This window comes from Malaclemys terrapin, chromosome 3 (genome assembly GCF_027887155.1).
Source record: "Malaclemys terrapin pileata isolate rMalTer1 chromosome 3, rMalTer1.hap1, whole genome shotgun sequence".
Classification (NCBI taxonomy): Eukaryota; Metazoa; Chordata; order Testudines; family Emydidae; genus Malaclemys; species Malaclemys terrapin.
Window position 1 is genome coordinate 141,185,477 of NC_071507.1, and position 70,268 is coordinate 141,255,744.

At 41.8% G+C, this 70,268-nt stretch overlaps 1 protein-coding gene across 1 annotated transcript; it reads left to right on the forward strand.

Annotated features, from left to right (window-relative positions):
- The first annotated feature begins 34,446 nt into the window (after positions 1-34,446).
- On the forward strand, positions 34,447-60,677 carry CNR1 (cannabinoid receptor 1). The gene is made up of 2 exons (XM_054024467.1): positions 34,447-34,842; positions 55,334-60,677. Exon 2 carries the CDS (start codon positions 55,397-55,399, stop codon positions 56,816-56,818), a length of 1,422 nt encoding a protein of 473 aa, XP_053880442.1. The 5' UTR covers positions 34,447-34,842; positions 55,334-55,396; the 3' UTR covers positions 56,819-60,677.
- The last annotated feature ends 9,591 nt before the right edge of the window (positions 60,678-70,268 follow it).

Here is a 70,268-nt window from a genome sequence, read left to right on the forward strand (position 1 = left end):
CAGACACATAGAAGAACATAAATTGTTGGGCAAAAGTCAACATGGTTTCTGTAAAGGGAAATCATGACTTATTAATCTATCAGAATCCTTTGAAGGGGGTCAGCAAACATGTGGACAAGGGGGATCCAGTGGACATAGTGTACTTAGGTTTCCAGAAAGCCTTTGACAAGGTCCCTCACCAAAGGCTCTTACGTAAATTAAGTTGTCATGGGATAAGAGGGAAGATCCTTTCATGGATTGAGAACTGGTTAAAAGACAGGGAACAAAGGTTAGGAATTAATGGTAAATTTTCAGAATGGAGAGGGGTAACTAGTGGTGTTCCCCAAGGATCACATAGCTGAAGTTGTATAACTTAGCTTGATTTCCCCTCCTCCCCCTGTAGTGTAGACCAGCCCCAAATCTAGGTATTTATACCAAGCTCACCACAGTTGCAGATGTCTGCTAACAACTCAGCACTATGTTTTGCAGTCCATAAGGGCTGGTCTACACTAAAGCTGTCGACCTAAGTTACGCTACTTCAGTTACATAAGTTACATAACTGAAGTCGACATACCTTAGGCTGACTTACAGCGGTGTCTACACTGCACTGTGTCGACGGGAGATACTCTCACTTCGACTTACCTTCCACCTCTTGGGGAGGTGGAGTACAGATGTTGATGGGAGAGTGCTCTGCCATTAACTTAGCTCGTCTTCACCAGACCCGCTAAATCAACACCGCTGCATAGATCGCAGCAGTGCCGATTTAGCTGTAAGTATAGACGAGCCCTAAGTGTGTACTATAATATTATTTTTCTAATACTTAATAACACCAGTTTACATCGTAGACTAAATCACTATTTAGTATTGTGACATATGGTGTGTGGGTATGTGTCTATACTGCCTATGTTGTGCATGGTCTATTTCCCTCTGGTTAGGAAAAAAAGGAGAAAATAAGTTGTTACAATTGACTTTTATTCACTCACATTAAAGATAAAATTAAAGACTCTACTAATTGTGTGTGTGTGGTGCACATCCCCTGTAGCAGTGTGGCAGGGCTGTTCTGTTGATCCATCCTGACATCATGTGCTAGAACAGGGGTCAGCAACCTTCCAGAAGTGGTGTGCTGAGTCTTCATTTATTCACTCGAATTTAAGGTTTCACATGCCAGTCATACATTCGAATGTTTTTAGAAAGTCTCTTTCTATAAATCTGTAATATAGAACTAAACTATTGTATGTAGAGTAAATAAGGTTTTTAAAATGTTTAAGAAGCTTCATTTAAAATTAAATTAAAATGCAGAGCCCCCCCGGACCGGTGGCCAGGACCCGGGCAGTGTGAGTGCCGCTGAAAATCAGCTCACGTGCCGCTTTCGGCACGCGTGCCATAGGTTGCCTACCCCTGTGCTAGAACCTTGCCTTCAGCTGCTGAAGTTCTACTGACTCTTTCTTTACAAGTGTGGCTTGTTAATTCTATTTGGAATAAAACGGTAGGTGTGGCACTCCAGGGAAGAGGAACTAGGGCGCTAGGTTAGATGAGATCATGGAGGAAAATTCTTGGGATGCCAAGTTTATGGAGGATGTTATTATGTGTGAGTTACCATTAAAGCCAAACCACAGAAAGTTCGGGGTTTGGACACTAACTCAGAATGTGTGCATTGTTAAGGAGAGATGGGAACTCAGTCCACTTACAAACAAACATGTACAAACAATTTTTATTAGCCTTAGAGTGATATTGAACATGCCAATATAATGTGAATGTTTGACTCAGTATCTAAAATGCCAGGTGCCAGGAGCAAGAAGCTGGTGCTAAGAAATACCAACTCTCAGGGTCTCCAAAGTTCAGCTTTGTGAGAAGACCAGAACTGGCAACAGAAAGAGCTAATATGACTGACTAAGAAAACTTTTCTTGTTGTTTCCAGCTCCCCTCATGTTCTCCAATTGTGGAGGCAGAGCAGAGGCAGCAGGAATAGCAGAGCTATCCATTCTGAGTCCACTATATATTCCAGCTAGAATGGATGGCCAATCTCCATGCCCTTCCTAAGAAGAATTTTCAGCCTCAAAGATTCTTTATGAAGGTGAGAGAGCAGTGAGAGAATAGAGTTGGATGCCATCAGGGCCGGCTCTACCATTATTGCCACCCCCAAGCAAAAAAAAAAAAAACTGCTCTGACTTTGGGCTGTTGCCACCCAAACTGTCGAAGCAGGGGGGTGGTGGAAGGGGAAACTGCTTAGATTGCAGCCTGAACTGCCAAAGCAAAAAAAAAAAAAGCTTGGACTCTGCCGCCCAAGAATGGACGGAATGCCGCCCCTTAGCATGTGCCACCCCCGGCATGTGCTTGCTCCGCTGGTGCCTGGAGCTGGCCCTGGATGCCATGCCATGTGGGTAGAGACAGCTCTTCTTTCCCGCCTCAAAAGCTATCCCTGTCAAAGGATAGCATCTCAGCACTTGCCCTCATCTCTCAAGACTGTTCTAGTAGGTAGTATATGTAAAAAGAAAAACAACAGAATCAGCACATTTTTTAGTTGCACAATGGATCCCCCAGTCTGACTGGGCCCTTTGAGCACTACCATGACACAGAATAAAACAAACCTTGATTGTCTTTGTAGGCAACAGCAGGAAATGAAATTGCCTTTGGATAAAAATTGTTCCTTTTGATTGTATATTTTGTCCTCAATCTTTTCCTTCGGGCAATCTATGACAATTTCAGGAACAATTTTTCCCCGAAGCAATGTTTTATTTCTCTTCACTTCCTTCTTCTGATCCTTTATAGTTCAATGTTTTGCTTACAAGGCAAAGCATGGTGTTTGAGTGAGTGTGTGTATCTGTGTACTACTATATTTACTTATTTATGTGTGTGTATACAGCATGTGTAGGTGGAAATATGTTAAAGGAACACTTTCAAGGCTGACAGGATCAAATTTAATTCTCCTTAAAAATATTTTTTTAATATGTTCTCGAGAAATAGAAGAAAAACTATCCACTTCTGGACTGAGGGAAGCAATGGTCATAAAAACCCAACTCGTGGGATTGGTGAAAAATAACAAATGTGGAATATTGAGTTTGTGGGTATCATGTGTACGCATATGATGAGACCACACATGTGATGGCCATGTATGCTGCACTGGCCCCCTTCTTTCCTTGCATGGTTCCATTCTTGTGAGCCAGCAGAGGTTTGAAAGAGATGAGTATCTTGCACTCTGAAATGTGCTAGTGAAGAATCCTTCCCAGTTTATATCCTCTGCCAACTCGCAGTAACAGAGTGGACACAAAGAGGCAAGAGAGGGCACAGCTGGCATGCAAAACTCTGTCATCAGCATGCCCGCATCTGCAAAATTGGTTGTGAGCAGGTCACCCAGCTGGGATTTTAAGACTACTGCGGCCCTCAGTTTGGAAAGTGTATTTTTTTCCCCTTTGTATTAGGGACATGTGAAAACAGATCCAGCACAAATTTATATTTTTCAGAGTAGGACACGTGTGAAATCTTTCGTCCTGTTGATCTTGGCACAGTCCCTGTAAGAAATTAGTACAATTAATGACATTTGTTGTTCTAAAAGGCCTTCAGCTAGGAAGGCGAAGCCAAAATGTAGGAGAGAAGCAGTTTGCTAACGTGAAATCCTGAGTGCCTTGAGTGAGGGGCCGAGTGCCGTCAACTCCCACTGATGGCAGCTGAAGTAGAGGAGCTGTAAAGTATCATGAACTGGATTCAGATGCCAACCCCCTTATTTCACCACTCCCCACCAGCAGGGCCAGTGCTTCCACTAGGCGACCCTAGGCGGTCACCTAGGGCGGCAGGATTTGGGGGGAGGCATTTTGCCGTCCCCGGCGGCAATTCGGCGGTGGGGGTCCTTCCGCTTCGCGTCTTTGGGGCGCTTTGGCGGCGGGTCCTTCACTCGCTCCAGGACCTGCCGCGAACCGCTCCGAAGACGCGGGGTGGAAGGACCCCTGCCGCCGAATGCTCTGAGGAGGACCGCTGCTGCCTAGGGAGGCAAAAACCCTGGCGCCGCTCCTGCCCACCAGGCACCCCGCACCAGATCCTGTGAGTTGCTGAGCGCTCCTTGGGAGGTGAGTTGAGAGCTCTCCACATTTCCCGGGGAGGGCTCAGCTCTTCACATGATTAGGCCCTATGTGTTCTCCCCATCTAAGACATTGCCTTTGAGTCACATGTAAACTCTAACTGGTTATTTATTCCATATGGAGTACAGATTGCTAATGCTCTTGTCTTGCTGGCTTCCTGCGTCTTCTTTTTTTTTTTTTTTTTTTTTTTACCTAATGCATTGTGGGGAAAAACTGAAATAATGTCTGTGTAATAAGGTGGCAAGGCTTTTCCGACAGCCCATCTTCTTAGCACGGGTTAGAACCCTTCATAAAGCTATTGGGAGTTCAGCTCATTAAATCCTGCCTGAAGGTAAGTGCAGTGGAACAGGCTATCAGGGAGGAGCTAGGGCTAGGGGTACCTGGAGGGAAACTTGAAGGACAGCCATGCTCAGGGAGGAGTTTCCTGTTGGCTGGCTGTTGTGGTGTTTTTTTGTTTTGGGGTGGGTTTTTTTAGTTAGCCAAACTCCAGGACTGGGATGAGCCTGGCCACTAACTTAGGGGCTGTGTGCTTTATTGGGGATGGAGTAGGGAGATGGCTTAATCACAGTAGGTTAATAGGATTCTAGCATTAGTTTAATTCGTTCTAGTCAAGTTATTGAATTAAATAACACATCTCCAAAGTTACCGAGATGATATCATGAATGTTGACATTAGTAAACCACACTTAGGTCACGCACTTCCTACACTGTATGACCTCTACAAACAGGAACACATTCGCTTGTTTAAAGAGTTTACAAATCAGATAACTAATCTGGGAATTTATTGTCAGTATAGAGATACAAAGAAAGATGCTGGCTGGCCATAAAAAAAATAACCCCACAGCTCCTTCTGAGAATGAATAAACTTGACTCTGTTGTTCTCCAACAATGTGTGTTGCTCTGGAATCAATTAACGCAACTGAACATTAAGCACAGGCACAAGGAAAGAATCTTGGGCGTGGAGATCAGAAGGAGCTTAAACAGAACAATCTTTCATAGATGAGGTAATAAGAAAACAGACCAGAATGGATCCAACCATTAAGAGTCTGATGATAATAACAGAGTCCCTAATTCCCTCAATATATCTAGAAGAGCTGATGGAGGAACCAAACAAATGGAAGGCCAAAACTCTCTGCAGAATCATGCTTTCTAGAGCTAGCTCACTCTGTTCTGCAGTTACTAACCTGTCATAAGCTAGAGGCATTAGCGAATGAAGCATCAGGACCAGCTCCAACAGCTGGAGAAAACTGCCCTGTTAATTCCAAACATTGTACAATATAACAATCTGCTTTGCAATGTAAAGAGTCAGGGCCAAGTCCATCCCTACTGTAACTCCACTGAAGTCAGAGATGTTGCACTATGGATTAATTTGACACTTGATGTTTAAAAATAATGTGGGAGACTTGTGTTTCTATGAAGAATGGATAGATAGTACTGTTCTTAGGCACCAAATCTGTCCTGATCAGCTTCTCATTTAAGAGGGCAATTTTTCACTGATATGGCAGACACCATAACTTATTTAACACAGTGGGCCAGATTCTTTTCCTTGTGCCACCTCTTCAAGCTGGTCCCAGTGCTAAAGGAACTGGAGAGCTGCAGGATCTCCCTCATTTCTCCCCTGATGCAGGGGAATCCCCAGCTCAGAGCCATAGCCTGCTCCTACATCACTATCCATGTAGTCCTCAATAGGGCCTGGGGAACTTTGATGGGTAGGTGAGCATATGACCAGAGAACACTGCAGTCTGCTATGCCCATGTGAAGAGCTGCCCCTTTGGGGCCACAGATAGCAGTCTTAGGCTACATCTTCACTACGGGGGGGGGGAGTCGATTTAAGATATGCAAATTCAGCTATGTGAATAGTGTAGCTGAATTCGACGTATTGCAGCCGACTTACCCAGCTGTAGCGACGGCGGCAAAATCGACCTCTGCGGCTTCCCGTCGACGGTGCTTACTCCCACCTCCGCTGGCGGAGTAAGAGCGTCGATTCGGGGATCGATTGTCGTGTCCCGACGGGATGCGATAAATCGATCCCCGAAAGGTCGATTTCTACCCGCCGATTCAGGCGGGTAGTGTAGACCCAGCCTTAGATTACAGCAGCACTGAAGTTACTCTGATCAATATCAGGGCCAGCATAGAATCAACCAGCAAGAAAGGAAGCTGCAACTATGTCTGTGCTGAAAGCATACTTGACACGGCAAAAATTTGGCCCAATCTATTGTACAAGAGCTGTTTGGAAAATGGTATTTTTCCAAGAAAAAGTGAATGTTTTTTTAATTGCTGATTTTTTTAAAATCAAAAACATACGAAAAAAGTGAATTTTGAAATTTCAGTTTTAACCAAAAATACCAGTTCTAATCATTACTTTTTGAACAATGCTCCACAGTGAGGAATCAGAGGGTGGGTGGACATTTTCTCGCCATGTATTTTGCTAGTCATAGCAAATATGGTCATATTTTCACCCACACTTTTGCTTTGATACGGCTTTTGACTCATGATTTTTCATTCCCATGATCTGCCTTTTTTCTGAATATCAAATGCAGACAGACTTACTTGCTTTCCTTGCATTCCCAACACCCCCTGTACCTTAAATGGAAATTTGTGTTGCACAAGGAAAGCATGATCAGACTCTGAGTAGGATTCTTCCTTCAGGAGAAGAAAGATGCCTTTTTAGGTAAGAGAACAGGGCTTAGGAAGGCTTAAGTTCTATTCCTGAGTCTGCCACAGACTTGTCGTGTGACACTGGTCAAGACATTTCTTCTTTGTTCCATTGTTTCCTTGTCTGTAAAAGAAAAATACCTACATAGCCCCTTTCCCTGAGGCATGGCTCAAACTTCCTCCCTGTGGCTTGCTATTGGAGTGGTTTCTCCCCTCTCCTCGAATGGATTGGGTCCTGTTTGTTTTTGTGATGCCTGGTACCTCCACCCAGCTTGACTCCTCACTGTGCCTGAGACACAAAGGGTGCTGTCCCTTGGGAAAATGAATAATGCTACCATTGCTGGCAGGACTATAAAACCCTGACACCTTCCCAGTTGGATGCTACACTGAGGATGAGTCTGGAGACAAGTGCTGCAGCATTGTGAACATTGGCCAGTTTCCACAAACAAACAAAAGGATCCTCTTGGTTTCTTTACCCATGGTGTGGCAGGATCCTCTCCTGGCTCCCTGTTCCAGAGCCCCTCTGGCTCTCAGTAATCTGTGTCAACTTGGAGTTCTGCCATTCTGGAAACTGGCCTCTGCAAGGCTGGAGCTGCCTGGCCCATGTACTAAATCTCATAGCTGTTCAAAGACTCCGTTAGTGGGGAGGGAAGGGGAGTTAATCAGAGAATCCCTGAGCTGGTCTGCTTCTCTCTCTTTCAACTCTTCTAAACTCAAAGCTCAAAACTGAAACTAAAACTAATCCCTGTCTCTGCTGTCCCTTTCCACTGAGGGGCTGAGCCAGAGGTAAAAGTAACTTAAAGGACTTACTGGAACTCTGGAGTCCTTAGGAGGGGGCAGGGCCTCATCCTGAAGAGGCGGGGCCTTTAAATCCCTGGGTGCTTTAAATCATGATTTAAAGGGCCAGGGGCTGCGGCTGTGGTATCACCCCTGGAGCTATCAGCTGCAGAGGCGGTTGGGAGCCCCGGGGGTGATTTAAAGGGCCTGGGGCTCCAACTGCTGCTATCGCAGCGGAGCCCTGGGCCCTTTAAATCACTATCGGAGGAGGCTCCCGGCTACCGCCGCTACCCCGGAGCTCCAGCCTCTGGCGGAGCTTTAAAAGGCCCAGGGATCCGCGGCAGCCGGGAGCCCCTGGCCCTTTAAATCACTGCCAGAGCCCCGCAGCCGCTACCTCAGGGCTCCAGCAGCGGGGCTTTGGTGGTGATTTAAAGGGCCCCAGAGGGTAGCGGCAATGGGAGCCCCGAGCCCTTTAAATCGCCACCCAAGCCGCGCTGCCCGGGCCCCGGAGTAGCAGTGGCAACTGGGGGCTCGGGTGGTGATTTAAAGGGCCCGGGGCTCTGGCTGCTGCTACCACTCTGGGCCCTTTAAATCCTCCTCAGAGCCCTGCTGCCAGAGCCCTGGGGTAGCAGCGGCGGTGCTGCGGTGGCAAGATAAAGGGCCTGGGGCGGTAGCGGTGGCCGAGCCCCTGGCCCTTTAAATCACCACCGGAGCCCCGCCACCACTACACCAGGGCTCCGGCAGGCTCTGGGGACGATTTAAAGGGCACAGGCGGTAGTGGTTACAGGAGCCCTGGACCCTTTAAATCATCCCTGGAGCCCTGAGGAGGTGGCAGCGGGGCTCTGGCAGCTATTTTAAGGGCTGGGACAGTAGCGGCTGCCGCAGCCCTGGACCCTTTAAATAGCCGCTGGAGCCCCGCCACCGCTACCCCAGGGCCCCGGGGACGATTTAAAGGGCCTGGGGTGGTAGCTGCGGCAGGCGCCCCGGGCCCTTTAAATCACCACCCAAGCCCCGCTGCTGCTTCCCCAGGGCTCCAGCAGCAGGGCTCGGGTGGCAATTTAAAGGGCCCGGGGCTCCAGCCACTGCTGGGAGCCCCAGGCCCTTTAAATTGCCACCAGGGGAAGCCGATCTGCCCCGGTACGACGCATCGGCTCTTGTCAATACGCTGTACTGGTGCGTACCGGCTTACTTTCACCTCTGGCCTGAGCAAACTGTTTGTCCAGATTGTTAGAGCAAAGGTCAACTATTTGCCTATAAGCCCAGCTGTTATATCAGGAGCAATGGCTGCTTCTGCAAACACCCGCTGCAGCCCTCTGTGCAGCAAGATTATGCGATAAGACAAGGCGGCCAAACCACCAGCCTAGGTGAGACAGACAGGCACTGCTATTTCAGTCTAACATATGCCTCAGAGTGGAGTGCCGGGGGGGGGTGCGGGGTGCTGTGGAAAGAAGTGATGAGTTCAAGCAAATTTTAAACTGCATCCTGTTATGTATCCATTCCCTTGCCTCTCTCTCAATCTGCATACAAGGCCTTTTGAAATGTTCCTTCCGCATACATGTATAAGGTATCCATGCTAAGTTGTTGGTTGCAAGGTATAAAAAGGTTTGCTCTGCGCTTGTAAGGGGCTCTCTCTCTGGCATTAGCCGAGGAGAGCACCCACTCAGCTGACTGGTCAATAAAAACTTAAAGCCGTCTTCTAGACTCCCGTGCCTCCTTGGGGTAATTGGGCAGCTCCAGGGGGAAACGAGCCCATTTGGCTAAAAAAATCACCCCATGCAGAAGCCTCCCCATTGGCCTCTGCAGGAGTTTCTAGTCCATTCTGTCCCCACACTTGACTCCAAGCATGCTGGGAAATGGTGTCAGAGGGTTCTGGTAGTCATTGTTGTAATCCATAGGGTAAGACCCCCAGAGACTTAGTCCAGAGTTCCAGCGGCTGGCAAACTCCAACTCGGGGTTACATCTACTTCAGGGTGGTGTTGTGAGGCTAAATTTATTAATGTTTGTGAAATGGTTTGAGAGTCTTAAAAGGTGTGTAAACCCAAAGGAGATTACTTAGATTCCTGGGGCTCTGTCTGCTGGTAGCTCAGGGAGAGAGGCACACTGTCCCTGGTAGGGATGGGGAGCCAAGGCAGATTCAGAGTCTGCCTGGCAACCAATAGGGAGTGAGATGCCCTTTCCCAGGAAAGGGGAGAAGCCATTTTTTCTGAGACAGTCTGGAGCCAGCCAGGGTAAGGGCAGGACTGGCTGTGTTGGGAGCTGGTGAGTCCCAAGCCTGCATGCAGGGTTCCCTCTGAGAACTGGCCTCTAGGGACCTGAAAGCAAGATCCCTCAGCTGGGCTTTTCCTTCTGCACTGATGACTCCCAGTTTGTAGAGTTTTGCTGGGAAACTTCCCCAGTCAGGCTGAGTTAGCCCTCCAGCTGCATAGGTGAGACCAGTCACCACATGGTCAGCCCTGCTCTGGCTGCTAGTCCAGGGCTGCTGCCTGCTGTGAGTGTGTCTGGACGCTGGGTAGGAGACTACAGTTTGGATTTTAGTATAGTTGTGTAACCTGCACCCCTTTGTGATGAGGGGAAATCCTGGGACTGAAGCAGCCTAATTCCTACTTGAAGAGGATCCCTGCCAGCAGAGATCAGCCCCTATGCAGTGACCAAGGAGTCCAGAGTCATCTCTGAACCTGAGGATCATTCATGGAGTTTGTGAGTGCACCATCTTTTAGTCAGTCAGTCAGGGAAATTATTTTGGGTACTCCCTACTCCATGAACTGTGTCCTCAAGCCAGGGAGTAAGGTTTTGGGGATTTTATAACCTGCTATGTATTAAATTGGTGGAGGGACTTACCACCTTCTCCCACTTGTGAGTCCTTTGTACTGAACCCAGTCAGCCACACTGCTAAACCACTGCAGAGAAGATCTTGTGGTCATAGGTCATCAAGGACCCCAACAAAGTATGTGTACCAACGGGACACTGATCTTACATTGGCTACATGGGGTCACGTGACTGGGGAAAGTCACGAGTACTATCAGTGTGGGCACTGGTGACCCTAAGAATAGTGCTTTACTCTGTTATGTTATATTTGTCTCCTGTTTAATATAATTACTGTGTTGACTATATTGTATGTATTTGTGTTATTTCTTGGGAGTCTCCAACTATCTGGCAAGTAAGTGGGGATTACCCTGTGGTTAGAATTTTCCTCCCTAGCTGCTCTGGTGACCTTGCCAGGAAGGAGCGAGTGGGGTGGAGGCACCGCCAAATAAATTCATAGGGAAAAATAAAGAAGATACACCCTGCTGAGTGGGTGGCGGGATCCAGAAGAACCCAGACCTGTCTATCAAAATCTGTAAGCAGATTGGCATTAAAGAAGGTAACCGGGTGGAGAGAGGGTGCTACAGCTACAATGTTTGTGACTAATGGTATTCTTATTCCTAGTCAGTTGTTTAGCTGCAATATTGCTTCCTTTCTTCTTGAGTATGCATGTCACTAGCATCAGAATCATCAATGTTCTGCTTCACTTCAGCAAACCCAAGAGTTAGAACTAAACCACATGATTTGGAGGAGAAATTCCAGAAAAGAATACAAGTTTCTGGAAGCGGGCAAAGATCATTTAAATCCTGTCTGGGAAATATTAGGGTTAGTTGGGAATCCGGAGCTGCCGCAGACCGTGATTGTTCTTTTAATTGTGTCACACATTGATTGCTATTGCAAGTAAATATTTCTCCTGTCAAATACATGTCTCTGATAAGCTATTGAATGCTGAGACGCTTAAGGTGAGATCCTTTTTCCAGGTAGCACAAAGGGGCCCTAAAAATCTCATATGCCTCTTGAGGACCCCATTACAAGTCCTGACAAAGGTGGTGAGTCTGGGGCAGGAGCGGTGTGTCACAGGGGGGCTGCAGCATGCAAGGCTGTGGGGTTCTGGGCAGTGCTATGGTCAATAGGACAGCCTGGAGAGGCAGCTATAACTTAGCCAACCCCTCTCCCCACCAGGCATATCTGAATAATTCTGGAGGCCTCTCCAGCCTCCCAAACAGCCCAGAATCAGGAAGGTATCATTGTAGTTTAAAGCCACTTTCGCTCCAAATCTGGCTGGCTTGTGAGTTCTGTGCTGAGCCTCTTAGCGAGTTATATTCCTCAGAGGCATGTTTAAAAAACTAAAATCCAGGACTCCGAAAAGCCAGATTTTCTGTAATTTCATAAATTATCTCTAACCATTCATAGTAACATCTGCTAAGGGACCTCTTGGGATTTGAATTAAGAGTAGGTTCCTTACAAAGCTCAGGTGCTGTCCTGAATATCCTAAGGGAACAGTCAGACATATAAGAAAACATTAGCTGTAACACTTTGGACCTTTAAAATAAGCATATGACACACAAACTAATAGTATCTAATATGATTTGACAAGTCCAACACATGTAATTCTAATGTAGCTGTAATGATAAATAATGTATTATGCCTAATGGTTTGACTATAACAACTCATAGATTATATATAATGAGAAATATTTTCCATAATTGCTTTCCTTATGGTATAATATAACTATGGGAGTAAGTTATGCATGAGTTTTGTGACACATGATAATCTATCAATTTAAGAAGCTCTAGAGTGTGCCCATATAAATATGGCAACTAGCTCAACCTCATGACGATGATGCCTCATACAGTCAGATACTACTTAATGTGAGTGAGTGTGCCAGATTCTGACCTTAAATCTGAATGAAAAATGTCACTTTAGAGTCTGAAGGCCCCAATTAACCAAGCACAAAACACGAGCTTAAACCCATCCCTACTCAGAACTTAGGCCCAGATAGAAATCCGTGGAAGCTGGGAGCCTAAATGCCTTTGTGTATCTGGGCCTTACTGCTTATGTGTAGAGCTGGGGGAAATTCCAAATCACGATTTATTTATTTATTTATTTATTTTCATTCTGAAATGTTACAAAGGGATGGGAAATTTCAAAATGTCAAGAAATTAAATTTCTGAGGGTTACGGAAGGAAAGTTGTGTCAATTGAAATGTTTCACTTCTATTTTGGCTTTCTTATATACTGTTAAATGTTATGTTATTTTTTTAAATTTTATTTTATTTTAAGGTTTAAAATTAGGGTTTAATAATGATTTTTGAATTATAATATAAAATAATTGTTGATAGGTAACCTAACTCGTAATTACTTGGGTCATTGGTATTGTAATTGGTAATTGGTATTCTAAATGGTCATTGGAGTGATTCTAAATGGTAGTTGGTAATTACTATTTAAATTGGTAAGCTAATTGGGACTTGGTTTTTTCATTGGTAATTGGTATTCTAGCTGTTTTTTGTAATTGGTTTAATAATTGGTATTGTAATTGGCATAAAATATTAATATAAAATATGTTTTGAAATGAAAACTCATTTTGAAACAAAAAATCAAAACTCTCCGTTCCTATAAAAACCTTACTGAAATGGCTTGTTTTGATTTAGTGTTGTTTTAAACAAAGTTGCATTGAAATCAACTGTTCATATAGAATATTTCAAAACTGAACTAGCATTTTCCAATGGAAAGACTTTTCCTCATGGAATTTGAGGCCTGCTCTATTTAAGCGCTTTGCTGAATCAGGACCCAAACTTTGCTCTGGACAGAGCTTTTCTGTCACACTTCTACTGTGCCTGTACAATAGGTCTAAGTATCTGTCTAGATCATGTATGCACAGACAGCACCATTAACTGTCCCAGCAGAGTGGGCAGTATTTTTATTATTTGTAATTTAAATGCTGTTTGAAGACAGTCAAGCTAAAAGAGGCTATTTAAGCCTGCCAAACAGGTATTTCCTAAATACCTATATATACATGTTGATTGTTTTTCTGTTTGGGGGAGTATTAAGCTTGAATACTGCAATACACTGAACATACATTTTAATATAATTTGGAGAGAAGGCGAGTGAAAAGAAAAAAGAATGGGAGTTTAGAGATATGCTAATGACTTCTGTATAAAGAGAATGAAATGAAGATCTGAAGGGATTGTGACTAAATTTGTTCACTTCACAGTCTTTGATGATACCCTGGAAAACTAGCAATGCAGAAAATACCTGGTTTCTTGTATAACTCATAGCACAAATTTTCATGGATGGATACACAGATTGTCAAACACCATTTCATGCTTGTTATATCCTTTGGAAAAAAATAGTCTTTTTATTTTTTTCAGATGCACAAAATTGCAACATCAGTACACATTCTAGCTGGCCAAAATGATTTGCTGGCAAGTTTTTGGATATCTGATTCATTATTTTTGCATTATTCTATGATAAACATAGAAAGATAGAAAAGATTTGTTAGATCATCCAGTTCATCCCTGTGCTGGTACAGAATTGTTCCCTACAGCACATTCTCTAGTGCTTTGTCCAGCCTTGTTATCAATGCCTCAAATGATGGGTCTTGTCCAGGAAGAGTACTCACCATTAGTGATCACTGTGAGTACAAACCAGTGTTGGGATCTTTTCCAGCCATGGGAAGGAAGATTTTTAATATGCACAAAAGGAATGGAAAAGAGTAGCCAAGGAAAAGCCGTTGAACTGAATACAAAGGGACTGTGCTTCAGAGTAAAAGGCATACACTTTATAAAAGAATATAGTTTTCAAGAATGCATCCATTCCAAATAACCAGAGGGCAAAGCTGAGCTTTTAAATACAAAATAAAAAGTCCCTATACTTTGTTAGATAAATTGCTTTCATTTGGTAGCAAGCATCCTTAACAAATGCCCAGTTACTAAAACATGGAAGCTTTGAGTGCTTAGTTTTCAAACGAAAAAGGTCAGCTTCTATTTTCCTTGGCTGAAGTCTGGCTTGAAGTCTGGGTGGCTTTTTTTTTTTTTTTGGTCTCCTAACCTCCAAATAATAATAATGATGAAGATGGTTTGGGAAAGTAATTTTAAAGGCTCCTCTGATATTGAAGTATGAGGGTGCATTTATAACACAATTTTTGAGAGAAACTTTATCCCTCTTAAATTATTTTCAAACTCTAGAAATGCTTCAAAAACAATTCAAGACCTTTTGTCTCCACTTGTGAGAAAGTTCAGGATAAGTTGTAAACCCTTATATAAAGTGCCTGGATTTTGTAATATGCAATTCAAATTTTCAAATCCTTCCCCCTCCTTTTATTCCTTTTACATGTCTTGTTTAATTTAGCAAATCAAAAATCCATTTATTTCTGATTTGAAAGTAGTTAATACAAATAAATTGTGGCTGACATTTGCTAATCATTAATGTTCTTGCAGTCTGCAATATTCATTATTTCCTGTTGCGATGGGTATTGAGAAACATATTTACCCATGTCCCTGTATGATTGATCATGTGTTATGTGCACACTTTGTGATACATCAAATGAACATAATGTATTGCTGTTGTTCAATATGGAATGTGCTGTACATGTATTATTCCTAGGCAAAAACCTTATTAACCTGTAATCAGCACTGAAGAAATCCATCAGTCATTTTGTACCAAAAGAAAAAGAGAACACTGTAGTCTCATCAAAACCCATAAACATTCAGGAGACTGGAAAATCAATGTTAAATTGCCACTTTCCAAAAAAACCCACACAGCTGCACAGTTAAATTCACCTAAATAATCTAAACTCTGTCCTGGAGCACCATCAATCTCTCATCTTTCCTGCTGTGTTCCTTTGGTACAAATTTTTGAAGTTGGGTTATGTTTGGAGCAAGAGTTTTTTCTAACAGCCTTAAGAAGACACCACCCCATGGCTGGCCACTAATAGTACTGATAGAGTGATGCTACCATTACTAACTTCTCATTTTCTATTTCTCTTCTTTATTCAGAAATCCACGGCTGTAGGCTACACATCTCACATTTGGAGAAGGCACTGTATGGAAACCACAGAGCATTTTTTGTTTTAGAAGTGATTTCATACATACACATTTCCAATAGTAAGTATGATGTTTCAGCATAACAGTAACCTTTACACTTTCCACAGAGTGCAATAACTTCCTGATCATGGCCCAGGAGGTTTTGACTGCACTGTGTATAATGTTAGTTTCATAGCTGGCAGCGCGTGGAATCTCTGTCAAAAGATTGCCATCGGTATGCTGTTTCTTCAAACAGGAATTATACAGTGCCATATTTTTTCTATGCACTACATATGACTATAAAGAAGGCTGGAGTCTGTCCACCCAATCTATATTGTTAAGAGTAAGGTATTCCAGTCACTGTGTGTGACAATCCTGTGGGATCATATATTATTTCAAGAATTTAACACACCCGAATTTTCCATCTTAATGCACACAGCTCTCCTTGTTGCTCCCCAAAATGTCATAGAATCATAGAAATGTAGGACAGGAAGGGATCTTCATAGGTCATCTAGTCCAGTCCCCTGCACTGAGGCAGGACCTAGCATTATCTAGACCATCCCTGACAGAGGTTTGGCTAACCTGTTCTTAAAAATCTTCAGTGATGGAGATTCCACAACCTTCCTAGATAATTTGTACCAGTGCTTAACCACCCTGACAGTTAGGAAGGTTTTCCTAATGTCCAACCTAAAACTCTCTTGCTGCAATTTGAGCCCATTGCTTCTTGTCCTGCCCTCAGTGGATAAGGAGAACAATTTATCACCACTTTCTTTATAACAAACGTTTACAGACTTGAAAACTGGCACCATATTTCCCCTCAGTCTTCTTTTCTTCAGACTAAACAAAACTATTTTTTTCGATCTTTCCTAATAGATCATGTTTCTAGACCTTTAATCATTTTTATTGCTCTCCTTTGGACTTTCTCCAAATTGTCCACATCTTTCCAAAAGTGTGGTGCCCAGCACTGGACACAATACTCCAATTGAGGCCTAATCAGCACAGAGTAGAGTGGCAGAATTACTTCTCATCTCTTCCTTACAACACTCCTGCTAATACATCCCAGAATGGTGTTTGCTCTTTTTGCAACAATATTATATTGTTGACTCATATTTAGTTTGTCATTGGCTATAACCCCGACCCTTTTCTGTTGTACTGCTTCCTAGGCACTCATTTCCCATTTTGTATTTGTGCAATTAATTATTTCTTCCTAAGTATAGTACCTAACATTTGTCCTTATTTAATTTCATTCCATTTATTTTGGACCATTTATCCAGTTTATCAAGACCATTTTGAATTCTAATCCTGTCCTCCAAAGCACTTGCAACCCCTCCAGGCTTGGTATCGTCCACAAACTTTATAAGTGTACTCTCTATTCCATTATCTAAACTAGGGCTGTCAAGCGATTAAAAAAATTAATTGCGATTAATCACACTGTTAAACAATAACAGAATACCATTTATTTAAATATTTTGGATGTTTTCTACATTTTCAAATATATGATTTTGATTACAACATAGAATACAAAGCATACAATGCTCATTTTATATTTATTTTTATTGCAAGTATTTGCACTGTAAAAAAACAAAAGAAATAGTATTTTTCAATTCACCTAATACAAGTACTGTACTGCAATTTCTTTATCATGGAAGTTGACCTCACAGATGTAGAATTATGTACAAAAAACTGCATTAAAAATAAAACAGTGTAAAATTTTGGAGCTTGCAAGTCCACTCAGTCCTACTTCTTGTTCAGCCAATCGCTCAGGTAAACAAACTTGTTTGTATTTGCAGGAAATAATGCTGACCACTTCTTGTTTACAATGTCACATGAAAGTGAGAACAGGTGTTCTCATGGCACGGTTGTAGCCGGCGTCACAAGATATTTACGTGCCAAAGATTAATATGTCCCTTCATGCTTCAACCACCATTCCAGGGGACTTGCGTCCATGCTGATGACGGGTTCTGCTCTATAACAATCCAAAGCAGTGCGGGCTGATGCATGTTCATTTTCATTATCTGAGTCAGATGCCACCAGCAGAAGGTTGATTTTCTTTTTTGGTGGTTCGGGTCCTGTAATTTCTGTATCGGAGTGTTGCTCTTTTATGACTTCTGAAAGTATGCTCCATAATTCGTCCCTCTCAGATTTTGGAAGGCACTTCAGATTCTTAATCCTGGGGTTGAGTGCTGTAGCTATCTTTAGAAATCTCACATTGATGCCTTCTTTGTGTTTTGTCAAGTTTGCAGTGAAAGTGTTCTTAAAATGAATAACGTGCTGGGTTATCATCCAAGACTGCTATAACATGAAATGTGTGGTAGAATGAGGATAAAACAGAGCAGGGGACATACAATTCTCCCCCAAGGAGTTCAGTCACAAATTTAATTCACCCCTTTTTTTTTTTTTTTTTTAATGAGCATCATCAGCATGGAAGCATGTCCTCTGGAATGGTGGCCGAAGCAGAAAGGGGTATATGAATATTTAGCATATCTGACACATAAATACCTTGCAATGCCAGCTACAAAAGTGCTATGCAAATGCCTGTTCTCATTTTCTGGTGACTTTGTAAATAAGAAGAGGGCAGCATTATCCCCTGTAAATGTAAACAAACTTGTTTGTCTTAGCGATTGGCTGAACAAAAAGTAGGACTGAGTGGACTTGTAGGCTCTGAAGTTTTACATTGTTTTGTGTTTGAGTGCAGTTGTGTAACAAAAAAATCTACATTTGTAAGTTGCACTTTCACGACAAAGAGATTGCACTACAGTACTTGTATGAGCTAAATTGAAAAATAAAAGAAATAGTATCATTTTTACAGTGCAAATATTTGTAATCTAAAATAATATACGCTTTGATTTCAATTACAACACAGACTACAATATATATGAAAATGTAGAAAAACATCCGAAATATTTAATAAATTTCAGGTGGTATTCTATTGTTTAACATTGCGATTAAACCTGCAATTAATTTTTTTAGTTAATCACGTGACTTAACTGTGATTAATCGACAACCCTAATCTAAGCCATTTATGAAGATATCGAATAGAACCAGACCCATGACAGATCCCTGTGGGACCCCATTCAATATGCCCTTCCAACTTGACTGTGAACAATTGAAAACTACTCTCTGCACACAAGTTTTGCAACCCGTTGTGCACCCGCTTCATAGTAATTTTGTCTAGGCTGTATTTCCCTAGTTTGCTTATGAGAAGGCCATGTGATTCATTGGGGGGTACTGATTAGCATTCATGTCACACTCCCCATCAGTACCTGACCCAAGCTGGGGAAGCTAATGATTCAACCAGCAGACCAAATTCAGTGATGAATCCTGGTCACGTGCCACATAAGGCACATTGTGCATATGCTAAGAAGATGTGAGACAGTATTAAAAGCCTTACTAAAGTTGAGATATATCACATCTACTGCTTCCCCCAATCCATAAGGGTTGTTACCCTGTCAAAGAAGGATATTAGATTGGTTTGGCATGATTTGTTCTTGACAAATCTGTTTTGACTGTTGTTATCACCTTATTATCTTCTAGGTGCTTACAAATGGATTGTTTGCTCCATTATCTTTCTGGGTACTGAAGTTATGCTGACTGGTTTATAATTTCCTGGGTTGTCCTTATTCTCCATTTTATAGATAGAAACTGTATTTGCCCTTTACCAGTCCTCTGGAATTTCTCCCATCCTCTACAAGTTCTCAAAGATAACCACTAATGGCTCAGAGATCTTTTCAGCCACTTCCTTAAGTATTCCAGAATATATTTCATCAGGCCCTGCCAATTTGAAGACACCTCACTTGTCTAAGTAATTCTTAACTTGCTTTTTCCTATTTCAGCTCCTACTGCATTTACACTGATGTTCACTATGTTAGTTGTCCGATTTACTGCTAACCTTTTTAGTGAAAACTGAAACAAAAAAGGCATTCAACACTTTGTCCATTACTGTGTTTTCTGTTATTGTCTTTTCTTCCTCATTCAGTAATGGGCATACCCTGTCCTTGGTCATCTTCTTGCTTCTAATGCATTTGTAAACTGTTTTCTTGTTACCTTTTACACCCCTAGTTAGTTTAATCTCATTTTGTGCCTGGGCCTTCCTAATTTTGTCCCTACATGCGTATGTTGTGTTTTTTTTATATATGTATATTTAGCCTTAGTCATTTGACCTATTTTCTACTTTTTGTATGACACTGTTTTTGAGTTTCAGGTAATTGAAGATCTCCTAGTAAAGCCAGTGTGCTCTCTTATCATACTTCCTATCTTTCTTATGCATTGGGATAGTTTGCTTTTGTGCCCTTAATAATCTTTCTTTAAAAACTGCCGACTCTCCTGAACTCCTTTAACTTGACTTGCTTTCTATGGGATCTCACCTGCTAATTCTCTGAGTTTGCTAAAGTCTGCCTTCTTGAAGTCTGTTGTCTTCATTTTGCTATTATCACTCCTACCATTCCTTAGAATCATGAACCCTACCATTTAATAATCACTTTCATGAAAGCTGCTTCCAGCTTCCAATTCTCAACCAACTCCTCTGTTTGTCAGAATCAAATCTAGAACAGCCTCCCTGCCAGCTGCTTTCTCTACCTTATGTAATAAAAAAGTTGTCCCCAATGCATTCCAAGAACTCTTTGGATTATTTGTGCCCTGCTGTATTATTGTCCGTACAGAAGTCTGAGTAGTTGAATTCCCCCATCAGCACCAAATCCAGTACTTTGTATGATTTTGTTAACTGTTTTTAATTAGTTTCTGTCCTCTCCGCAAGTCCCAAAGGACTTTACACTCTCACCCCCCACCAAGAGTACTAAGCACTTAACAGAAAACACATAGGGTATGTCTACACAGCAAATAAAAACCTGCAGCTGGCCTGTGCCAGCCAACTTAGGCTGGTGGGGCTCAGGCCACAGGCCTGTTTCATTGCTATGTAAACTTCTAGGCTGAAGCCCTGGCTCTAGGATCCTGTGAGGTTGGAGAGTCCCATAGTTTGGGCTCCAGCCCAAGCCCGGAATTCTACATAGCAATGAAACAGCCCCGCAGCCCGATCCCGCGAGCCCAATTAGTAGGGTTACCATTCGTCCGGATTTACCCGGACATGTCCTCCTTTTGTGTGCTAAAAATAGCGTCCGGGGGGAATTTGTAAAGCACTCACAATGTCCGGGATTAGCAGAGCGAGCGGCTGGGAAGGCTGCAGGGAAGTCCCGGGCTGGATTCAGGAGCAGCTGTAGAGGAGCCGGATCCGCCCTGCATTCTGAGCCGGCAGCTCCCTTGCAGCCCAGTCCAGCAGCACTGTGCAGGGCCAGACCGGGTTTTGTTGTGCAGGGCCAGACCGGGTTTTGTTGTGCTGGGGAGCTCAGCCACGTGTCCGGCTCGGCTGCACAGAGCTCAACACTCTGTTCTGAGCAGCAGGGTAAGGGGGACTGGGGGCAGGAAGGTTCTGGAGGGGGCAGTCAAGAAACGGGGGGGGCTTTTTGGGGGGAGTGGAGAAAGTTTTGGGCAGTCAGGGTACAGGTAGGGGGTAGGGTCCTGGGGGGCAGTTGGGGGGGGTCTTAGGAGGGGGCAGTTAGGGGACAAGGAACAGGGAGTCTTAGGTAGGGGGTGGGGTTCTGGAGGGCAGTTAGGAGCAGGGGTCCCAGGAGGGGGCAGTCAGGGGACAAGGAGCAGGGGGGGAGTGTTTGGGAGTTCTGGGGGGGGCTGTCAGGTGGCAGGGGTGGGGAGATGGATCGGAGCAGTCAGGGGACAGGGAGCAGAGGGGTTTAGATGGGTTGGGAGTTCTGGGGAGGGAGTGGGGAGTGGTTGGATGGGGCGTGGGAGTCCCAGGGGTCTGTCTGGGGGTGGGGGTGTGGATAAGGGTTGGGGCAGTCAGGGGACAAGAGGCAGGGAGGCTTAGATAGGGAGTGGAGTCCTGGGGGGCAGTTAGGAGCAGGGGTCCCAGGAGGGGGCAGTCAGGGGACAAGGAGCAGGGGGGGAGTGTTTGGGAGTTCTGGGGGGGGCTGTCAGGTGGCAGGGGTGGGGAGATGGATCGGAGCAGTCAGGGGACAGGGAGCAGAGGGGTTTAGATGGGTTGGGAGTTCGGGGGGGGGGCTGTCAGGGGGTGGGGAGTGGTTGGATGGGGCGTGGGAGTCCCAGGGGTCTGTCTGGGGGTGGGGGTGTGGATAAGGGTTGGGGCAGTCAGGGGACAAGAGGCAGGGAGGCTTAGATAGGGAGTGGAGTCCTGGGGGTCAGTTAGGGGCAGGGGTCCCAGGAGGGGGCAGTCAGGGGACAAGGAACGGGGGGAGGGTTGGGGGTTCTGGGGGGGCGGGAAGTGGGAGGGGCAGGGGCGGGGCTAGGGCGGGGCTCCTCCCGTCCTCTTTTTTTCTTGCTGAAATATGGTAACCCTACAATTAGGCTGGCACGGGCCAGCTGGGGACTTTTCTTTGCTGTGTAGACATGCCCATAGAGGAAAGTACTTGCCTTGGGGAGATTACAGTCTAAGAGACAGATTGTGACAGACCTTTGGGTAAGTGGGGAGGAAGGCAGCAATGACTCTTCCTCTCCATCTTTATGCAGTGCAGCCCCTGTAAAGCACAACCACAATTGCAGTTTGGGGAGTACATAGGGCATACAGCACTCCACAGGCAACAGAACTGTGGCCTTGTCCCAGCTTGACACTGGCCCGGGGAGCTGGCCCGCTGTCATGTGGGAAGCAGGCTGCATCATCCCCAAGAACCTGGGCAGTTCCTGATGTGTACCATGGAACTCGAGAAGAGCTTGTGTCCCAGAGCTTGATCCCTCTCCTCATGTCAATGCAGCTTTGCAATATGCCCTGCACAGACCCCTTAAAGGCATGATCTAGCCCTAAAGGATGGAGATGACAGGCAGCCCTGTAGGCACGACGTCCACCAGGAAGTGAGAAGGGCGGAAGAAGGACACAAGTTACAGAAATATGACGCAGTTACTCCAGTCAGACATACGCTTGTGTACGTGGCTCAACTTTTTTTTTCTAAGTGTAAAACTAAATGTTAGGCAGCTGGTGTGCTGTGACAGCTGCTTATCATGCTTGCAATAATCATCTCATTGTTACTTTGTGCTTCCCTCCCCCCCATCTATTTAATCCACTTGTTGCCTCTCATTTTACACTATAAACTCTTCAGCCTGGGGCCTGTCTTTTGTTAGAAATTTACTCAGTGCCTTGCGCAATAGGGCAGGGACCTTCAGGTGCAATACAAGTACTACATAATAATCAAACTAATATTTCTGTAAGTCATTCTGCAAGAGCTTGGGGGATTTATTTGAATGAAGCAAGGGTGGACACTTTATTTGAATGAAGCAAGGGTGGATAGCTTTTGCAAGATCATTTGAAGCATACTGGGCATCAGAGAGATTTGTGGGAATAAGAGATGAACGAGGAATCAAGGCTAATGCCATTGGTGGACATATCCTATTATGACCCCATGAGCTGGTACTAATGTACCATTTCACCACCTCCCATTGCAATATGAACATGAAAGTGGAAAATGTAGTAGTCAAAAAATCTTTCTGATGATTTTGCATGTATTTTTTTATGTTAAGTGCCCATATATTCAGAATAGGGCTTTGGATAATTTACAAGCCTCAAATTGGTAGAGACTTTCATCTGCTTCAGCCTATACTGTGCCAACTCAAGAGGCAGATTGTTTGAAGTTGGAGCTGTTAGGGAGAGGAATCTTATTTTAAAATGTCACATTTCAGAAAAATAATGCCTCCTTGCCTCCAGCCTGAGCCAGGTTTTCCAGAGTTTACAACCCACAATAATACAGGAGAGTAGTGATTTTCTGAAAATAGCTCTGCATAAGGCACTGACTCCAAATGATCTACCTATCTGTATGGCACAACTCAGATTATTGCAGTTGATTTTGCCACAGCTACTACAGGTGGAGTTTCCTATTTAATCCTAAACCTCATACTGTCTTTACATTGCAGCTAAAATGAACAGAGCGGGAAGTGAATATTGTTGACAAATACTGAAGATATTTATTCTAGTATAATGAATGTAGAAAATTTTAAATTAAAGCCTTTGTTTTCCAGGTACTTTTACCTACAAAAAGTGTGTATTAAAAGAACATGCTCTTAATGAATTTGGCCTTGACTAGGATTCCTCACAGTGCAAAAGAGGCTTACAGAAAGGAAACCACAATAGCAATAAATAACAATACCTTGTGCTTCTGTGGCATTTTCCACCCACGGATCTCAAAGTACTTTATAAACATAAATTCATTTATCTTTGCAGCACCTCGGTGAAGGAGAGAAGGATTATCCATATTTTACAGATGAGGAAACTAAGATACACAGAGCTTATACAAGAGATAAGGATTGACTCTATATTTTTAACCCTAGTTCTATGCTTTAGCTGCATGGACCATAAATTTCTACCAGGACTCAGCTCTGTCATATATCACCCTTTACAGAAAGGACCTGATCTTACATGAGAGAGAGAGAGAGCCTGAGAATGGGTAATCAGACTCTTTACCATTGCAATTTTCTACCTTTATATGGAACTTGTGGATGTTATTCAGTTTGCCCATACCAATGTCATAATTGTTTCCACCGTAATAAATATTTTAAAAGGGGGTGGTAATGCAGAGGTTCACAAAGGACAAGACTCAAATCTGAGAGGGTCTGTTCTGCACTCATTACTAGGGCAATACTCCTGTTAAGCTCATTGCCCCTTTGTTGAGTTTAGTGGAAGACTCACCTGAGCCTGGAAAGCAGGCTAGGCCTCCAAAGTGCATAAAGAAATTATAATAGTGTGGGAGTTCTATTAAGTGTTTATTTTGTCACTTGTTCAGGAGGACCTCTTTCATTCATGCATGTCTCCACCACTTGTAACTGGAGAAGTCACCCCAAATTTGTGGCAATAGAAGTTTGATTCCACGCCACCTCCTCATATAGTCTTTTATTTTACCCATCTGGTGCCATATATGGTCAAATTAGCCGAGACTGGGTCATGAAATACCTTAATACTATGAAATACCCTAATGGTCAATCCTTTTGAATCCTAACAAGGATTGACCAACTAGCAACTTCCTGAGACAGGGTCTTACAAAACAGAGAAGTCTAATACAGAGTAATTCTGATGCTGCAGCACATTTAGGGGCTTTTCTGCAGCTTTTTAGGCTTCTCAACTATACTGTAGAAAACAAGAATTGTGGAAGGAAATTGAAGCAAAAACTGAAGTAAATAAAAACCTTCTGCTTCCTTATTTTATTGTTCAATAGAACATGTTCATTGCACAGATTCCAGCTGCAGCAGGAGATTTGGCATAAATGGCTTTTAAAAGTGACTGTGGGGGAGAAAGAGAGTAAAAACGGAGTCAAATTTAAACCAACATTCCATTTATCTAAGATGGCTTCTGCTGTCACTGCTGAAACTGCTATTGAGTGAGAAGATTATGTGACCCTGTGAGCTAGAGCCAGGAGGTAGGAGTAGAAAGTACTTTAAAGTGCAGCAGATTTAGGGGGGAAAGACATTTTAAAGTGTTTACTAAAACATTTTGGCCCATCTTCATCCATGGTATAACTCAATTGACTTTTAATATAACATAACTGCTAAATCTAATATTGTGGTATAGGCAACATGAGATTATGATGTTTGTTTGTTTTTTTTCCTGTGTACTGTGCCTTTGATTTCTAAGAACTCTCCCTGCATGCAGGTGCAGTTTATCTGACATTTTCTTCTGAGTTGTTTTTAGCCTCTTATAGAGGAGCCTTGAGAACATTGTGCTCTCCCATGGAGACTTTAATGTTGTTTTGTTTTTTCTTAATGTAAAATAACATCCATTTTCAAATACATATTTTGCAGTGTCCCCTAAATGAAGTGAATTTGTCAAACAAACCAACTTAGCAAAACTTAATATTTTACAATGGCATCTAAATATATGATCTCAAGATCACATGCCAAAACAGTCACTGTGTGATCTTATTATAGTAACTCCTTCCCCATTTATTGTCTGTCATTCTCTCCTTACAGTAAGTCTGATGTTAGGTCCCAATCCTGTCATCTGGCCTGTTTGGGCAGATTCCAGTGCCTGTGCAGAACCCCACTGAAATTAATGGAGCTCTGCAAAGGTAGAGGGGTCTGTCCCAATGGATCTAATTTTGGACTGGAACCTTAAACTGTAAGCTCTTTGTGGCAGGGACCCAGATTTTTTAACATACTTTTGAAAAGAATCTACTATGCTTTCAGCTGCTATAAAAGCATTAGCCTGCTAAACCCAGGGTTGTAAGTTCAATCCTTGAGGGGGCCACTTGGGGATCTGGGGCAAAATCAGTACTTGGTCCTGCTAGTGGAGGCAGGGGGCTGGACTCGATGACCTTTCAAGGTCCCTTCCAGTTCTAGGAGATGGGATAATAATAATAAAGCTAGATGAATTTTCAAGCCTGCAGGTGCAATTCAATTTCCATTTCAAAGCAGGTGCAATAATAAATACCCAAGCAAAGAAAGTGACTTCATTACCAGGGCTGGCTCCAGGCACCAGCTGAGCAAGCTGGTGCTTGGGGTGGCAGACTGTTCGAGGCGGCATTCTGCCTAATCCTAGGGCGGCACGGCCGCCTTTTTGTTGTTGTTGTTGTTGTTCTGCTCTGGCCGCCCTGTAGGGGGCAGCGGTGCGCAGAACCAGAGCGCCCTGCAGGGCAGTCCTCTTCCTTCCCTCCCCACCGACTGGAGCGGAGCCCTCGCGGCAGGCGGCAGGAGGCGGCGCCCCTGCTGTAGCCCTGGCCACCCCCTTCCCTCTCTCTCTTCTGCCCACCCCCTCCCCCACCCACACCCCAGCCAGTTCCCCTGCACCCGCGCTCCGGTCGCGCTGCAGGTTTTTTTTTTTGCTTGGGGCGGCCAAAAAGCCAGAGCTGGCCCTGTTCATAACCAAAGCATTTTATTAAATGAAAACTTATACACAATTTTAAAGGGAGCTGCCCTTCATGTAGAAGCTAGTGGAACTGTAATTGACTAAATAATTGTGTGAGGTTCGGAGGATGTGGTAAGAGAGAAATGGTTATGTATGTCTGGAATCATTAGCCTGCTTTGACCATACATGTGAAGTAAACTCTTGTAATTGTAATAAAGGCAGCTATGGCAGAGAAGCATCAGCTGAAGTAAGAGAAATACCCCAACTGTGAAGCTTTAGGGCCAGATTGTGGTCCAGTCTATGCGCTGGTACAAGGCAATAGAGGGGGGCAGCAGGTACTCCTTACTCCTTTTTGCCAGTGCACAGCACCACCTATTGCACGCAGGAGGAAGCAGTCTCTGCAAAGCCGCTATGCCCCCACCCCCACTGCCCCTCTCATGGGAAGGGATGGATGGAGGTGGGAACTCGGCAGAGCCTTGATCCAACCCACCCCATACACAGAGCGGCATAGATATGCCAGTGCACCATGGGCATGTTGCAGTGGGTATAGACCTGTCACGGTTTACTCCCTCCCGGAGCAGCAGGGAGACTGGGAGGCAGATTTCCACTTGAGGAGTCACAGTCTCCCTCACATGCTGCTCCAAGGGCAGCACAACAAAGCACTGTTCCTTACTCTGGGCAAACTGGCTTAGCACTTAAGAATATGTTTTTTATTTTATAATAATTGTTCTTGTTTACTATTGATATTACAGTAGCCCCCAAAGGCTACAATCACAACTAAGGGCTCATTGTGCTAGGTGCTGTACAAACACATCTGAAGAGAAGGTCCCTTCTCTAAACAGCTATATTAGGTGGTTTGAGCTGAGAATATGTCCTTCTCTTTCAAAACCATAACTGTTTTCCTTGATTGGCACTGCATATGTACGCAGCAGAGACAGATGTATATTGTTCCTGTTTAAAAATTTTAAGTTGTTTTTGTGTATAATAGGAACAAAGAACGTGTGAACAAAAATCAAGAAAGAAAACAAATCTGTATATTTCTATAACAGAACCAATCTACTTTAGGGTTGCCTTAGCAGTGTTGGCCTTTTTTCCCCATACCGATGATTGATCTCTATGTATGTTGCGCTGAAGTTTGAGATACGATCCTGTGCCTATTTCCAGCAAATGAAATATTCACAGCACCCACAGTCATTTGGAGATATTCCTGACTTTGATGCTTCTGTACACTACGCATGGTTTATAGAATCAGGAAAAAGCTTTGTCATCCTGTTTTTCCATCCCTTCCCTTCACTACACAGTTGTTTTTGTTTGTTTATTTTTGGAAGCTCCTTTTTTTTATACTTTGCTGTGCATATTTATGATGAAAAGATGATCTACAGCCTCATTACTGTTCTGGTGCTCAATGATGAAAAAATATGTTAACAAAGGAAGATGCTTTTCAGTCAGTTCATAATGTTCCCTGCTGCTCAGCTAGGACTGTAAAGAGTATGGCTTAATGAGAGAAGGTGAGAAGGTGAAAAAAACTAATGAGGGTGTTCCTCTGTATTGAAAGATCACTTACGAGCGGCAGTGATTTCCTTTGTGTTAGAAAAATGTAAAAATAAGGTTCAAAAGCAGCATCCCCAAGGTCAAAGAGGCCCCTCCTCTATAACAAAGCACACTCACTCCCCTCTATGGTAACCAGCATTTTCCACCTGGAGCAGCTTATCAGGGGCTTTAATTTTCGGATGGTTGAGTGAAAAGAAACCTTGTTTGCCTTAACCAACCTTTAGCTCCCGAAGAACATACAAAAATACTGCGTGAAGTGCTCTAAGCTGCATGCATCATTAATGGAGCAGCTCATGAACTCATAGCTAGAACTGAAGTAGTCTGCTCAAAGATTCAAACCCTGGAGAACAAGCTACTCCAAAATTGTGAGCTTTAGCTCATGAGACTACTGCCCTTAGACTTGTGATAAGTCTATACCAAGCCACATTCAGCAAGCAGACAATGCAAAAAGGTTCAAAGCCCGGAGCCAATTAGAGCTGCTGAAACCAGAAGGTAATGCTCAGAATGGGATCACTGTGTCACCATTTCATACTGAACACACTATTTTTTTCCAGTGTGTTTGAGCTGAGACTTGAGCATCAGAGAGAGAATCAGAAAGGAAGAGGGAGAGGAGTGTGGACTGAACCTCACAAGAACATGTCTGAGAGGTCTTCCCTAAGCATCAGCAAGCCTGTGACAGAGAAAGACTTCAATGAAGCTATTCCTAGTCCCAGAACCTTGGCAAACTTTTGAATTTAAAAGTGGGGTTCCCCTATCCCAACCTCTGACCACTCTGCCAGCTCTTCTGTTTTCTGCAGCCTTTGGTGGGAGATGGGGGAAAGGAAGGTGACAAGGCACAATATCACCTCCCTCAGTGCCAAAGAAGAACCTCGTTAGCATCCTGCAGTACCACCCACAGCAGAATAGTCAAAACATCTGAAAATATCAATAAAGCAGAAGATTAATCTCAAATACATTCTATCCAGTATGGTTATTAACACTCCTGTCAGGAATACATTGAAATTTTTCTTAAAATATTCTGTGGTAACTGTGCTCCATGGTGCTCTCATCTTCTTAATTTCACAGAGTGCATAACCTAAATTGCATAGAACAGTGGCTAAATTGGTTCATCATCACTCAACTCCAATCTAAAAGGACAAAGCAGGAAGAAACTGGAGAGAATGACATTTGGGGGAACTGGATAGCTTCAGGGGTTAGTTAATGATGGGATAGAGGCTTTAATGCTGGCATCACTGGTTTTAATTTGGTTCAGGTCAGTAGTTACAGAAAGTCATTAACATATGATAGCTGTTTGTTCTCCTATGTGAAATGAGTTGGCGTTCTCAGTTTTGCCCTAATAGACATATATTCACATTATAAAAATCACCAGCATAATTAGCATCCTTATTGGCCATCTGAGTTGAGAGGCCAAGAATGGACTAGATATGCAGACTAAACTGCTATCTCACCCTCAGATCAGGACTGAGGCATGTTGATGGGTTGGGGTGATGTGGGAGAACTTTCAGTGCCTATACCAATTATGTGGCTAGTAACTATCAGTTGTCAGAGCTGTCAATCCAGCATCATTCACAAGGATTAAATTAATGTAGCGATTAAAGGAAAGGAGAAAATAGCATTACGTGTACAATTTAATGATCCTTTATTTACCAGTTTTTTGTGGCCACTACAAAATTTTACCATAAATATTTCAAAAACATTTGGATAAACGTGCAGATAGATAATCAGGGGAGTTTCTGGATAACCAATCCACATGCAGGTATTCTGTCCTTTCGGGGGGGTTTATTCACTTGATGGCAGTAAAGCTACTTCTGGACAATAACAGTTTTGATTGGGTTTTTATTGTTATTATGTTTTAGTGCCTTGAGGCCCTATGCAAGATTGTCCCACTGTGCTATGTGCTATACAAACTATTAGTAAGAGACAGTTCCATTGCTGAGGAGCTTACAATTTAAGTAGACAACACAAACAAAGGATGTCAGAAAGGAAGCATTATTATCCTCATTTTACAGATGGGGAACTGAGGCACAGATTGGTTAATGGCCTGATTGTTAGCGGTGCTTAGTATCTGGCGCTCCCTTTGAAGTCAGCGAGAATTCTGGGTTCTCAACACCTCTGAAAATAAGTCTATAACTTCTTCCCCAAGGTCAGACACAAAGTCGGGGACAAAGCCCAGAATTGAATTCAGATAGTGTCAGTCCCAGTCTTGTGTCTAGACCACAAGACCATCCTTGTCTGTTTGATCAATTGCAGAGAAAATATAGACTATCCAAAGATTCTAATTACCTTAAAAGTGCCTCTCTTCCTGTGTTTTGCTATGGCAGTTGAACAGCCAAGGTGCTCAAGCTAACAGCTGTCTGGTTTAGGAGGAGAGGGATAGCCCAAGGAATTTTGAGAGTAGGGGGTCTAATTTTTGGAACTCCTTCCCCCTCTTAGTCTTCTGGATCTCATATCTGCTGACCTTCAGAGTATGCAGGAACAGAATTTTATTTGTGATGGAGATTCCCATTGTGACTACTGATTTACCTAGCCTAATTCTTGTATATGTTTTTATTAAATAAGGCATCTAGAGTACTAGGTAGATGCATCCTAATCAATCTAACTAGATGGGGGGAGGGATAGCTCAGTTGTTTGAGCATTGGCTTGCTAAACCCAGGGTTGTGAGTTCAATCCTTGAGGGGGCCACTTAGGGAGCTGGGGCAAAATCAGTACTTGGTCCAGCTAGTGAAGGCAGGAGGCTGGACTCAATGACCTTTCAAGGTCCCTTCCAGTTCTAGGAGATGGGATATCTCCATTAATTTGACTATAACAGAGTTTAAAAGAGAACTGGATAAATTCATGGTGGTTAAGTCCCTTAATGGCTATTAGGCAGGACATGTAAGGAATGGTGTCCCTAGCCTCTGTCAGTCAGAGGGTGGAGATGGATGGCAGGAGAGAGATCACTTGATCATTGCCTGTTAGATTCACCTGGCATTGGCCATTGTCGGTAGACAGGATACTGGGCTAGATGGACCTTTGGTCTGAGCCGGTATGGCCTTTCTTATGTTCTTCTAAATAAACACTTGACCTTTGGGATAGCAAAATTCATAAGGAAATGGGTGGAATTTAGTTTTCAACTGGAGCCACAGATACCAAATTTCAGTGAAAAAATGATGACTGTGAGAGAAACTATTGGTGGAGTTTTGTGATGTGGAAAAAATTTAGTCTCAGCTCGCTTGTTCCCACCAGAGGTAAGAAGTGCTGTGCGGGGGGCAGATTGGCATGATTCATGAAGAAATGTATAAAATTCCAGTTGGAGACCCAGTATTAGGACTAGGAGCAAGTGTGTGAGACAGAGGCTATCCCCAGGAGTGCATTGTAAACATCTGGAGGGACGAAGTAATTGCCACTCCCTTCCACATCTGTGTCTACACTAGGTTTTTTTCTCTAAAATGTCCCACCATTGATGCTATTGGTTTTAACACCAGTGATGGCAATGAGGAAAGTGCTAGTTAAGACAAGGCTCTGGGTATCCATCATTTTAAGCACTTTGTCATCTAACCTTACTCAGAAAAGGTCTACACTGTGGGTTCTCTAATTGGGACCTAGAAGTGTTCTTCTGGGACCAGGTGTCACGGGGTCGTAACCACCCAGTTCTCGCCATGTTACTAATGAGAAGAGGGTCCTGGGAAAGGATGATGGGAGGTCTCAGTATGGAAAAGGTTGAGAACCACTGGTTTATGCAGTATGGTGCTTAGCATTGGCTACCAATGTCTGCTCTACTATAAGGTTGTTGCCATTGCTACCACTAATGAACTAAGCTGGTGGTAGCCACATTGAGAGATTTTAAGAAAATAATTCCTAGTATAGACATGGCCAATGAGAGCATATTTCTAAACTGAAACATCCCCTCTTGTTAGTAGAGTTTAGAAACGACAGAAAGAAGAAGTCCCAGTTCAGGTTGGGGGTCTTTAATATGCTGTGAACAAGAAGGAGGAATAAGCAGTTGAAATAACACATGCCCTTAAACTCTCTCTGTGGGCTGGTTCTTGTCTATTGACGTTCACTGAATGTGATTTACCTTAGGAGATGAGATGTGGCCCTCAATGCTTTTGGCAGGCAAGTATAACCCAACCAATTTAAATTAAAACCCTAAACCACAAATATCTCTTAGAAAAGGAATCAAATAAAAATGTTAAATTCCCTTAGAAAGACAAGTTAGTACTTTCTGAAATGTAAAGCCACAGAGAAACCTGCTCTGATTTAGTGTGGTGTTAAGCAAGATTCCTTTCCACACACCAGCATTTCAGAATAAGCAAATAGACTGTCTTTCCTCAGAAACGCTTGCTGGGCACAAATGAGTTCGCCCTCCCTCCTCTTTTTTCCTTTAGAGTAATGATGCTACTTTTAAAATACTATGTCTCTTTCTTGTGAATTTAATTATTAGTTATAATCAGAAATAGCCCCGTGGACAAGAAATAGACGCAGTAAAAGTCATGGTTTAGCAGGCTTTGCATGGGACTGGGAGCCAGAAAGTCTTGAATGCTAATCCTGGTTCTGATTCTGACACTGGCTTGCTCTGTGGTCTTGGACAGACCCACATTTTCAAAAGTGACTAGTGATTTGGAGAACCTCAGAGTGCCCAACTTGAGGCATGTTAAAAAGGGCTGGTTTTCGGAAGGCAGATACTCAGCACTTTCTGAAAATCAGGCCACTTTGAAGTGTCTCAAGTTTAGCAGCCAAAAACTTAGATTCCTGCAAATCGCTAGTCACTTTTGAAGATTCATGTGTTATCCTCTCTGCCTCAGTTTCTCTATCTGAAAAATGGGGAGAATAATACCTTCTTCACAGGTGTGTTCTTTGGATTGACCGGTTGATATTTTAAGATACTATGTAAATTATATTATTTGTATTAATACAGGTGGGGACAATCACATCTTTCTACTACTATAGAGATAGGGACTGGGGGTGGGATATAGATTTGTTTTTCAGTTAATTGTATTTAAAATAAATTCCAACTTTTCAGACTTGTCTCCTGTCTTTGAGTCCTGGCTGACATTTCAGAGCTCAGAGATCAGGGATTCCCTTAATTGTATCTGACATTATTATTATTGTATTACTGTAATTTATTATTTAGTGTGCTGGTTTCTGCACAAACGTAGAAGGTGCAATTCCTGACCTACAGAAATGATGGGGGGGTGGAGTGTCACATGTAATAGGCCAGAGTTGGGGAGCCTAGATACTACAGTGACAAGTGCCTTCACAATGGACAGGGAGAGGTTGCAGCCTTGATGTGCAGATAGCTTTGTGGCCATGCTTGTTGAACAAATGCAGCCCAAGAGACACAGTTAAAAAAAATCATTGAGCTCTTGCTCATCAGCCTCGTGTGTGAATGCGTTTTAAGCCATAACCATGATAAATGTAAAGCCCAATCAAGGTTTGATCTGTGCATATGGGAAGCAAGCAGAGGGCTGCCGTTATTGTAACCAGCTAATTAGCATGTCCCCTAAATTCCCCCCGCTGGTACAGCAGCCTGCGCCCGGCGGGATGCTTCCTCGGTGGGTTTTGCAGTCACATAACAGGAGGCGGAGGAGGGCTGTGTGACCTGGCTTTGCCGGACGCCGTCCCGGACCAAGCGAGAACAGCTTGCGGAGATGTGGCCCGCCGGTGAGCTTGTGCGTGTGTGAATTACACTGGGTGCCGGGCAGTGCCCCGCAGGATCGGGGGCAGAAAAGGCAGCAGCAACATTGCAGGGCAACACTTCCCCCCTTCCTCTGTGGGGAAGGAGGGATCTGCTGCCCCCTGGGGGTTGGGAAAGGCGTTATCACCACCCCCAGCTGGCAGTGGGTCCCGACCATGCCCTTCTGTGCCTCCCCAGCTGCTGTCACTCCGCAGAAGACAACAGCAAGACGATGATGATGATAATAATTAATAATTTAAAGCCCATAACGGGATGAATGGGGAAGGCTGTGTGCAAAGGCAGGGGCTGGCTAAGCGAGGGGAGACGTTGCTAGGTTGCTGGAAAGGAGCAGAAGGCACGGAGGGAGTCTTGCCCAGGACACGGTCCCTTCAGGAGAGGGGAAGTGGGGACAAGGTTGTCCTTGGAAACGGAGATCTTAATCATCTTCCCCATCTAACGCTTTCATACCCAGAGCAGCGCAACTTCCCCCCTTGCCCTCCCAGCATCTCAGTGCACAGAGCAGCCCCGCCTCCCCAGCATCCCAATGCACAGAACAGCTCCTCTCCACCCAGCACCCCAATGCACAGAACAGACCCCCTTCCCTCTCCTCCCCAGAGCCTCCATGCACAGAACAGCCCCACCTTCTCCTCCAACACCCCCATGCACGTAACAGTCCCCGTTCCCCCTCCTGTCCCATGCACAGAACAGTCCCCCCTTCCCCAGCACCCCAATACACAGAGCAGCCCTCGTTCCCCCTCATCTCCCTGCACCCTTATGCACAGAACAGCCTCATCTTTCCTCCAGCACCTCACTGCACAGTGCACACCCCGGTCCCCCTCTTCCCTCCAGCACCCCAATGCACGGAGCAGCCTCCCCCCTCCAGCCCCGCTTCCCCAGGGCGGCGAGCATCCCTCCCTCCCTCCCCAGGCGTGTGAATGAAGTTTGCTGCTGCGCTTTGCCCCCTTCCCCGCTAGTTACTGTTGCCGTGTCTCTGCCGCTGCCAGGGCCAGGACAAAGGCACATTAACACGTGATGGGGACGGAGCTTCATAAATGGGACCCGAGAGAAAGAGGGGGGTGCGAGGAGCCAGGCTGGGAGGCGAGACGCGGACACACACACTCAGCCGGGGCCGGGCGCGCAGCAGCTGCAGCAGCAGAGGAGGAGTGGGGGCGGCTTCCTCCCAGCCAGGGGCAGGAGCAGCGCATGGAGAGCAGCGCCCGGCAAGCTGCCTGAGCCTGCCTGCTGTCCTTCCCCAGCTCCTAGCACCGCCTCCTCTCCTTTCCTCTCCTCGCCTCTCTCCGGCGCCCCAGGCCCGGGCGGGGCGGGGCGGCCCGCGTGCTCCCCGCTGGGGGGTGGCTGTAGTAAGCGTGGGAACTCGTCTCAGTCCCGCGGAGGAGCCGCCGCGCCACTTGGCAAGAGCACGAGGCAGGCGAGAAGGAGCAGCGCCCCGGAGCAGGAGCCGAGCCGGGGCGATGTGAAGGGTAAGGAAGAGCGGAAGGGGCGCTCAGCACAGAACTAGCCGTCCCCTCCCGAGTGTGTGTCTGGGAGGGCAGCCCTGGAAGCGCATCTCACTAGGGGGGTGAGAGATACCGGCTACTACCCTAGTGTCAATGCGAGATCAACTCCTTTGCTGTGCTGGTCAAGGGGCTGTTTTCCTCCCAGTGTCGCTGGTCAGTTCCTCTAGTATTTTAGGGCTCAGGTATCTGTCTGTCTATTACAAATAGCTTTCTGACCCTCTGTGTGTGTGTGTGTGCGCGTGCATCTATCACAAATAGCGTACTGACCCTCCTTGTGTGTGTCTGTGTGTTTGTGTTTGTGTCTGTCACAAATAGCTTGCTGACCCTCTATATGTATGTGTGTATCACAAATAGCTTAAAGCGACAAAGAGTCCTGTGGGACCTTAGCCACAGGGCTCTTTGTCGCTTTTTACAGATCCAGACTAACACGGCTACCCCTCTGATACTTGACAAATAGCTTGCTGACCCTCTCTGTCCCTCTATTACAAACCCCTCTGTATAGGTGTGTATCTATCACAAATAGCTTACTGACCCTCTCTCTCTGTGTACCCCCTACTAACACACTTAAGTAATACATGTAATCATCTGTATAATAATATACTATGGATTATTTGTTAAGGACATTCTTGGTGCTGTACAGAATAGAGGGGAAGATGCAGTCCGTGTCCCAAGGAGCTTACAATCATATTACAAAGGGACACACACACACATATCCTGTTGAAAATTTTTTCTCCTCATCAAATGTAGAGGAATGCATTAGAACCCTCTTAAAACAATACCTGTTAAACCAATAAACTTTCTTTGCAGTAGCTTGTAAATGACAGTAGTAATGCCCCTTATTAGCAGGACAAATTATGTGCCTTGAACAAAACAGGAATATTAAAATGCAGTTTAATTTTGTCCCAATAAATTGCCATTTAATTAAATAATTATTAGAGACAGTCCTCCCTGTGCACCAAAACAATGACCTTTAATTATTTTTAGTGTATTTTCATGAATTTGAGGTTTAAATGGTAACACTGTGAATCTGTGTGTTCTGTATGTATGTAATGCTTGTTTTACTGTGTGTACATACATGAATAGCATGTTGGTAAAATGAGTATGTTACTGAAAGCTACATGCTTGTTAAAAGGCTACCAAAAGTCTTTTGAGTATTGTAGTTTATTTTCTTTACACATGTATATTAATTATGTTCTTTTGTCTGTCTTGAATGATGCTCAGTAATTTCCTCATGGCTGTCTTATTTTTCTGTTTTTCACACTATCTCAGCAGTCTAACCTAAAATTGGTAAGGACAGTTTGTTATAGAACAACATTTACTGGATGGAAAATTTTCATCTCAGTTTCATTACTTCCCTTAATAGATGTGTATTGAATAGAAAGGACAAATCCAGTTCCTGACAATAAGGAGCCCTGTAGGTGCTAAGGACTTGTGGTCTTATGGTTAACATACATCTGTTCTTCTGTGATTCTGAAGCTCTCAGAGAAACCAACCTCTTAGGTTCCCACAGGACTTTATCTGACATTGAGGATTTCTTCTCTAATCCTAACTCATAGATAATTTACAGTGGATAACATTCTTATTGATTTGTTTTCTATACTTCTCCCTCCACATCCCACCCCACCCCAAAAGATAACCCTCTGCTATTGAAATTTTAACTGAAATAAAAGTCAACTTGTAATTGTGTATGCAAAGATGTTCAGCGAGGATGTCACTAAACCTTGAGCATTGAATATCATTTGAATATTCAGTATTGTTGGGGTTTTTTAAACCTAAGAACTGAAAAAAACCCCAGTCAGGTGTTTTTAAACTTCTTGAGTGTATCATAATAAACTTTCAGATTTACAATTACAAGTAGCCAACTGGGTTTGTTGTAAATTGACATTACTTTATTTCAAAGATATCAGCTAATCTACACTGAGGACACCCCTGGTATGTATTAAGTCTTTGATAGGAGAAAAGGTTTCACTATGATACTTTGGTTTAAGATCAGTAAAATGGTGTTAGACGACGAAATCTATAGCTTTTCCCATTTTTCTAAAATAACGATGAGTGTTACTTCCTGTATGAAAGGAGATTACATGAACATGTTACACAGCTTTGATGATAGGTAGTATATTTCAGAAGAGTTAGGGAAATATATGACAGTGAACTAGAGCTGAAACATTCTTCTTTTTAGGTATTTTTATGCTTTAAGCGATAATTATTTGTTTAAGTTTTTTTTAAAAAGTCTTATATGTAGGGTGGTGGATTTTTATCCTTTTTGTTTGTATCCCTTGTTTTCAGTTTTATTGTTCACCATTTCCTAAAGGAACATGTTATTCTCTGTGTAGTGGTGATACTAATATTCCCATCTAGCAAACTTAGGTGCAGGACCAGAGTGTTGTTTTTGGTATTTAATAATGTTAGAGCACTCAAACTGTTAAAATGATAACAATTAGTTGAGAGCAGATTACACTTAATAACTGCTTGCCATAGGTTTTCCCGTTTCGTCTCAAGAAAGAAAAAGGCTCACTGATTGTGTTGGAGGTATTTATTAAGCAAAAGAGTTTATTAAATTAACTGTAAAAGAAATGCATGAAACACCTTTAAATAGATTAAAAAGATGAATGTTTAATTTTTTATTTGCTTCAGGCTGAAATTAGTTTTGTAGCCACCACCAAATACAGGTACATCATTGCTTTATTATATATTATTCTTTGGAATAAAAGGCAGAACAATTTGAATAAAAACATTTTAAAATGGAATTGACAAAAACAATAAATATATTACTGGGGATTGTAGCAGGGATTACTTGCCTGGGGGGGGGAGAGGAGTTGGCTAGGTAAAGAAAAATTATTTCCTATGCATTTATCTCATCAACTAACCAGTAACAATATCTCAAAAACATGAAATTAAAAATACTTTACATCATGCTATGGAATCACGATTTTATTAGTAAGAGAGTAAGCTGGTTGAAGCCTTTGATCTTAGCCGTTGTTCTTTAGTTAATTATGTTGGCTCAATTGCATAAAGGACACCATTAAAAGCTTTCATGCTTTACTAAAAGGATGGCATGTCTCAACCAATGTAAGTCTGTCTTTCTGTTTCAGTGTTCACAATTTTCTAATTTGGCTATTGAAATTTTAAGGATGAAATAGTTTTGGTTTTTTAAATTATTTCCTTCTTTTATCCTTTTGACTGTAATGTAGACTTGATGAAAAATGCTTGCAAGCTATAATAGAACTGAAAATTTCAGTGCTGAAAGGTTTATATTCTAAGATTGAGTACTCAGTTGCTTTCTCCTCTTATTGAATAGAGCTGTGTGATAATATTAAAAAGCAAGTGGAAACCCTGACCAATCGTTATATTCACTGAATACCACCTGAGAATTTTACAAATTTCTTTTCATTCCTGACTCTACAGGTCTTTTTCATCCACTCATGGCCACTCATTTCACAAATTTCTTATAGAAAAAGTTAGGTTTAGTTTTCTATATTTAGAAAGAGATTAATGTATTTTTTTAAAATACAAACTTTGTGACCTTTCTCTGGCAATTCAGTCAGAGGTTTCTGTGTATCTGCAGAATTCATTTTTTGTGCACAGTGATTTCTTTTCATTTCTTTGTGCATGATTATATTGGCTTTATCTGATTCTCCTCATGAAGCAGTACATGTCTATAAAGATGTTTTGCTGCAGCTTCCCAAATAGTTCAGACGATCTGAAATGATGAATGTCATGCAAAATCATTTATCAATCATCTAAGTGAAAACTTGGATATTTTCCTTTCTATGCCAGAGAATTTGTACAGTTTGCTGCTGATTTAAAATGTGTACTTGGAAGTGACCCTAAACCTGGTATTTGGCCAAGTTCAAAGCAGCTGTGCAGATGGACACAGAAGACAGAAGGCTGAGGGAAATAGACCCTTTTAATCATAACAAGGCTGCTCTTGTTTTCCTATCGATAGTAGAAATGCATGCCAGGCCCTTGTACTCAAAAGCAATCTTGCAAATGTGCCAGAATAGGCAGCAATAGCATTCTGTTATTAATATAAAGTTAAAACATGTTAGGATTTAGTAGGGTTGAACCCTCTATCTTGTTAATATTGTTCTCTACTTCTGTTCTATTAGTTGACTGGCACTGTACTGATGTAAAAGGTGCACATAGGTTCTGGGTGGAAGTCCTTATCTCAACAATAGTCATTCTATCTTATTGGAAATGTATGTGTATGTAACTGATCGCAGAAGCCAGGTTGGAGCTGTCTATGGAATGGTTAGAATTACTTATAAATCAGTTTCTTGTTGAAAGAACTTCTGAAGTTGCCTTTGGTGCACATAAAAATAGTTCAATTAGCAACATGAAGTTGGACAACATTTGATCATGTTTGTGTATTATGCAAGGGCTTTATGAATATCCAACCATTGGGCCCAATCCTTCTCCCATTATAGGCTTTTCTGATCAAATTAGCCAAATTCATATTGCAGATAAATAACTAATTCACTATTGAATTACTACTCCATTGACCCCTATTTACTCTCAACTATACTACTTAATACAATATAGTTTATTTAGGTTTATGTTGAGCTGTTAACATAACTAGACATACAGATTTAAGGCTTTGTCCTAATTGTACAGATTGGGGCTAAATTTTATTAGATTTTTGCTTGATCCAGAATAAGCCTTATCTCTGGCAATCGTGTATTTATTCTTTCTGAGAAAATCATGTTTACCCACTAAAAAGTGATGAGCAGAAGCAGTTGATTAGGGAATACTATGAAATCTATTTCAGATCCAGCTGGTGTAATTTTCACACCTGCATTTTAGGAAACCCTTTCAACATTTTTGTTTGTTTGTTTTTGTTTTTTCTTTCTCTTTGTGAATATCTGAATGTGCTTGCTATAATCAGGAATCTTTATTTTTAGCCAACTCTGTCTCTCTAACAGTGCAGACTGCATCTGTGCTTGGAAAATTATGTAAAATGGGTTTGGAGTTTTAAAATAAATACATTGACAGGATCTCAGTGGATATACTGACTTTAGATTTTTGCTTTTCCCCCTACAAAGGCTGTGTAAGGGATATATTAAAACAGTGTGCAACAGATATTTCGCATATAGTAGCTCTGTCGTGTATTATACATATACTTCTTATTCTTTAACTTGTCTGCTAATGTTTAGCACCAGGAATTTGGAGTTATTGATGCTAAACACCATTGCAACACTTTTAAGACTTTGCATTTCTCCAAGGAGATTTAATACTATATTTTAAACTTTCAAACTGATAAATTAATTTTGTCTTTTTAAAAATTTATTTCTGCAAATGAAATATTATACTGGTTGGATGTATTTTTGTTGTTGTTGTTGTTCTGATATAATGGATATCAGAATCTACTATAATTCTTCTCTCTCTCTCTGTTAAGAAAAGCATCTGCATATTTCAAAGACATGAACCATTGCCAAGCAATCTGGTGTAGTGGTTTAATAGTTTTGAAAATAATTTCACAAGTTGCTTGTGTATATAAGGGCAGTATATCAGAATATTATAATCTGAATGCAACTATGAAGAGTTATCTGATCTTATTTAAATTTTATAAAAGTCTATAAAGGTCTAAAATCTAAAAAATGTTTTCAATTTTTTAACTGGAGTACATCTTACAAAGAGTTCTGGATGAGACATCAAATTAACTAAAAACCTTGCTATCGTAAATTCTGAGCATTCCACTATATGATGGGCTAACAATAATTTCCAAGAGAAGTGGACTTCTGAGAACTAAAGTAGATGAATATTGCATGGTGGGTACCCTTTTGACCCTCTTTGCACTGACCTTTTGTTATCACAAGTATACCCCTTTTCTTTCCATATTCTATTTATTATATCCCCTGCATTGATCATTCTGTAGTTACATTTGAGACCCTTCTCTTTCTTCTCAGCCTCAGATATGTACCCAGTGCTTCCATTTTCTCAAACACTTTGATTTCACTAGAGTCTTCAGCCTGAACTGCTCATCCGATCCATTCTTTGCTGACCCTCCCCCACCCCAGTGCCATGTGTCAATACTTACAGTCCTGTCCTGTTCATTGCCCTTAAGCAACTTGGCACCATCAGAATCCTTCATTTCTTCCTGCACTGTCTGAATACAGATCAGAAATAGACCTTCAAATGCACAAGCCAGTGCCTTAAAAACAATGGTGTGTGCTCTAGTCCCATATCCACTATGAAATCTGGAAATCCTATCATACCCTTCACCTTACAGTGCATCGCTAAGTATAATGTACATTCTCTTTCAATTCAAAAGACATTGGTAGTCTTCTCATGCTTTCATGCCATTACTTTTCTTCTTTACCCATCCAGCCTTCCTCTGGCCAGCTACAAAGAATATTTTCCTTCTTTAAATCTAAGAAACAGCATTTGTCCTAATCTCCCCTCCATCCTGCTCCTCTCCACTAATGCCTTCTCCTCTTCTCTACCCTTTTCAGTTTCCTTCCCAGGTAGCAATAATCTGTTAAGAAACCACCTGTTCTTTTGCTCCCCACCATTCCCCAATCACACACGTCCTTCTCCTGTAGTTGTTCCTACATAACCACCACTGTCAATATTTACTTTGCCTCTGGCACTTTACTTAAAATCTGCTGCTGTCCACTTCAGTATTATTTATTTGTGTATTGATCTTTTCAGATGGGGGAAAAAAAAGAGTCACAGGCCCAGCCCCAGTTTCTTAAAATCTCCTTAGAGCTTGACTTTTTCCTACAATTCTGTTTCTAACCTTCACTTTCTCAGCAAAGTACAGTAAATTTCCCCCCTCCCTTCAATCCTTTCTACCACAACAATATCCGTGACCTTTTTTATTCTAAATTTTGCTATGACATGGAAACAGCCCTCTTTTGAGTAGTTAATTATTTCTTCCTTTCTGTTAATTAAGGTTTTTTCCTCCCTGATCGTTTTCCTTAACTTCACACTGTGAACCGTTCCATCCTTTCATGGATCACCTCCAATGTTATCCGGTAGTCTCTGGTTCCTTCTTCATGATTCTGCACCTTCGAATCAACCTGCTCTTCCTCTCTGTACTTGGTGATCATCCCTTTCTGTGCCAAGCCGTTCTCTGTGCTGTCCCACATAATTCCATGCTCAGCCTCAGCTCTTTTCTGTCTGCTTTCTCCCTCGTGGTCATCTTGTCCCAACTTGTAGCTTTTACATCAAAAGACACTCAACTGTACAAAGCAGCTGCATCTTTCAGTATTATAGCTGGTTGAAAAATGCAAGAAAAAATACTTTTTCATCATTTTTGGTTGCAGAAATTTTGAATTTCTGAATTTTTTTGAAGTTTGTCAAAAAACAGCAAAAATCTTCTGAGAAAATTTTTGTCGAAACATCAAAAATTCAAAAAATGTTGACCAGCTCTCTTCTACACCTTCAATGAGTTTTCTTTCTACTTTCTCTGCCTTCAGTAGGCAAAGGGAGTTTCCGACTTCTCAGCTTTCTTCAGCTAAATATCTCAAAGACAGAAGAGCTTCTTTTGGGAAAGGGGAACATCTCTAAATAGAGTTATATCTTCCCTATTGACCCAGATCTCCCACTTGCCTCCACTGTCCGCAACCTTGGCATCATTCTTATTTCTGAACTCTCCTTCTCCTCCCACATCTTCTGTGTCTGTAAATCTGCTTATCACCGCCTCTGCAATATTTCCTATGCATGCTACTGTCTCAACTCCACATCTGCTAAATCCTCAATCAAAATGTCTAGCACACTGTTGGCACCATACAACAAGAACATAGTAATATTCACCTTTTATTGAAATGTTGTTCTTGATGGCGTCCCCAAGTACTAGCTCTCTGGACTCTGGCATATATACAGAATGCTGCTGCCCAATTTTTCACATGCACAAAGAAGCATCATTACATCAGGCTATCCTGGAACAGCTCAGATGGCTTTATATTAATTGTTAGAATATAGTTCAAACCTCCCCCCACCCTTGTCTTTAAAACCCTCCTTGGACTGCTTCATAGCTTCCTAACTCATAGGAAACAGGAAGAGAAAAGGTCTCTCTGCCCCCCTTTTCACCTAGCACTAGCTTCTTCTCAGCCTTCACACAATCTACAATGCAAGGAGTATGGGGAATAAATCGGAAAAACTAGAAGTATTAGTACATAAGCTAAATAAGACTTTGTGCAATAAATCTCATGACTAGAATATTGGTATAGAAGTGTATAGCTTGTTCAGAAAAGACAGGGGAAAAGGGAAGAGGTGTTGCAGACCTGTTGAAAGGCTCCGGGAGAAGATAAAAGGAGAAAAAACAGGGGCAACACCATGGTAGGAGTCTACTATAGACCACCAAATCAGGAGGAGGAGATGGATGAGGCATTTCTGGAACAAATACCAGAAATATCCAGAATACAAGACCTGGTAGTAATGGTGGCATTAACTACCTAGACATCTGAAGTAATACAGCAAAACACAAAATGTCCATTAAATTCTTGGAATGTATTGGGGACAGCTTCTTGTTTCAGAAAGCAGAGGAAGGGGGACAACCATTTTAGACTTGATTCTGATAGCAGGGAGGAATTAGTTGTAAATGTAAAGGTAAAAGGTCATTTGGATATAAGTGATCATGAAATGATAGATTTCATGATTCTACAGAAATGAAGGAGTGAAAGCAGCAGATTAAGGACAGTGGACTTCAAAAGAGCAGACTTTAACAAACTCAGAGAACTGGCAGGTAAGATCCCATAAGAAAAATCTAAGAGAAAAAAGTCCAGGAGAGTTGTCTGTTTCTCAAAAAGACAGTATTAAAGGCACAACTATCCTGATGCAAAGGAGAGATAGGAAAAATAGTAAGAGACCACTATGGCTCCATCAGGAGCATTTTACTGACCTGAAAATCAGAAGGGAATCCTACAAAAAGTGGAAACATGAACAAATGGCTAAGGATGAGTACAAAAGAATAGCTCAAGCATGTAGGAACAAAATCAGAAAGGCTAAGGCACAAAACTAATTACAGCTAGCAAGGGATACACAAGGCAATCAGAAGAGGGTCCATAGAGGAGCCAGAGATAGACACAGGATTACTTAGTAGGAAAAGAGAACTAATAATGGATGACATCAAGAATGCTGAGGTCAGTATTCTCTAAAAAAGTTAATACGACTTTTGACACAGTCCCAAATTGCATTCTCATAAGCAAACTAGGGAAATGTGGTCTATATTAAATTACTGTAAGGTAGGTGCATAACTGGTTGAAAGACTGAATTCAAAGAGTAGTTATCAATGGTTCAATGTCAAACTGTGATGATGTATCTAGTGAAGTGCCGCAGGGGTCTGTCCTGAGTCTAGTACCATTCAATATTTTCATTTAATGACTTGGATAATGGAGTGAATGGTGTACTTATTAAAATTTATGGATAACACCAAGCTGGGAGGGGTTGCAAGCACTTTGGAGGACAGGATTCAAATTCAAAATGACCTTGATATATATGAGAACTTTTCTGAAATTAACCAGATGAAATTCAATAAAGACAAGTGCAAAGAACTACACTTAGGAATGAAAAATCAATTACAAAATGGAAAATAACTGATAGGCAGAAGTACTGATAAAAAGGATCTGGAGATTATAGTGGATCACAAATTTGAATTTGCGATGTAGTTGTGAAAAAGACTAATATTATGTTAATAGGAGTATCATATGTAAGACATGGGAGGTAATTGTCCTGGTCTGCTTGACATTGGTGAGGCTTCAACTGTAGTACCGTGTCCAGTTCTGAGCACTACACTTTACAAAAGATGTGGACAAATTGGGGAGAATCTAAAGGAGAGCAATGAAAAAGATGAAAGGCTTAGAAAACCTGACCTGTGAGAATGGTTTAAAAAAACTGAGTATGTTTAGGCCTGGTCCCCACTAACCCCCCACTTCGGACTAAGGTACGCAAATTCAGCTACGTTAATAACGTAGCTGAATTCGAAGTACCTTAGTCCGAACTTACCGCGGGTCCACACGTGGCAGGTAGGCTCCCCCGTCGATGCCGCGTACTCCTCTCGCCGAGCTGGAGTACCGGCGTCGACGGCGAGCACTTCCAGGATCGATCCGGGATCGATTTATCGCGTCTAAACCAGACGCGATAAATCGATCCCAGAACATCGATTGCCTGCCGCCGGACCCTCCGGTAAGTGTAGACGTACCCTTAGTCTTGAGAAAAGATGGCTGAGAGAGGACCTGGTAACAAGTCTTCAAATATGTTAAGGGCTGTTATAAAGAGGACCAAGATCAATTGTTCTCCCTGTCCACTGAAGGTAGTACAAGAAGTAATTGGCTTAATCTGCAGCAAGGAAGATTTAGGTTGGATATTAGGAAAAACTTTCTAACTATAATGATAATTATGTTCTGGAATAGGCTTCCAAGGGAGGTTTTGGAATCTCTGTCATTGGAGGTTTTAAGAGTAGGTTAGGGATGGTCTAGGTATACTTGGTCCTGCCTCAGAGCACAGGGGCTGAACTAGATGACTGCTTGAGGTCCCTTCCAGCCCTACATTTCTATGACTGTCTGAATCTTAAAGTTATTGGTATGTGAGCCTTTTCCTGGGCAGCTCCTGTTGTCAGGTAGAGCCATCCGATATCTCTGCCCCACCAACTCTTCCCCCCCGACCCTCCATTAACCATCCACCAATTTTCAAATCTCAGAAGAGAACCTATGTTTTTCTTACCTGCTATTTCCCTCTTCCTCTGGTTTCACTTTTTATTCCCGCTTGGTCAATCTATTAACTCTGCCAAGCTTTTTGCACTAGTGTCTGCACAAAAGAGTATTCAAAACAGTGAGATTAGAGCACGTATCCCTTACACTGATTGCAGAACAGTTTCCAGTATAAACTTATGTATTCACCTGGTCATAACGAAAGCATCCACCTTTTTGGCTGAAAATGTCCATGTATAATCACTGTCCAAACAAGGTTTTTTCTCCCTAGAATATTTAAGCAATCTCCCTTCAGTTGTTCTGGAGTTTAGTGAGAGTGGAGAAGGAATATGCTACCAGTTAAAATCTAACCACACTTTTTTTTATCCAGGGCTAAAGCTAAAATGGCTGAAATTTGGAAGCTGGCATAGGCATAGGCACTGAGGCTTTTCCTGGGTTGGAAAAAAATCCCTGGAGGTTGATTTTTAAAAGTTATGAGCATTTGAAAATTTTGCTGTGAGCCCCGGGCAATAGATGTTTCATTATGTTTGTTGGTGCATATTTATAGATTATAGGACTGGAAGGGACCTCGAGAGGTCATCGAGTCCAGTCCCCTGCCCGCATGGCAGGACCAAATACTGCCTAGACCATCCCTAATAGACATTTATCTAACCTACTCTTAAATATCTCCAGAGACGGAGATTCCACAACCTCCCTAGGCAATTTGTTCCAGTGTTTAACCACCCTGACAGTTAGGAACTTTTTCCTAATGTCCAACCTAGACCTCCTTTGCTGCAGTTTAAACCCATTGTTTCTGGTTCTATCCTTAGAGGCTAAGGTGAACAAGTTCTCTCCCTCCTCCTTATGACACCCTTTTAGATACCTGAAAACTGCTATCATGTCCCCTCTCAGTCTTCTCTTTTCCAAACTAAACAAACCCAATTCTTTCAGCCTTCCTTCATAGGTCATGTTCTCAAGACCTTTAATCATTCTTGTTGCTCTTCTTTGGACCCTTTCCAATTTCTCCACATCTTTTTTAAAATGCGGCACCCAGAACTGGACACAATACTCCAGCTGAGGCCTAACCAGAGCAGAGTAGAGCGGAAGAATGACTTCTCGTGTCTTGCTCACAACACACCTGTTAATGCATCCCAGAATCATGTTTGCTTTTTTTGCAACAGCATCACACTGTTGACTCATATTTAGCTTGTGGTCCACTATAACCCCTAGATCCCTTTCTGCCGTACTCCTTCCTAGACAGTCTTTTCCCATTCTGTATGTGTGAAATTGATTTTTCCTTCCTAAGTGGAGCACTTTGCATTTGTCTTTGTTAAACTTCATCCTGTTTAACTCAGACCATTTCTCCAATTTGTCCAGATCATTTTGAATTATGACCCTGTCCTCCAAAGTAGTTGCAATCCCTCCCAGTTTGGTATCATCCGCAAACTTAATAAGCGTACTTTCTATGCCAATATCTAAGTCGTTGATGAAGATATTGAACAGAGCCGGTCCCAAAACAGACCCCTGCGGTACCCCACTCGTTACGCCTTTCCAGCAGGATTGGGAACCATTAATAACAACTCTCTGAGTACGGTTATCCAGCCAGTTATGCACCCACCTTATAGTAGCCCCATCTAATTTGTATTTGCCTAGTTTATCGATAAGAATATCATGCGAGACCGTATCAAATGCCTTACTAAAGTCTAGGTATACCACATCCACCGCTTCACCCTTATCCACAAGGCTCGTTATCCTATCAAAGAAAGCTATCAGATTGGTTTGACACAAATCCATGCTGGCTATTCCCTATCACCTTACCACCTTCCAAGTGTTGGCAGATGATTTCCTTAATTACTTGCTCCATTATCTTCCCTGGCACAGAAGTTAAACTAACTGCAATGGGCTCTGTGTAGGTGGATCTTTGTATCTATGAATTCACCCTGTTGACTTCAGTTGGGCTTTGAATGGGCACAGCTACTATCATTAAGTGCACATTAGTTGAAATTAGTTTGCAGACTTTAATTATGAAAAACTATATCAAACCAGTTTTCTTATGTTATTCATTGCCAAATCTATTCTGAGCTGGTATCACCTTAACTGAGTTTATCCTGAATCCAGATCAATCTTCTCCACCTGCTGCTCTTAATCTGAACCCTCCCCTGTCCTGCCAGTTGTTTTATTGTCTCCCAAAACGTTTTTTTGTTTTTTTTAAAAAACTGCTTAACAATGACACGTGAAAGATTTTAAAATGTTGAGCATGTGCCATATTTTGTTTTTTTGATATTCTAGCAGCTGAAGGCCTGTCCTGTCACATGGGTGTAATTCATAAAGCCATGTGTAAAAGAGTCAAAACTGGGGGTTCTTGTTTGCATGCACTGTGTTGTAGTGAACCATGTTGCTTTTGTACTTGTTCTCCTGTCTGTGCACAGAGCTGTGCTGGAGGCATAACCACCTCTTTGTTACCTCAGGTAGCCTTATTCCCACCTTCTCTGATCAACTGTCACATTCCAACCGCCACAGAATCTTTGGACTCCAACATTCCATCTGGTTCTCACAGGGCCAGTGACGACTGAACCTGGTGATATTTCTAAACAAAAAGAGCTCTTAGCCCCCTGCTTCCATTACCTGACACTGATGCAACAGACATTCTAGGCTTCAGAGTGGCACAGTTCGGTGTCAGTTCTGGAATATATGTGGTGATTTGTGCAGGTTGCAAATGAGGGGTTATGTGTGCCTGTGGTTAGTGTGTGTGTGTGTGTGTGTGTGTGTGTGTGTGTGTGTGGTGTTGTGTGGGTGATTGATTGTTGGGCCAAGTAATCCACCATCTGCCTCATACAACCAATGAAAGTGTTGCATGCAAATTGGCAGTAGAGTAAGGGTATTGATGGGTTGAGTTACCTCTGATATCACAGTGGTCTAGGTTTCTTGGTGTGGCATAGATACCTGCCTTGCTGTCACCTGGGTGTAATTTGTAAAGTCAAAATAGCTGAGAACTTAAAAATTGGATGGTAGCAGACCATGAATCCCTGTGATGGTTGAACCTAGTGATATTCTGAACAAAAATATCTCAGCCATGGTTGGAGCTGTATCCATTGCTTCACACTCTACACACATTCTAGGCTTAAGAGTGACATTCCTAGAATCTTATTATATAGATAAAGGAGGCCTGAAAGGTTTTTTTTTTTTTTCAAAAAAGTTATGCACCTAGCCAGTCTCTGTAACCATACCTTCCCATCACTGTTCCCCTCATCCTCCCTCACCCACTCTCTCTGTTTGTTTGTGTTGCCAACATGTTGTGTATTCTGTTAATTTAGATTGTAAACTCTTTGGGCCAGGGTACAGCACCCAAAACAATAAGACCCTTATCCTGATGGGGCCTCTGAGCACTACAGTAGTAAAACAAACAAATAATAATCACTTACCACTGGTTTCTGACCAGTTTACACCCAACATAAAACTTGCATCACTAAATTATATCAAAACTGAATTTAGTCCAGTCACTTCCATAAACATCACACTTGCTTATGTCAGGCCTGATTTTTGGCCCACCATAGCTAGAAACTATCTTATTTGTTGAGAGCACTTACTATTATCTTTAATGATCTTCCCTCTGAAGTCCTCACACAGGCAAAATTTCCACTGAATTCAGTGAGTTTTCCTGAGTAGCTAGTGACTGTACACTTACAATGTTATTTAAATCCAAAAAAGTTAAATAAACAGTATTCAAGATGTAAAAAACATTTTCACATTCTTTTGCAACAAGCTTTTTGCATCACTTCAGTGAGACTCAGTCTCACTTCACGTATTCCGTCTTTCCTTTTTTAAGGCTTGGAAACCTAGTTCTGGTCTAGGTAGCTGTACTGTTCACCACCATTTATAATAAGATAATTATTAAACTAAATGTTAATTGTATAAACCTGTTCTAATTCATTTAGGCTATCATATACTATAGTAGAACTTATTTATCTAACATTTTTTGACTACCTAGTCATGATGGTAAATTATTATTATTATTGTTATTACTATTATTTCTACTGGGTTGGGTCCATGGGACCAGTCAAGGTTGTAGTCCCATTCTGCTTGGCATTGTACAAACACATAGGATACAATTCCTAACCCAAAGAGCTTACAACCTAAAATGGTGAGCAACATATGAAGACTCGGGGAGAGGATTACGATCCAAATATATGATTTTTATATACATATTTCAATGCATTTAAAAAAATATATTTCAACTATACAAGCTGCCCTTTGACCAATTCTTAATTATCTGTAAATCTAATGGAAGAACTGTGTAAAATGGAAATCCAAATATTTTACAAAATTGAAATTAGTGAATGATTATTATCATTGTATTATTTTAGTATTGTTTGTTTTGACTTCTTGTTCTCAGCATATCTGCAGTTTTTAGCAGCACTGTCATATTACTTTTTTTAGGAAGAATGTTACTATTTATTTTTATTAGGTTATTAAAATTGCTCTGTCAATCATTTTGCCTTGAAGAAAAATTCAGCTTTTGTAGATGATGGCAATAATTGTAATAACCCGCCTACTGCAAAAAGAATAGAGAATTGTTATTCATATTCTTGTAGTATTCTTGTGCCCTGAGTAAATGAGCTTTGCATGGGGAACCTACGCAAGGTTTAGGAGAGAGTTGATCCTCCTGTAATCCAACCATGAATTTACACAGCCTTTCCATGATCACTACTGCATACAGCTTCTGGGTTCTAGTAACATCTATGTAACCCTTAAGAGGCTTTACATGACTATGCAATGGGGACCAGAGGCAGAATTTGCCCTGTCAGCTTTAATTAATTCAGCTGTTTAAGGGTTCACTCCTACAAAGTGCCAAGTGCCCACAACTCTCAGTGAAAGGTGTGGGTGGTCAGTACCTTGCAGGGCCCTAATAATGCAAACTGGAAGGAGAATTGATAAACCAAAGTCAAACCAAGTAATGTCATTGACAGACAAGCTGGCCAACGTGTTTTTAAAAGCTACTCTAGCTAATGGATGACACTTTGTACATTTTCTGTAATAGTGGGAATCAAAAAGCCACAGGCTTGTGGAAAACTTCTTGTGTGGAAGAAGTGATATGGCCTAAAGTAGTGTGCGTTTGTTTTGTTTATTTGTTTTTCGTGCGAGGAGGTTAAGGTAAAAGGGAAGATTATTGAGCTTGTTCTTTAGCTGGAGATATTAATCTATTAACTTTTGTCTGTAGTTAGAATTCTCTATTTACTGTGAACTAATTCATGTAGTTATGTAATTGCACTAAAACTTTGAGGGTTGGCACCAGCAGTGCCTCTAATTCACCTTTAATCAATTTTTTCATTCTTTTAAAGCCATTTTTAAAAGCAAGCGTAGAGAGCTCACTTCAGGTGCCAGACTAAGAGCTTTGGAGACTGAAGTCCTCTAGCCTCAGAACATGTACAGACAGCACAGGCAGTGGCAATGCAAGGTCCTACACGGCTGCATTAATGTCTCCACACTGTATTGGAGGGCCCACTCCTGGGATGAAAGATTTTGGACACTATTGAAGCTGCCAACAAGGGGAGAAGTGTGCTGGTGATTTTCATGATGTGGACTCTTGTCCGCTAGGAAATGGCAGTGGAGCCCACCATTTATTTCTGTTATCAGATGGTCACGATTGATCTGGGCTGGATTTAAACCAATTGCTTAGAAGAGGATGGCTACATAGTTCATTTCCAGTCCCTGAAGATATCCAGCTGCCATTGGCACTTCCACACATGCCACCAATCTCTCCATTTGTACAGTAATAGTGCTGAACTGTTTCTAGATGGAACATTTGAGAGCTGAAATCTCACAATACCAACATGCACATCTTACCAAGCAAGTGAGTCTATGAATGAAGGCCTGCCTTTCTGAAATATAGGACCAGATTCTCGGCTGATATAAATCAATGTAGCTCCTTTGACTTTAGAGGAGCTATGCTGGTTTATACCAGCTGAGGATCTGGCCCACAGTCGTCTGCTAACTCTGCAGCCATAAACTTTGACTTTTGTTTTCACTAGCTGGAAGTGAGGAAGTTTGCTAATTGGTTAAATATATATCCATGCTATAGTTTATACAGAGATAACATATTACCTATATTAAAACAAGCTAAACACCAGTAAAATACAGTTCAGTGTCACTTGAATGGCTGTTTTACTGCAACTTTAATAAAAATCAATGCTACTTTAATAGGTGCATCCAAACATACTGCCAGAGATTTTCAATTATGATATTCCCAGCAGCAAACAAAAACAAAATTAATGTCAGCTGTATCCCCAAAAGCCTAAACTATATTACTAATGAACTTTCAAAGAAAAAACTATGCAAAGACAATAAGGTGCAAATCACTGTAATAATCTAAATGTAGAAATACAGAAAAACATCATCGAAATGCAGAGTAGGATTTGCCTCTCATGCTTCCATTAACCATCTTGTTAGCTTAGTGTCTGCATACATAGTGGTATTGTAACATACTCCTTCTAAAACCTTGACTGCGCCCACACAAATTCATGTTTTTCATTTGTATTTTAAACAAAGGTAGGATTTGAACCAGGGCTTGTACTACATTAAGAGAAAATACATAGTTTCTGCTAGAGTCGCATTAAGTATCTCCTTCCCAGTAATTTGTCTTTCTAGTAGATGTACTCAGTTCCATAACAATTGGCAGTCTTGACTCAAATACAATCTTCTTGACATTGAGTTATAGCTTTAATGATTAAAACAGCTGTCTTTCCTATGGCAGAAGTAAGTTCTAAGACAATTGAATATTTAAATACTACCATCATCTTTATATGTGTATAGAGTTAATTGATTTTTTTGTAGTTTGAAATTAATGAAGTGTTTTTCACATACTGCTATAAGCTGTGTTCTGTTAGAAAGTTGCCCAATTCACCTTAGAGTTGGTTACAAGTCAGTTGACAGCAAAATCATTGTTATAATGTATACAATCTATAAAATCCACTATAAACATTTATAAAGTACCTTCTGGATGAAAAGTGCATTAAATGTAAGAAAACAACAAGGAGTCTGGTGGCTTTTGTAGATACAGACTAACACGGCTACCCCCTGATACTTGATTAAATGTAAGATTATTATAATCCATTTTCAATATGTTCTTCAGGAAAGTTGTCTTTCATCACCATTTAGACTGTAAGAATTAAATTACCTAATCCATTTTAAGACTGTCTGTCTGTTTTATAATGAAGATTTTGTTGCTTTGCCCGTTATGAATCCTATACACGATGACAAAACTCTCACAGCCATTCTGTTACATATTAGACTCTCCGGTTATTACATATACTTTTTCACCATTTTTACAACATTGATGTTGCAGTGTCCTCTTGAGGTATATCTTTATATCCTACCTTTAATGCTAGCTGTCTAGGAGCTTTATCCAAAATGCATTGAAGTCAGAGGGAAAGCCTCTGATTGATATCAATGGATTTTGGACGAGAGCATAGGTGCTCAGATACCAAAGCATAAGTACAGTGTAAATCTCTAGCTAGATAGATAATCTCTGCTTCTTTCTGGAAATACCGATGATAGCGTCCATTTTGAAATGTTTCTGTTGTTATGAGAGAGGAAACTAATACTTTTTACTATATATTTTTTTTATATTCAGTAATACTGAGCAGATATATTTTCTTATAAATGTGGAACTCCTCTCTTTACTCCAAGGATTGGGGCAGTCAGGTTCTCTGGATTTTGCCAGCTAATCCCTTGTGTGCTCTCTAACATTTATAGCCAGCTATACCAACTGATCAGGTGAAGTCAGTATGTGGTTTTATGCAATACTAGTACCGTATATACTCAATCATAAGCCAGTTCGTTTATAAGCTGACCCCCTCCCCCAAGATGGATAATAAAAATGGAAAAATGTTATGACCAGTTCATAAATCGACCCTATAATTCAGGGCTCAGCAAACTTTGGCTCCCGGGCCATGAGGATAAGCCGCTGGTGGGCCCGAGATGGTTTGTTCACCTTGAGCGTCTGCAGGCACGGAGGTAAACCTAAGTAAACAAAGTGTCCCAGCGCACCAGCTGCTTACCCTGATGGGCCGGGACAGCAACTGGTGGGGAAATTTTGGGGGGAGGAGAAGTTGGGGGTCAGGGGAATAACCCCTGTAACCATCTCCCACATGACCCCACCCCTAGCCTGGGACCCCCACACTCTCCCCTTCCCACCTTATCTGGGGAGGATGTCTGTGGCCCGGCTGGAGCTGCTCCGGCAGGCTGGGCAGCGTGGCCGCAGCCCTGCTCTCGCGGGCCAGACCAGGCGGCGCAGCCGCAGCATGTTCCAGCGGGCTGGGCCACATGCTCCAGCATCTGGGCGGCACAGCCACAGCCTGCTCTGGGGGGTGGGGCCAAGCGGCATGGCTGTAGCCAGCTAGCCCCAGAGCTGCAGCTGCTTCGGAGGCTGGGGGGAGAGCAATGTGGCCAGAAGCGGAGAGAGACTCTGGCCCCGCCTCTTCCCTTCTGGCTGTGCTGCCTCTCCTTGCTCCCTCTGTTGTGGGGAGGGGCTGCATCCCACCTCTCCCTCTCCATACCCGTTCATAAGCCGACCCCCTTCTCTGGTGCTTCCCTTTTTTACTAAAAAATTCGGCTTATGAACAAGTATATATGGTAATTTGCTGGTGACCCCATCAGTTTCTCCAGAGTTTAAGCTTCCATTTTAACACAAACAAAACAAAAAAAATTATTTTCTAGCACTTATAGTTGCTGATATAACCTTCTGAATGTCTGATTAAGGCTTAATATAAACAGAAACAATGGGTCTGCTTCTCACTTGCACTATGACCCTTTTACACCACTCTGGCAATATAAAGTGGCTTTAAGATAGCTATTTAAAGTCCTTTTATACTGCCAGAGTAGTGTAAAGAGGCCTTAGTGCAGATGAGAATCAGGCCTGGTAGGTTTAGGGCAAAAAATGAACTGCTCCTATTCATCTCTATGGGGTGTTAACTCTGAAGTTTATTGATCCAAATTAAAATGTCAATATTGACTATTTCACTACTGTTTATTTTATCAGAAACATTCTGGGATTGTGGGCACAGCTTGAGTAGAATACCACCACTTTTCCCTTGCATTCTGCTATACCAATGTCCTTGGTGCACTTAGCAGAGGTAATTAATAGAATAAGGATGCTCATTATCCTCCAAATGCATATAAAACAATTTAATAATTTTCAATAATTATTATATATCCAGTATCCTCGTACTAGGCCTTTGATATGTAGCTCAGATTACTGCAACACAGAGCTAGACACACATACAGGAATACGGACAGGGTGAAGAGAGAAATCTACGTTTGTATATCAGTCTCTGTTGATAGGCTCCTTCAGTGTTCTTTCCTTGCAGTTAGATTTACAACACCCTCAATACCTTTTAAAATACAAACAATGATTGTTCACTTTAAAGTGATCTCTGCACTGGCAATTGTTTCTAAATGGAAAAAGTCAGAAAATGTTGTTCCACAAGGTTCTTTGAAATCAGACATCTCAGTTCAATTCTAGAGTAACTGTAATATCTTTCTGGTGGAGCTGCTCAGAAAATTTTGATGAAAAATGAAAACCATTTTCTATGCAATATCTTTCCCCATTTTCCAGCTTCTTTCTTGTGTGTAGCCATTTAATGGATTTCAGATGTTGATCAATTATTTAGAAGCAAAACTCTTCTGACTATAGCAGGTGACAAAGGCTAGACCTATAGTTCAGTACAAGGAAAGATGGAATGTTATTTGACAAGACTGAGCTAAGTTGTTTGTAAACTTTATCTCCCCATTTATCTTAATTATTTGATCTTTTTCCCCCTTCCCAGGATTTCCTCACATGTATTTTTTCCCAAGTCTCTTTGAATCCTACATAATACAAGACTGGGGTTATGAAGTCAATCCTAGATGGCCTCGCAGACACAACTTTCCGAACAATTACAACAGATCTTCTTTACATGGGTTCCAACGATATCCAGTACGAAGATATTAAAAGTGACATGGCCTCCAAACTAGGATACTACCCACAGAAATTCCCATTATCTTCCTTCAGGGGTGATCCTTTCCAAGAAAAAATGACTGCAGGAGATGATCCCCTATTAAGTATCATTCCATCGGATCAGATCAATATTACAGATTTTTACAACAAGTCCCTATCCACTTTCAAGGATAATGAGGAGAATCTACAATGTGGGGAGAACTTCATGGATATGGAGTGCTTTATGATTCTAAACCCCACCCAGCAGCTGGCCATTGCAGTGCTGTCCCTTACCCTGGGCACCTTCACCGTTCTGGAGAACCTTCTTGTGCTGTGTGTTATCCTGCACTCTCGAAGCCTCCGGTGCAGGCCTTCCTACCATTTCATTGGCAGCTTGGCAGTGGCTGACCTCCTGGGCAGTGTAATTTTCGTCTACAGTTTTGTTGATTTCCATGTTTTCCATCGGAAAGACAGTCCTAATGTGTTTCTGTTCAAGTTGGGTGGAGTTACAGCCTCATTCACTGCCTCAGTAGGCAGCCTTTTCCTTACTGCAATAGACAGGTACATATCTATACACAGGCCACTAGCTTACAAAAGAATTGTTACCAGGCCAAAGGCTGTCGTAGCATTCTGTGTGATGTGGACCATAGCTATCGTAATAGCTGTTCTTCCTCTGCTCGGCTGGAACTGCAAAAAACTCAATTCTGTTTGTTCAGACATCTTCCCTCTCATTGATGAGACCTATCTAATGTTCTGGATTGGGGTCACCACTGTACTCCTGCTGTTTATTGTATATGCCTATATGTACATATTGTGGAAAGCTCATAGTCATGCTGTTAGAATGATTCAGCGTGGCACTCAAAAAAGCATAATAATTCATACCACAGAGGATGGTAAAGTACATATTACTAGACCTGATCAAACTCGTATGGACATCAGGTTAGCCAAAACCTTGGTCCTTATTCTGGTGGTTTTAATCATATGCTGGGGCCCTCTACTTGCAATTATGGTGTATGATGTCTTTGGGAAAATGAACAAGCTCATCAAGACTGTCTTTGCATTCTGTAGCATGCTCTGTTTGATGAATTCAACAGTGAATCCCATCATCTATGCTCTAAGAAGCAAGGACTTGAGACATGCTTTCCGGAGCATGTTTCCAACCTGTGAAGGGACTACGCAGCCTCTTGATAACAGTATGGAGTCTGACTGCCAGCACAAACATGCTAACAATGCAGGTAATGTTCACAGGGCAGCTGAAAGCTGTATTAAGAGCACAGTTAAGATCGCCAAAGTGACCATGTCTGTCTCCACAGACACAACTGCAGAGGCATTGTAAATCAAAGCCCTCTCAACATTGTGAGAATAGAAGTTGGTTTAAAATAAACAAAAAATACATGACCTAAAGCTTTTGTTCCTTCACCTGTAACATTTTTAAGTTTGTCATAATAAGCTATACAATGATTGTTTTAAGAATCATTGCCATCAGCCAATCCTCCAAGTTTAACAATTAGGGATTCAAACTATTTTAAAAAAAGAGAAGTTTTCAATTAAAGAAAGTGCTCATTGAATAATAAAGTATAAAACTCTGGCAGAACGTACAGAAAATGTCAAACTAGCAACAATTCCTTCAGAAGTTACTGGGGGTGGAGTGGAAGGGAATCTGAAAACTTGTGAAACCTAATTGAAAACTAAAACATCATAAAGCCATGTCATCAAATAAGAAAGCCTTGTAATCATAATGTTCATTCCATTGTGAAATGTATTAAATGTCTATAAGTCATAGAAGTTTTCATTTCTTTCCAAAAAGCGGCAGTACTAAGTTTTAGAGGTTCTGTAAAATGTGTTGTGTCCTGTGAAATGTATACTGTTTTATTACTTGTTACTGATATTTGTCTAACTAAACCAAGTGATAACGTAAACTTGTGTGGAAATAATGTGAAATATGTGTTATGTAAACCCCATTGAAAATACCTTCTGTATTTGAAGAACTCCTATGAGCTATTTTGGAAATTTTACACGTTTAGTAGGCTTCTGTGGATTTAGAGGAAAGGCATTGTATTTCTTCAACTAAAATTATTTGACATTTGAAATCCCCATTAATTTTAACTTTCATCTGTGTACAAGAATAACAGCAACAAGGGAATATAGACTAGCACTGCAGAGAAAGGAATGCACTGGTTCAGACTTTTAAATACCACTGCGTTTAAACATAAGGACATTTATTGCCTTACGGACTATGCCTTTCTGGTGGGCATTATGTAAATATGAACAGTAAAAAGAAAAGGTACTGGATACTGGCTTCTTTAATTGGCAACTGCTAGCACTGGACCTCTGAAAACAGCATGTGTCAGATTCAGTGTATAATGTTATCACTGGTGTTGATATATACTTGAACTGTGCTGCATTCCTATATCCCAGGACTAAACAGATTTAAAGCCTGAGATGCCAAACTCCAGTCTTCACTAAACAAGGAGCAAGTATTGTCAAAATTAGACATTTTTTATGTTTGAGCGTGTATATAAATAAATATCTGTGTGTGTGTGCTCACGTGTGTGTGTACGTATACTAAGTAAACATGGGTCACAGTAGTATTACTAAGATAGGAAACTGTGACCAAATGTAAACTATGTCCTGTTGCACTCTTTGCACATAAATTCTGTTCCTAAAATTGAGTTCTTCCAGCTGATGTGCTGAACATACTAATTGTAAGATTCAGAACATACTTGTAGATCCACACTGAGAGACTTATCCATGTATTAGAGAAACTAACCTTTTAGTTTTACTCGAGAACAAGGCAAAAAAACAATCAGGAGGAAAGGGCAGGAGGCAAAATATGCTGTGAACAAAAATAAACAGAAAATCAGTATTTACAGTGTTAAAAAAATTGAGAATGTTAGAGATAAGACTTTTTTTCCCCCCAAAAAAGTCCTTGAGTATTAAATCTATTTGCTTGAAATCAGATGTGTCTCACTGTAAAAACAGGGTATCAATGATGATAGAAACCGGAAACCATCATAATTAAGGCAAAGAAAGAGTTTTTAGATCCAAAGGTGCCATTCCATTTTATAATAAATTTTTAAAACCTTGGATTTTTTTGTAGTAAAGAATGTAATTAAATCACCTTCCTGACATGGATATTCTCTAAATCTCATTCTGAATAAGAGCCATTGAGCCTTATTCTCCACTGCCTGGTACATTAGGTTATATTCTGTCTCCTGCTCTGGCTGCTTTATGCTACAGCAGCTTCAAAGCCAAGCTAGCCAACAAGCTATCCAAGGATTCCCCCAAGACAGGGGAATCCCTCAGTGGCATAGGGCTTGTGTAGCCAACTCGACACCACCTCTTCATGCTCTATGGGGAGTGGCTTAGGGAAAGGAAGCATGGCTGGATCACTGATGATCCATGGCTGCCAGAATGACTTCTTGGGCGCTGTGGTAGCTGCTCACAAGTCAAAGCAGCCAGTAGTACCAAACACCAGACAGCCCCAGGATTGGGGGGAGGGAGCAAAGGAGTGTCATATAGTCATCTTTGCTCCCCACCCTATCTAGGGTACTGTGTTGAGCAGAACTTGACTGGAGCTAAATGTTTAGTCATTTACATCTGTGCTATCTGAGTCCAAATCAGAGCAGTTGCATTTTACTGCTACTGTGCACTGGTGTAAATGATTCCACAAGTTACAAAGCAGTGAAGATTCAGGTCCATTGCCTAAAAACTGGTCATAGCACGGTGATTTGTAAGAGCCCAGCCCTGCAAGGTTCTGAGTAATTCTGATGAGGTTTCTCAGAATATTGCTCTACTGCTGGTAAAATCTAACAATGAAAGAGCTTTCTTTCCTTTCAAATATACATTGTTTTTTCATGCAGCAGTCTGGGAGGAAAGAACACAGTGTCAAATGAAAAGATATTTTAAGAGCCATTTTTTTGAAACTGTCTTCTTGTGAATTCAATGCAAATTTTATAGATTTGTTGTTGTTGTGGATTCAAGTTCTAAATTTTATGTGATAAATCATGGGACAATGGGGCTGTCTTGGCACTAAACTTGGTGCTTATTGATTATAAGAAATCACATCCTGTGAAATATTCATATATCAAGATCTTCATTTACGTATGAGTTTTTAAAAAGGTTTGTGAATTATATTTCATCTTAACATCATTTCTCAACTGAGGTGGCAAAAAAGTCCCTACAAAATGTAAACTAAATAATTATTATTTAATTAGAAAATCAATTCCTGTTCCTAGATTAGCTGAACTTAAACTTCTGCTTGAGGTAATCTATTTTGCAATTGCCCACCTTCCTTTGGTGATGGCACAACTAATCTAAATAGCATTCCACAACCACCCCCATTCTCATAAAATGAATAACTCTGTAGTTACAGTTCAGTGTATTTATCAACTTTAAGTGTTGTATATCTATAAAAGAGACCATCTGTATCATGTGCAAAGTTAGATTCTCAACAATCTAATTGTATATTTGTATAATATTGTATCTCCTCGATGCTGTGCAATCACTGTCAACATTTTTTTGCACTGGCCTTCTGATGAAAATGTTAAGATGCCTATTGTAAGATAAGCAGAAATTTTACCTGCTGTTATTGGGCTGAATGTATGTAAATAAAGTCATCTGTACAAGCAGTGGCCTAAAAAGTCTGTCATTTTAGGATAGGACAATTATTGAAGTTGCTGTGACATCTGAAAAGCTACCTATGAATAAACTATTTAAATGGCCTCTTGGGTTGCAGTGTCATAGAGAAAGGAAAGTCTTTCTTTGTGACAATATGACTTAGAGAAATTGGATTACCAGAGCTTTTATTTCCAATGTTTCAAAGTGGAGCACATAACTCTTTATTGTCTGTAAATCTAACATTATTACTTCCTCTTAGAAGAATATTGTATTGTTAGATGTTTGTTTGAGCTGGTAACATCCTTGCAACTGCTGCAATATCTTTCTGTTAGCAACCTGTATGATACTTTGTACACAAGTACTGGTAAGATTGTCATTAACAGTAGCTTCGACCATTTAACTACCTATAGCAGAATAGTATTTCTGTAATATTTCCAATGTATTACTACCATGCCATATTTTATTTCTATAATGTAATTAAACTGTTATTTATTCAAAGAGAAAGTATTCCATTATGTTTGTTTTCCAAAAGTCAAAGTTACTGAGTGTATTCCAGAAGATGTCACTTCATCCCACAATCTGGGGCTGTAGATTTTATTTATAAGGGTTTTTTCCCCTTGTCAAATGTGTAAACAACTGGTTATATACAACAGTTATCAAGCTTCATGGGTCTTCATTGTATTTGTGTTTCTTTGAGGGTCAAGGGTAGATATATATATATATATATATATATATATATATATATATACTGTGATGGAGACAAAGGTGTGATGACATGGATAAGACTGAATCCCTTATGTCATTATATAGCCAAATGTTTCCCTTCCTCGAACTGCAAAAGCATAACTAAGGAACCTGGAATGCCAATATTCAGAAGACTCTCTCAAAGTGGAGTTTTTCTGGAAAGTTTGAGGGAAATCAGACACAGCATTTCCAAGAGTTATTTAAAATCCAAGGAAATTCTTATACAAGAAAATTGATTAAGATGAGGTTAAGGATGAAAATCAACTTTGATACCAACACACAACCTTTGAAATTTCACTAGAATTATCTTACGCCTGAGGCAGACTTTTTCTGAAAAGTGTGTTGCAAATCAGATGAAGGCTTTGTACTTTCTAATTAATTTTCCTATGTTTTCTTTTGAGTGTAACTTTGACTTAGAATTTTCAGCCTTACTAATGTTTGTTTTTTTCAGAAAAGAACAATTTTATTTTAAGGATTTCCCCCCCTAAGTATTTAGTTGCCAGCCAAGCTCCAGCACAAGGAAGTTATGAAATACTATTATTAGTTTTAATTTTTTGCCTCTGTCAGAAGCTTATGTATGCATGAAGATATAATCATATTGAGAAAGAAACTGTACCATACAATAAAGATAAATAAAAGGTCAGAAGAGGGGAATAAATATGTCTCATCTGCCAAGTGCATCAAAAAACAAAGCCCTGAATTAGTTACCGGTAAGTATAAAAATAATAAGAGCAGTGAGTTAAACATGATGGGTTAGACTGTCCCCAGGTTTGGCCACTATTAACTAGTACAAAGGGCCATTAGAGGAGGAAACTCTATAAAAGGAGAGGGTGTAATGGCACAAGGCTGTGGCAACCTATTTGCTGCTCAGGACTCACAGGAGCTAGTGCAACCCAAAAAATGGCTAGTGCTTATCAGTGAAGAAGTATAGACAGGACGTTTAGATGACATGCTGATAAAAAATATCCTGAAGCACACACTAGTAGTGGGGCTTTTTTATGGTGCTTCCAGCAAAAACTAAAACTCCTGCCCTAACACCTGATGAGGATGAAATTCCTCTTAAGGCATAAGAGAAGTATTGTTGGCTGGCACAAGAAAAACGCAATTTGTGTCTCTCTGCACCATTCAGGGTGACCTAACCCACTAACTGTGGTATTCACACTGAAGTAGGGCCTAGTCTCCCACACCCTCACTCCCGTGTGTAAACCCATTAACTCCAATGGGACTATTTAAGAATGTGCAGGTTAGGAACCTACATGAAGAAATATTCTCAATGGCATTTAAGTAAAATTGTAACCTTATAAAATGGCAACAAGGAGAACTTGAAAGCTATCCCACTTGTTTAGACTAGATTTATTCACAGATGTTTTCCACTTTTCAGTTGAATACCCAAAATACCAGTGGGACTCAAGCATCTTAATGAAGTGCAGCCACAGTGGAGTGAAACTTGATTAAAGTTTGATACAAAGCCATTAATAGTACTTGGTACTAAGCACTTTTACAAAGGTGGTCAGTATGATTATCCCTATTTTACAGATGGGAAAATGAGGCGCAGAGCGTTAAAGTGACTTGTCCAAAGTCACCCAGCAAAACAGCGGCAGAGCCAGGAGTAGAACCCCGATCTCCTGGTCCAGTGTTTTCTGTTAGGGGGAAATCAGTCACATTGGGAAAGTTCATGGTATATATTATATGACCAAATAAATGGGTTCCATAGTGATAAATAAACCTCCATTTATACTTACATCCTTTCCATTACCAGAAAAGACAAGTCAAAGTCTTGTTTATCTAATCTAATTTATTTATAATTTCACAAAGGTCTGATCCAAAGAATCCCATTGACTTAAGTCACTTTAGGATTAGGTCTCTATAGGAATTGGTAGTATATCTTAGATAAAAGGAAGTTGAGCAACTTTCTCTTTCCACCTTTAAGCTTCCAAGGCTACTAAGATCTTCATATTGAGGTCACCCCTGGACTGAGCAGGGGACAGGGACTTGTTGTTGTTGCTTTGACAAATTATTTATATTTTAGAAAATATTAGATCATTAATCATTGAGAAATAATTGACAAGATGAAAGCACAGAAAAATTAAGATCAAAATCTGAGCATCTCAGGCAAAAACTGTCACTATCAAGACAACTAGGAAAATATTCACATTTTGTTAGCATGCCATATAATGTTTCATTGGTAAATACTAGCCATACTGCCACAAATCAACAACATTTCCTCTAGAAAATACTACATAACCAAATTGTATGTCTGTTTTTAACAAAACAAGAGGAAATAATGACAAATACCCAAGCAACTGTATTTCGAAACTATTCTTATTCAGGAAATATGCAGTCAGATATACCATCATCATTTGGGCCATTCAAGTTAACATCAAACCCATCATCATTCCTATTCTTCTGATGTTCTTTTTAACAAGTCACAGCATCATCCCACTCACAATAATACATATTTTTCTTCTCCAGTGAAAACAGAATTTGACCAGTTTAAGTGCTGAAGTCTTGATACCCAATGAAAGAATGATAAGTGCAGAAACAAAAAATATCTTTTCCAGCATAATTAAATAAGACTTGGCCCAGTAAAAAAAAATGGATTTTTCCCTTCAGATGTTAGAATACCTTTCCATCTCCACATTGCTAGCATACCTCAACCTCTTTCAGAAATGGACATAAAAGGTCTACTTAAAACAGCAGAGCTGGGTATGGCAATTAGGTGGTTGTTCTTTAATGGGATTTTACCAACCTTAATCTGGAATAAATTCATTATCTTTTATCGTGATGCTTCTCTTGGGATACCCAGAACTGTGAGCCACTGTGTTACCCCTCTCAGCCTCAGCAAGTGCGAGTTTTGCTGCCGCTATGCTATGTGTCAGCTCCCTGTCACATCAACTTCTTTGCCTTGTCAGCAAATTTGACAGCACTCTGCCAGACCAAACCTTGCCTTCCAGGCAACAACCAGTGAACCCCAATTCCTAAAAGACCTCCCTCTGCAGTATCCAGTTCCTCTCACTGGACACTCACAGAAGTTATGAAGTTTGCTACCTCCAAAAAGACAGTATGCCCCACAGCCTGTTGGGTTAGCTTAGGACTCGCTTGCCAGTTTAATACACAGCACTGAGATGGTTTTGTAATAAAACATGAATATGTTTATTAACAGAGACTTACTTAAGTGAGAATAAGTAAGAATGAAAGAGATGGGTATGGTGGAGTAAAACAAAACAAAGCGCGTCCTAGCAACTAAAACGTAATTTCAGCACATTACAATTTTTGTCTAAGCAGCTTTCGCACCTATAGGCAGTTTCCAGGTACTCTTGCCTCCCAGGTCCAGAGGATCCACTTTTCATGAACTCAAAGGGTGCTGTACCCCTTTGTCCCGTGGGTGATGGTTGACTACAATGTCTTTTTTCCCCCCTTATATTATCTCAAAGTTCATTGTTGCTGTTTCAGGAGCCAGGAAGGCTTCCGTGTGGGAGGGGGACAATGCAGACTTTATTCCCCATTGTGATCGTTAAGCGGGCATCTCTTCTACTTGCTAGCTTGATGGCTTTGTTGTACTTTTCATTGTTCTCTGCAATCAAATTTGGCAAACAGCACATAAAGCCTCGCCTGCCCTAGACAAAGGAATGTGTATTTGCTTCTCTGACCAACACTCTAAGAACACATTTCCAGCATACCTTTATAGGGAGGAAAAAAAGGATTGTTAATAAAAGATATTGACCCAGATCCTTAGCTGGTGTAAATCAGGACACCGCCACTGAAATCAAAGGAACTATGCCAATTTACACGCGTCGAGCCTCTGGCGCATTACTGGAGTAACACTATACATGACTTTCATGCCATGGAACAATTCCAAACTATTAAGCACTAGTCGGGGCAAGGGCTTAAAATCATAATTTTATCTAAAAATGCATAGCGAATAGGATTAGTGAGTATCAATTCAGTCTAATCAGACACATATAGAGAAGGATGCATTAACTCACACACCATATTATATGTAGTCAAATCAGGAAATGCCAGTCCATCCTCTGTGCAACTTTTTTTATTTTTAGTTTAGCCCACTTTGTTTTTAGGCTTTCTACTAAGTGAATAGCAACAAAAATCTCAATCTCGTGCAGTCTTTAATTTTCAGAAATCTGGGCAAAGGGATTATTTTGCACAGAAAACCATACAAATAACAACAGAAAATAAATGGCCCACCTCCAACAACCCCACAATATTCTCCAATTAATGGGGTTAAAGGAGACCTTTATGGGACCTCTAAGCACAGGGGGATAAACTAAATAGCCAGTTGATACAACCTTGTTGCCCTCCTTCTTCCACAGGAAAGTCCAGGAAGCACTTAGTAGAAAAACTGAAAGGATTTAGTAAACACTGGGATTTTACTAAATTAATACTGAATTCTGTCTAAAAAGAAGCAAATTAATATAGAATCAAAGTTATTAAAGGGACAGAGCCTTGGGTTAAGATATAAAACATAGCAGACAGTTTCTGTATAATACTGTTTTAATAACAATAGTAGACCCCAATGTAGTTCCAGAAAAATCCCAGTGGTCCCTCAGTACATTAGCTAAGGATAGCAATTAAAAAAGCAAAGCAAAATGGAGCCTGTGAACATCCCTGATGTGTCCTGTTTTCTATCTTAAAGAATGAGGATTAGGGTGTATTATTAATAACAGAGGCACACAGAGAATCATACAGGGTTATCCACTCAGCAAATACTTCTTCCAGCCCAAACCTTCTCAAACAATAAACTTGACAATCTGACCCTATAAAATGCCTCATCATCAGTCCAAGAAGCAATGCAGTCATTGCCTCCAGAGCTCATAGCACATAATCTAATATGCCATAATTGTCACATTATATACGTAACACCCACCTGCTACAAATCCAGTTTGATCAGGCAAAAACTAATAATAGAGGCATTTTCTCTAAATCTTTAAAGCTTTAACCAGAATTTTAATATGTAGCTTGAGTAACACAGTCAGCCTATGAGCATTACAATGATCTGCCTCCTCCTCTTTTCATATTTATTTTGCATTATTTTAATGCTTTCAAAAGATGCTGACAGAATTCAACCCAGGGAGTGGGAAAGGACTCTGGGAAAGAGGATGACTATTTTTTTCAAAGAAGGATTATTATTATCGCGCCCTGGGGAGACCTCACCAAAGACCACAGCCTGATTATGCTAGACCCCACACAAACACATATTAAGAAATGCAAGTGAAGTGACTGGCACAAATTTAAACAGCAGGTCCGTAATAGAGCTGGAAAAAAAGAAATTGGCTCTCCTGATTTGCATTCCAGTTTGACCATGCTGCCTCTCAGCTAAGCACAGCCAAGACATAGGTTGGTTTGTGTCTTCCTTCATTACCAGTTTTGGGAAAGGAGGTCTGGGACATCTTGACTCTGGGAGGAATTCCACTGCAGGAAGAAGACATCTAGTCAGAAAATCCACCTCTGTAAATAGTGAGGAGATGGAGGCAGGCTGACCAGAAGACAAAGTCCCCACCCTAGTGAGGAGGAGTCAAGAAGAGATGGAGCGGTAAGGGAGGAGGGTAAAAAAGACATGAAAAGTCTGGGGTGAAAGAGAGGGGGAGTTGAATGATGAAAGGGAAAGAGATGAGTAGACATCCGTCGGTTGACTCTGTGCTTGGAAGGCACATTCAAAAGGGGAAGGATTCTCCTGTGGTTAGGGCATTAGTCGAGGACTCAGGAGACCTGGGGTGAGATCTGCCATAGACTTTCTGTGCACCATTTGGCAAGTCACTTAGCCTCTCTATGCCTCAGTTCCCCATCTATAATATGGGGATCATAGTATTTCCCTACCTTACGGACATAGTGTGAGCTTAAATACATTCAGGACTGTGTAGTGCTCAGAAGAGAGTCTCTGCCAAAAGGCTGTGGAAGAGTCCCAGTGCAAAAGGATGGCTTATGAGTCCTGGACTAAAGAAGAGATTAGGCCTCAACTGGAGAATAGTGTCCAGTTCTGGGTGCCACATTTCAGGAAGGATGTAGACAAACTAGAGAAAGTCCAGAGAAGAGCAACCAAAATGATTAAAAAACATGACCTATGAGGGAAGATTGAAAAAATTGGGTTCGTTTAGTGTGGAGAAGAGAAGACTGAGGGGGCACATGATAACAGTTTTCAAGTACATAAAAGGTTTTTACAAGGAGGAGGGAGAAAAATTGTTCTTAACCTCTGAGGAGAGGACAAGAAGCAATGGGCTTAAATTGCAGCAAGGGTGGTTTAGGTTGGACATTAGGAAAAACTTCCTAACTGTCTGAGTGGTTAAGCATTGGAATAAATTGCCTAGGGAGGTGGTGGAATCTCCATCATTGGGGATTTTTAAGAGCAGGTTGGACAAACACTTGTCAGGGATGGTCTAGATAATACTTAGTCCTGCTTTGAGTGCAAGGGACTGGACTAGATGACCTCCCGAGGTCCCTTCCAGTTCTATGATTCTATGATTTTTATGAAAGGAGGACCGAGGAGGGAAGATTTGGAATGTTTTGTTTGACTTTCCTGGCCCCTGGGAAGGGGAGGAATCTTTGAGTTTAGCTGGAGGGCTAAATTACCCTAGTAAGAAGAGGGAAATGGAGGCAACGATTGCACTTGGTGCTGGAGAGGTAAGTTACTGCCACAGAGCCCTATAGGTGCCTCCTTTAAAAAACAAACAAACAAAAACACAAAGGGTGGGACCCATGAAGGGACTTAGGTGTTCCAATGCTGAGCATCACAGCACCTGGATTTACAGATTCTAAGGCTAAAAGGGACCAATGTGATCATCTAGACTGACTTCCTGTCTAGCACTGGCCATAGAACTTCCCCAAAATAACTCCTAAATAGGGTGACCAGACAGCAAATGTGAAAAATCAGGACAGGGGGTGTGGGGTAATCGGAGCCTATATAAGAAAAAGACGCAAAAAATTGGGACTGTCCCGATAAAATCGGGACATCTGGTCACCCTACACCTAAAGCACATCTTTTAGAAAAGATCCAATCACAGGAACAGCACTGCGATTCACAAAGACCCATGCTCAGGGTGACCCTAAACTTCTGACTATCAGAAGCAGAAAACAGGGGTGGATCACTCCATAACTACTTTGTTCTGTAGATTCTCCCTGAAGCTCTGGTATGGGCCACTGTCAGAGACAGGATACTGGGCAAGTAGAACCATGGTCTGACAGTATGACAGCTTTTATGTTAGAACTCCTGGTATAGTGAAAGGGGATAGAGACGCACCTTAGACTGCAGTCCACAAAATCCAACATGCAAGGTGGGCCTAAACTAGCCAATGGGAGATGCTGAGGTGAGGGTGTGGGTGCTGAGCCTTGCCCCTCTCACAGAGATAGGTGCCGTAGTCTGGGCTGCAGTAAGGTGCCTATTGCTGCTTGTGATCCACAAATGGGACTTCGCTGCTTGGAGTCAAGTGCCTTAGGCACCTAAGCTGCTGCTTGTGGGAATGAGTTAGGTGCCTGCCTTGCGCCAGCCAAAACAGCCAGAGGAGGAGGTGTTGCTGCTACTGCCATCCACCTTATCGCTTTTAGTCTGAGCACTTGCCTGGGAGGTGGGAAACCCAGGTTCAGTCTCCCACTGTCTGCCAGAATGGGGGGGAAAGGATTTGAAAAAGGATCTTCCACCTGTTAGTAGAGTGCTCCAAACACTGAGCTATGGGCTATTCTGATGTGAGCCTTTCCTGCTGAACCTGTTCCACCATGGATAAATAATGAAAAAGTAGTTGGAGCAGGGGGACTAGACCTGGAGGGTCTCCCAAGCATTGGGCTGCAGAATCATTCTCTCGCTCTCTAGCCCAATTACTGTTGAAGTATTTATCCACAGTAGAACAGTCATGATGGGAGTGGGGGAATGGGCAAACAGCCCAAATCTGAGTGAGTGGCATTGCACCCTGGTGCCATTCAGGTTTGATACCTGCCATTGATATTATGGGTAGCAACTTACCCATCCTGACTAGGCCCAGAACATACCATTGCCACTGCAGTCATCAGCATGCCAGGCCTGAGGTAACCCACCAGAAGTAGGCGTAGGGTTGGGTGTCAGGGATATCACTTCCACTGGCAGCTGGGCCTGGCGCTCAGGGAGAAGCAGGACTGAGAGCAGGGCCCTGTCCATATGTAGGGCAAATCCCGTAATCCCTAAGCAGAAGTCAGCAATTCCACAGGCCTGGAGCCTGTGACCTCCATCCCCATTCCCAAGGAGGACAGCAACCCCACAGGCTTGGGCTCTCTCTGTCTAGTTTAAGGAAGGTGCAGGGCACCCAATTTCCATAGTGCACTGGCCCCCAAATTCTTTAATCCAGCACTGACAGAAATAATGAAACTGATTTTTTTTTTTGAGACTTCATTGCTAGGTATGCATGTGTGCAACTTCCTGTTATGATCATATGGGTGTGAGCTTTGATAGCCTGGAATTGGGGTGTGGGGGGGAATCCCTTCCATAACTGTCAAGTTTAGTATAGTCCTTCCATTGGATCGGGAGGCTACCTCCGCCCCTGCTTGGGCTCCAAACTCTGGAGTTTAGGTGTCTAAATTGCTTCATGCATTACACAGTAAATCCTTTTGGGTTCTATCCTTCAAGATGGTGGGGAATGACTTGAGCTGAGGGTCTTGGCAAGACTGGGCCTTTGTTTGTTCTTAACCACACGTAAAATACTGCTGCAGTTTCTTCTCCCTATGAACCAGAGTAACAGTGTCTCCTTATTTATTCCATGCATGATAAAACCTCTGATTATAATAAGAAAGGGCAGAATCAGCTTTCACATTCACTGCAGACTCATATGTTGTTCTTACTAATTCCCAATCTGCCCTATCTTGCTGATTACAAGAGGTTTTTATGTAGTTGCTTGTCATATCTAATCTTAGACTATAAATTAGCTGGCCTCTGCTTAAAACTTTAGCCTTCCTGCTGACTGTGAAATTACAGGTTCAAGTCACTGGAAATAACTTTGCTGACCCGGTACATTCCCTACTGTTGGGACCTTGTCCCAAAAAGGAAACAAACATCTCTATTTCAGAAAGCAGAATATGAGAGCATGATTAAATAGTAAAATACTTATTATGGGGAACGGATGGCAAGACCCTAGGAAGAATTGAAGCTGGGCACTCCCAGGGGCTTTGTTGAAATGAGTGCTGCAGTAGGTCAGTTAATATGACCACATTCTGTGTTCGGTATCAGAACTGAACTAGGGTGATGGTATCCATCAACAGAACAACCACAAACTGGGCTTTGTCTCCGCGTTTGGAGTTCTTTCCTATCTGTTCCCCTCATTGCTCTGCTAAAGGGCATCCCTGGCTCTGCTCAGCTGCGTCAGGACAGCACCTCTGAGTCACAGATCCAACCCAGGATATGTCTACACTGCAGCTGGGAGGTGTGATTCCTAGTATGGGCAGACAGATTG

Coding starts and splice junctions, on each gene's coding strand:
- CNR1 (XM_054024467.1), top strand. CDS start 55,397: ATGAAGTCAATCCTAGATGGCCTCGCAGACACAACTTTCCGAACAATT.